Below are 72,089 nucleotides of genomic sequence, written 5' to 3'. Positions count from 1 at the left end.
TTTATGGAAATGGCTGTAGAAATCTAAATAAGCTATTTTTAGATTCGTCATTGTCTGGGGATTATAACAAGCACATATTTCAAGTATTTTCTGCTTTAATTAAGTTTCAATTTTTCAATTTTTTAAAAAAGCACCCCTGTGCCTAAGATTGCGATTTTCAGTTTTTGTTACTTTTCTAGACTAATAATGATACTTTTCGAAATTTTCATTAAGAATTCAATTTATTTGAATGAAATGACACCTTATACACGTATATCGAGTTTACTCCTTGTCAAAAGCTATGGAGAAATGGGTGTAATGCTGTAAATACCAGATATGAGCGCATTTCCAGTGTGATTCACTCAGAAGTTTCAAATGCACGTTCACGTGAGACATTTTGTTTGCTTTCATCATTAATTAAACAATATTGGCGAATTTCTATGTTTTTCACTGGTGCACAATCTTGGGAAGGTGAATGCGCAATCTTAGGAAGGCATATGCCTAAGTTTGCGCATTTGACTTTTTTTGGTTTTTGGTCAAAATATCAAAAACTAAATCGATTAAAAATTTCATTTCTGGGGCAAATCATAGCCAAATGTTTGAAGAACCTTCTGTACAAATTTCAATATTCTAGCTCCTTTTCATAAAAAGTAGTGACTGTTTGAAAATTAGGTGCGCAAACTTAGGCACATTTACCCTAAGCCTCTAAGAGCTAGAGCAGTTTTTCTGACTTACCCCGAATTCGGACTTCCCCCGGTGCACCTTACATTATTGTAATCGGAGTGCAACAAAAAAACATTCAAAAAAATATATTGGGTTGCCCTAATAATAAGTTGCCAGGTTTTCCTGTGGATGTTTTAAGTTACCTACTTGTAGAGTTAGAAGATAGGTAGTGTGTACCTATCTCACACGCAGATTAATTATGTACCAGTACCACATAAAATCCAAAATTGCGTAATTACCAAAAATGGTAATTTCTGGTTGATAATTTTAAGATTTTTTGAAAGTATAGAAATATAAACTAATCTATACTAACTTTGCCTGTTCTGGATATCTTTTTAAGCACTGGGTTGTGATCAATTAATAGCTTGTAAATTATAAGATGATATCTCTCGCGATCTGTTAACTAGCTCATGGAATCTTCAGGGTCGTGATAGATCGCGGACAGATTTAAGATATTTTTTGGTACTACATAAATTAATTATAAGATGTGGAGTTGGGCTCGTTTTTATAAGATGGATTTCTATAAGATGTCTTAAGTCGGCAAAAATCAGTATGAACTGATTAAAAAGGGAGTCGAAAATCAAAATTTTCGACTATTATACTTTCGATTCATTACCAATATAAGATGAAAATACTTCGGCGATTTAATGTTCAAAATAATCATTTTGAACATTTTGTCATATGTACACGTATTATACACTCGAACTAGATACGATTGGAATAAATCAAGAACACACAAATAACTTCTTAACACACGATTTAATTGGCTTGAAACGCATCGCAATACCAATTCTTGCTCGCCATTTAAGGGAGGAAATTGAAGGTTATTTGACTATTTCGTGGAAAAATAGATTTTGGAAAACTTAGGTCAATAACACGGAAAACTTATCAGAATAAGCCTAGGACTGGTTTGGACTCGAGGTACTTAGGTCAATAACACGAGGATACTTATCAGAATAAAACTTAGGTCAATAAACTTAGGAAAATAACACGAGGATGCTTAGGTCAATATGGAAATAATAAAGGAAAGGAAAATAATAAGACAAACTCCACAATAATATTACGAAGGCGATCCAAGAACGTAAAGAAAACACCAACGACCCCCTAGGGAACACTCACGTTAGGGATCCGTAATCTGATTATTACGAACCTGAATTGGGCTGGTCCATTACAAGCTGAGTTATTATAAGATGAGAGGTCGAAATGGTCGAATGTATCAACTTGATCTGGAAATGTAAATATTTCGGCATCGAAAAGGACCGGAACGGAACTGCCTGCTAAGTTGGGAGCGAGTCCCAAGCTTAACTCTGGAAACATCAGCATATAAAACAACACAGGAACCAATTTTACCGAATGCTACTAACCCATAATGAGGACGGTTCCACTCCCAGGGGTCAATAACAATTCGGGAGTCATTACTATGCTCAACCGAACTGAGAGTAGAGAACTGCAACCAATACTGAATTCTAGCGAGTTACCACACTGACTGGCTGACTAGGTGTTTCTTGGATCGCTTGTTGATGAAAAGTGAATTTTTAGGAAAAAGTAGGGATAAGTTGTGCGCATGCCAAATGTTGTGATTGGCTAAAGCGTTACCCCCAGAAATGTTAGGAGCGAATAGGAAGTCGATTAAGTGATGTAATACTTGTATACGATTGCATCATACACGGAAATCTTATGTAATATTCCCGAAGATTGCATCATCTTCTATTAGGTAGGTAAATCGACTTGATAGATAGGCAGGGAGGTCGACAGGGTCAATGTACATAAAGTGGTCATTAAAATCGCGTAATATTTTCGTCGTCTCAGTGATCCGCAAAATATTTCTTCGTGTATGGAGAGAGAGAGAGAGAGAGAATAAATAATAGTATTTTTTCTCCCAAGTATAAGTTGACAGATTTTGACATAATATTTTCTCTCAGGTAGTCGGCATAAAATTCATTTAATTCCATTGTTTTGAGGTCGATATTTTCTCCCAGTGTTGTGGGAGAAAAGTCAATATTTTTCTCCCAGTATAAGATGAAATATTATATTTTCTCCCAGTATAGGCAGTTGATTTCTAACAGCTTTCTGTCACCATAGGTGGGAGAAATTAATTAATTTTCTCCCAGTATAGGCGACTCAAAAGTGATAATTTTCTCCCATTACAATTATAAGTACTTAATTGTAATTAATTGGTATAATATGCTCAATTACTTGTTTTACACTAACATCTGTAAATATGTAAAAACCATAAGTAATTGGTTCGAGAAGGCTTTCTTTATTTATATGTAGTATAGTAACTTCTCACTGTGTTCATTGAGGTAGATAGGATTGCCTATACTAGAGCTAGCCAGGTATATTTGGTAAATGTTCCTTCCCAAATGAATATTTCTCAGAAAACCACCTTAGGAGAAAATTATCATAATCCATTCTTCTAGCAGTCCTTTCCAACCCCACTGTTACACAATTTCAAAAAAATTAAAAAAATTCACAATATGTTTTTGGTTATACATAAGTAAGTTTTTTTAATAAAAAAAATTCCTATATATTTTACAACATAGGTAGTTTTGTTTTTTCTGCACATTTCTAGGGTGTTTTACCTCGTACACACACCTACCCTACCTCTTACTTCACCACAACATATTTACCTACACCAGAATTACCCAAACCGAATTCACTATCAAAGTCGAGCATTTTCCGCCAAGTAAGTGTTAGTCAGGAAATTCACTGGGAAACACGATGGCTCATAACGTGTATATTCGCTCGTGCACATATTAGATCTGTATCTTTACGAGCTATAGGCGAGGAATTTTCCCAAATTGATGACAGTATTTTGCGGGCGTGGCTGAATCCATGAGAAAGTAAGCAACACCAATTACACATGCCATGTCACATATGGATATGGAGGTAATACGTAGATATACCTAGGTTGAAGTATAGGTAGGTATAGCGAAGTAAAAATACGAAAATTTCAATTTCGTACACTTGCAACGCACCGAATCGCATTCACACCGGTTTTGGCTATACAGCGCGACATTTACGAGGAAAAATATTTATTAGTTTTCGTGAAAATTCAAATAGGTACCGTAAGTGCATATTATTAGTACCACGAAGCCATCAAAAATTAACGATACGCGAGTTAGCCGCCAGTTTTTCCATCGCTAAGATACCTACTCGATAAAAACAAAAAAGTGATTTGCAATTTTAATCTCGTATCGCGCGTGTAAAATGTACCCGTACACTCGAGGGATGCCTAGTCTTTGACCTGTTGGCTGTTGTTTTCATTCTCTGTGCCTCAGAAATCAACAAACTCGGAGACGTTTACTTTCAGTTGATGATAAATAATTTCCCGTCTGTAATAATCTACGTATAAAAAGTTATAAAACATACTATTAGAAAGAACGAATGCGTACATGGACACTCAACTCAAACATATTAGTGCCTTATTACCTGCCTCCTAACAAGTAACAGCGTCACAAATTAAAAAAAAAAAAAAAAAAAAAAACGATCTTCGTGACACGTTTTTGGGATAAATAATTTTAAACCAATCGCAGTCTTATATCTCCTTTCCTTCCTTTCTACCCATTATCTCTAACACTGCACAATTTGTATCAATTTACATACAATTTATACATACCAATATCATAAAAATGTATACCTACTAGATTTTGTTTTTTTTTTTATTTTTAAACTACTTACGTCTCCGAAATGCAATGCTTTTGGAAATAGAGCTGTCAAAAAAAGGCAACTTTACACTTTTGATATTTTTGAAACCATTCTCAACCACTTTTGAATTTTCTTCTTTCCAAATCTGAATCAGTTTAAAATGTGATGAATCGGTTTCAAGGCACAAAATGTGCATCTCAAATAACAAAAAATAAACTCACAAGTGCTAGAATAGCCTCGGAAACATTATAACTTCTTCAAAAATACTAGATATACAATTTAAAACATTACGATTTTTTATTGGCCAAAAACGACCCTTCGAGAACATACTCGAATGACGAATCTGCAAGAAATCAGGCTACACATTAAAACGCCTTAAGAATACAGCATATGCAATACAAATAACATATAAACAAAATTCAACGTTGATGGTTCACAAACGCATCTTTTTATTGAGAATTATTTACCTGTGGATTTGTCTTGAGAAATACGTAAACATGTCAATTAAGAATTCAAATTTTGAAAAAATTGAAAAAAAAAAGTTTTTAAAACTACTGTACACACACAAAGGTACCACTTCCCACTAAGGTTGTTTCATTCATATTCATACAAATTTTATATATGTATTTTGGAGCTGACAACAAACATTCTACATCATTCGAAAAACTTGTGAGAAGAAGAGAGGATAGGGGTAGGAAAATCCAAAAATTTTCAAATTCATCGTACACCCATTCAAAAATACAGGCTTCAATTCATATGTATGTAGTACGTAAAGTGAATCGGCAAAAAACATTTTTTGATACCTAATTTTTGTCATGTTTCACAAAAACATGATTTTCTCAAAAAAAAAAAATCCGACATGGTATGGTATCTCTTAGAGCGTCACATTTTATGACAATTATAGAGGTTGAGTACATTTCTAGAACGTAGAGAAATTGCAATTTATTCTCCTCTTACAAAATGTCTGTTAAAAATTAGATGTCACCTTCGTTTATAGGTAGATAGGTAACTATTAGCTTTAACTTGGAAACGTGGTCGTGACGAATGTCCAGGGATGCAGGGACGAAACTAGGCATTTTGTATTGGGGGGGGGGTGGCCAACCAAAAATTTGCCGACTGATATGACAAAAAAATACCGATTTTGCCGAATAAAACAGTGAGTTTTTTATGAAAAAAAATGAGAAGAAGACAATCTTGCCAATTGATATACTTAACATATGTGTGGGTAAAAAATTTGCATGTTCATTTTTCAATTTTTAGAAGTCTCAAGCAGAATTTTTGCGTTTCGTAAAAACGAAAATATAGTTGGCTCGAGCGTAGCGAGGGCAAAAGCTTTTGACAATTTTTATTTTTATAAGTAAAAGAACAATAATTTTTTTATGGGAGAAAGTTGATTTTTTCAGTCTAAAATTTTCAACATTTGAATGATTTTTTTTAATAGAAATTTTAGCTCTAAAAAAGAAAAGCAGAAAGGTCCAAAACAAAGTAAGGGCAAAGCTCTTGGAATTTTCAAGGCTAATATATGAAAATTGAAAATTGAAAAATCACCAAAAAGTGTCACTTTTCTGTTACAAATTTCTAAAAAGTTTCACTTTTTTGCTGAAAATTAAGTCAAAAATGTTGCTCTTTTACACAAGGTTCAATTTCCCCCAAAAAATTGCAAAAAAATACCTATTTAAAAATTTCAATTTTTTTCAAAAATTTTCAAAATAGCTCTGTGTTATGCTTAAATTTATAAACTGTTGAAATCTCGCTTCTCTGCCAGTAATCACTAAACATTCTCACTCTAATGTCAAAATTTCCAAAAAAGTCTTGATTTATTGCCATAAAGTTGCAAAATCATCTCACTTTTTGGATAAAAATATGAAAAAATCTTTTTTCTTGCCAAATAAATAATAGTTGACAAAATTCATTGAGAAAAACTTTGAAAAATTGCTCAAAATATTGTTGAAATGAAATTGAAACAAACAACCAAAATCTGATGAAATATCTCGAAACATTTAAAAAATTCCAGATCATTGATAATCGTTGCAAATTAATGTAAAAATTTTGCAAAACTGCACAAAATGTACAAAAAAACATCAAAATTGGTGTGAAAATCGCCAATGACTAAGTACTTCAAAGTTACAAAATTCAAGTAAAATTGATCAAATCTTTGCTCAAAAGTCAGAACTGTTGAAATTTAAGAAAATGAATAAAATTATTTTAAACAAAAACAAAACACTACCAACTTCTCTACAAAAACCAAAAACCAGAAGGTAAAAAAAAAATGGAAAAAATTTGTAATTGTAACCGGTTTTTAATCGCAATTTTTGAGGTTAAGGTTACAGTTAAGGTAATCAAATTTTGGAATAAAGGTTAAGGTTATTGGTTAAGGTTACTCAGATTTTGTCGTCGTCGTGGTTCCTTGTCCTTTACAAGACATTGGAAATCACATTTTATGGTACCCTAACAGGGTGAGGCGAATGCCTATTGCCACTGCGACTGTTTGCACGACTGCACGTTTGCACGACTGCACGTTTGCACGACTGCACGTTTGCACGACTACACGTTTGCACGACTACACGTTTGCACGACTGCACGTTTGCACGACTGCACGTTTGCACGACTGCACGTTTGCACGACTGCACGTTTGCACGACTGCACGTTTGCACGACTGCACGTTTGCACGACTGCACGTTTGCACGACTGCACGTTTGCACGACTGCACGTTTGCACGACTGCACGTTTGCACGACTGCACATTTGCACGACTGCACGTTTGCACGACTGCACGTTTGCACGACTGCACGTTTTGGGAATCGACATTGTTCTGAGCTTTCACGTGGTAGTTTCCTAGTTTCCCGTTGCTTTGTACACTATCTACAAAGTAGCTCATACATCACTAGCCAGGTATTTACAACCCTGAGTTCCGTAATCACCACTACCTATAGTTGCTCAACCAGTTACAGCTTTTTGATACCGGTAGCAGATTGCGTGCATTTCTGTTGCCTCTGCTGTTCTGGTACTCTGAGCTTAACTTGTAATAGATGTTAAATGCACTACAATGTATACATTACATGTTAATGCCTGAGTCTCTAGCGGCATTTGAACCCACAACCTCTTGTTCAGAAAGCCATGGCTCAACCCAATATGCCACCGAGCTTACTCAGATTTAAATAAGTGAATTTTTTCCGGTTATTTCCCAACTTACGGTTAAGGTTAAAAACCAGTTAACATCCCTGCGAATGTCACTTTCGTTTACACCTTTTGGCTTTTTACATTTTTATTTACATAGGCTTTGTCATGTTTTTGAGCTTTATTATATCTAATTGATTGCGAGAGGATTGTAAGACTTACAATTCTATAGGTGGCGTGATTGACAAAGATTACACGAGCGTCTGGAGTCTGACATTACACAAAACCTATCCGCCAATCAGAATCTGTTAGGGAGGAGTTTCTCGTTATCACGTTTGAATATCATATCATCAGATGCAAACGAAACGAACTCAATTTTGAAAAAAAACATCAAAAATTGTAAAATTTCTATGATGAAATAGATGAATAAATAAAATTAATATACTTCCATCAATTCAAATGTCGCTTTGAAAATGAAAAAAAGTAAAAACATGTCCAAATTGACTTGGTAAGATGGTTGATTTTCGTGTGTGTGTGTGACTGATTGTGAATGTGTTGTGATGTTGATTATTAAAAAAATACGTAATGAAAACGGTTTAGTTTTTTATTTATCTAATTTCAATAGTACCTATGACATTTTTGCGGAAAGATTTTGCGAAATATACAACACTTCGAACGCATTTGAGGAAAATAAATTCATACTCTGACTCTTGAAACATCATCCATTCAAGACCTCGTACTTGGGAAGAACTGAAGAAGGAAGGCGTTTTCAAGTTCAATTGCTCACACTTCTCAAAGTCCTTCAATTTAATTATTTAAATCATTATTATAATCATCATCTTCTCTCTTACTTATACTTTACCAGTTCGCTTTTTCTGAAATCTGAAATGAATGATGTTTCAAAGTGAGATTGACTGTTATCTATTTTGGTAACAATGTAACAAACTACTTTTTCAACGTACATGTGATTACTTCATTATTTTCATTTTGTGCTGAATTAAACAGTGATCTACGTCTATTTTTTTACTTTATTGATCATTTATACATTCAAAATAGTTCGAATTGAAAGGATGATGAAAAGCACAAAAATAAATAAAGTGCTACTTGCAATATGATTGGCGGATAGGTTTTGTGTAATGTCAGACTCCAGACGCTCGTAACCTACACCATAGTGTGTACCTTAATTATAAGAAAGTGTCTTGTTAACGTATACGAATACATAAAATATGTGATCGTGTAATACATGTAACGTGTTGTTAATGATACACACAATAAATATTATTCTTGTGTATAACTACTATAACTTGTCATTATTTATGGTGTGTATGATCATATGTTTAGAGTGTAAAAGCAACCTTTTCCTATCAACGCCCTAGCCGAGCATGCGAGGTATTCCGGTGAGTATTTAGTAGAAATACTCTAAGGGATATTTCTAGGAAACAACACAACAGTCATAAGTACATTATTACTTCATGCTTTAAGCCATTTTACCCTCTAACACTACAAAAATTTACTTAAAAGGTAAAGAAAAATGCAAAGCTTTAGAAAAGCTTTTAAACCAAACAACAACAATTGATCTAAACAGCCTAAACTGTCTACCTACAAAGGAGTTACCTTTTTTACCACATTACCAGGATTGCAGAGTAGCTGTTCATCATCCAATTGGTAACCATTTATCATTTGCATGTGCCTACATCAATGTTCAGAAGTATAGAACATGGACCAATAATGAGGAAAATCCTGAAAACAACAATCAAGAGTTGACAGATAAAAACATAGATGAACTGACTACAGGTCCTGAAAACAATCAACAGTTACCAGATGAAACACACAGATAAACCAACTACAGGTACATGTAAACAATTGAAAAAACCAATTTACTGTTGTGGAAAAGAATGCTTCCAGTTGAATGAAACTGAGGTGGATGTTGTTGGGTGCTTCAAATGTGGAGCATATGGTCAATGTTACTGCAAATGTAAAACTTACACAGAGATAAAAAATGAAAAAAATCTTGTGCTGAATAAGAACTTCAAGATGACGATTTAGAAATGGAAAACCTGATAAAACAAATGTATGAAAAATAAAATTCCCAACTTTATTTAGTTTTTATTGAGCCATATTTTATAATACTTTGTAAGTCATTTCAATTTTTAAAAATACGTAATATATATGTACTTACCTACTAACAAATGTACCTACACATATTTTTTGTTTTGTAATAAATGCATTCAAGTTCTATCTGTGTTCAGTTTTTTCATTCTTCTTAGTTGATAAAATTTAAAACACAGTACACACCTTGAAACTGTTGAGTATGCAATTTATTCAACATAGACGTCTTGGTAATACACTGTTCGTAGGCACTAAAAATATACTACTCACAATTAAGTAGGTATTTAAAAAAATTCTAATGAAAAGGTGATTAGCCCGAATTAGTGAGGGCAATTATTTTTGAAAATTTATAATTTGAGAAATCAAATGACATCATTACAAACACCCCCCCCCCCCCCAAAAAAAATAATTTAAATTTATTAACTTTATTTTTCTGGTTTCAAGATTTTAAAATTTTTTTCCTTTCCATTCCTACCAAAAAAAAAAAATATATATATATGTTAGGTACCAAGTCCGAAATTGTACAATTCGGGGTTGGTACAGCCAATTTTGTACCATCTCCGAAGTGTCCGGACCAAGCGTGAATATTACTTTTTCATCGGACTTGGTTTGTACAATGCCCGGAGGGTCCGGACAAAGTGTTCGACTTGGTACAATTTGTGTTGTGCAAAGTTCGAAATATAGTTTTATAATGAATGAATTCGAATTTTACATCCCTTTATTCCATAAATATTGAACCAAATTAAAGGAAATTTAAAGATGACTCTAAAATACACACCACCAGCAGAATTTTCAGGTGCTGAAATTCATTTGTTGATTTTTGGGGAAATTTTTAAAGATTCAAATATTGCTATGCTCACTTCTCAAAAAAAATAAAATAAAAAGATCAAATTGAGGTACTTACTAACTAAAATGCTGAAATTTGGTTTTGACTCTCTATTTTCAACTTCTCGAGTCGTTTGATGGTGGTTTTGATTTTTTTTTGGGCGGTATTTATGCACAGGCAACTTAGGCAGCTGCCTAGGGCTGCAAATTTTCGGAGGCAGTAAATTTTGAAGCGTTTTCATCTCGATTTTTGCGATTTTTTTTATATTTCTAAATTGTATATAAGTATTTAGAGCAAAATTAAAATTTAGCATAAACCTAGATTAGCCATCGATCTTTATGACCTTTTCGATGAATTTTTTCAAAACCATTTTGTATTAGTATTAGTTCAAATCCAAAATTTTTTCAATTTTTTAAAAAATTACTGGAGAAATCTGCTATTAACTCAGAAAATTGATAATATGGTACAAACCAAATTTCAGCCTTTCACGACAATTTGTTAAAATTTTGACTTTGAAAAATCCATAAAAAAATGAATTTGGAATCTAAGTATTAGTGCGTAGTTTTCAAATGAGTAAGGCACGAGAATTTCACGACTGGAGAAGTTGAAAATAGAGAGTAAAAACCAAATTTCAGCATTTTAGTTAGTAAGTACCTCAATTTGATCTTTTTATTTTATTTTTTTTGAGAAGTGAGCATAGCAATATTTGAATCTTTAAAAATTTCCCCAAAAATCAACAAATGAATTTCAGCACCTGAAAATTCTGCTGGTGGTGTGTATTTTAGAGTCATCTTTAAATTTCCTTTAATTTGGTTCAATATTTATGGAATAAAGGGATGTAAAATTCGAATTCATTCATTATAAAACTATATTTCGAACTTTGCACAACACAAATTGTACCAAGTCGAACACTTTGTCCGGACCCTCCGGGCATTGTACAAACCAAGTCCGATGAAAAAGTAATATTCACGCTTGGTCCGGACACTTCGGAGATGGTACAAAATTGGCTGTACCAACCCCGAATTGTACAATTTCGGACTTGGTACCTAACATATATATGGGAAAAATTGTAAAACCTCGACTCAAAACGTGACTGATTTGACATAGAATGACCCTAACTTGAATTTTCAAAAAACCCCTTTGCACAAATATAAAATAATGCAACTCGATCTAATTAATCAAACGGGTGTAAAAATGCTGCTGGAAGAGCACGTACCGTATTTATTTACATATCACCCTGTTTAGTACCTTCCTATTAAATTGACCGAGAAAAAAAAGACAACTTTGAAGCGCAATAGTAGATATCATAGGTACCTACCTCCTCTATACCTAAATAATCAGGTCAGCAGGTCGATTTCGAGTTTTCCGGTATAGTAAGTATAGAGAGATGGAGTTGAGAGGAAATTTACACGCACAGTCTACTTTCATAGGAGCGACGCTGGCTTCTGGCTTGCATGGTTTAGTGTGATTGTACGTTGAACGCTTTCAAGTTCATTGATATTATGCTCGTCGAGGCTAAATTAGTGAATGGTTGTGTACGAGTATCGTAATATCGTAATTTGATTCGTAAAATTTGGTAAGTACCTGATAATTATATATTTTTATTTATTTAATTATTTTTATATGTACCTACCTATTTTTACCTACGTAATTTTTTTTTCAATTTTTCTGGCATTTTTGAATTTTGAGAAATAGTTGGCCAGCAAACGACGTCGTCGGTTTCAGTGATCCAGCTTACCTGAAATTTTATCAAAGCTTGGTGTTGGTTTTTTTAATAGAATTAACTTATCACCTGGAGAAAATTTCTTATAGCGTTAAAATTATGGAGAAAAAAATTATGGCGTTAAAATACGATGTATTTATTCGCGTACAGAAATTATTCATTTTCGCGAGCTAACCTGAGATTTTTTTATCAGTTTTGTAGCCGTTTGGAGTGCGAATCGAGGTGAAAAAATATGGACGACCCGAAAACTATAGAAACGTATTTCCGAGCAAAATCGATATTTATTACTGGAGCCACAGGATTCGTCGGTAAAATACTTATCGAGAAGCTACTACGTTCGTTCGATGAAATAGAAACCATCTACGTTTTGATTAGGAAAAAGGATAAAGAAACGCCGACCAAGAGATTGCAAAAGCTCATAGATTGCTCGGTAAATATGATTTTTTTTTTTACAAACTTTTCTATTCTCTATCGAGTATATTGTCATATCTGGATATATGTACCATCTCAATTTTGATAATGAATCAGTAGAGCTTTCTAAGCGGTGTGAGTTGAACTGTTATGAAGTGGTATTGTAAACAAATCGAGTAGAAATGAATTTATTTTAGAACCTCATCACGAGCTGGATTTTTTTTCCAAAAAAAAAAAAAGGATTTCTAGGATAGCACATCTCAAAATTTAGAGCTGTTCATTTGCAAAACTACAAGTCCCATAAGGGTCCAGAGGTTTCCAAATTTTTATTTTTAGCACATGTCGCCATAAAAAAAATTGAAAAATGTGTTTAAATGAATAGAATAGTAATTCTCAGGATATTTCAAGCGTCAAAAAGTAAAGTCATTGGGCCCATAGGGTATTTTTGGGTATCAAATTTTTCGAAAAATTGACACCAAAATGGACGAAAAATATAATTGGGCAGCAAGAACTTTGAAAATGATGTTCTCTAGTCACAAGTATAGAGTTTCTTACGAGTTTGGCATGATTTCGAGTTTGCATATTCCAAAAGATAGGATTTTTTGGGGTCCAAATTCACAAAACTAAGGGTCCCATAAGGGGTCAAAAGGACCCAAATTTTGATTTTGGTCAATTCCACCAATAAAAAAGTGAAAACATGTGTTTGAAACAGTAAAATAACGATTCCCAGGTCATAAGTGTCAAAAAGTCATAGAACCCATGGGGTATTTTTCAGCCCCCAAATTTCCGAAAAATTGGCCAAAAATGGGTAAAAAATGCGATTGGGCTGCTACAACTTTGGGAATTATTTTTTCTATGTCACAAGTTGAGTTTCTTGGGATTTGGGCACAATTTTGCATCAACGCATCCGAAAGGGTGTTTTTTGGGCCCAAATTTTTCAAAAAATGAATTACTCGAATTGAATTGAAAAATTCAACTGGGCAGCTACAATTCTGAAAATGGTATTTTATTGTCACAAGTCGAATTTCTTGGGATTTGAGGCGATTTTGAATCTGCGATTCCAAAAGAGAATTTTTTTGGGTCCATCATTTTCAAAAAATTGCTAAGAAATTGAAAAAAACGATCGAGGATGCTGCAATTCTGGGATTATTCGAATTTCTTGGGGGTTTGAGCGCGATTTTGAATCTACTTATCTGAAAAGGTATTTTTTTGGGCTTAAAATTTTCTAAAAATTGTCCAAAAAAAGGTCGAAAAATGCGAATTAGCTACTAAAATTCTTGGAATCGTCTGAAACTCGAGTTTTGACTAGAAAGGACTATTCCCAAAGTTGCAGCTACCCAATTACATTTTTTGACCATTTTTTGACCATTTTTCGAATAGCTGGGGTCCAAAAAAAAACCTCAAGGGCCTTAAAAAAATCAAAATTTCGAGACTTGTGGACCCTCGTGAGACATGTAGATTTGCGATTCAGCAACTATAAATTTTTTGGTAGGCTACTCTAAAGAGAAGGGGGGGGGGGGGTCGTCTTAAACTTCAAAAAAAATCGAATCAAATTGGTCACCATGCACTCTCGTGAGGGTCTTATACTATTAGCGACTCCAGCACATTAGTAATTTTTACCCATTTTTTAATCTCAATTCTGAGATTTATACCCAATCAATTCGACACTTTCTCACTTCAGCGATTTTAACGCCTTTTTCTATCTCTCTTCGTTAAAAATTCATCATTTATAAACCCTCTTCTTCTGTACAGTGTTGAGTTGAGTGTACACAAACAAGCCTACTTTTCCTTCATCGTGTACCATACCATAATTATCAACACGACGACAAAATGTCACGCTATATGGTACTCTCGAGTCTTGAATAATTTATTCGATAATCGGTAGGTAGCTCAAAAGGTACTTATGGTAGGTACGCTTTATAGGGCACTTTTTTTTTCTCTCAATCTCCTTCGTCTCAACACATTAAATTAACTCAAATCTAATGTAACATTATACTCGTCCACCATCCGTTAAATTAGCTACGTGCTTACTTTGATAGTAGGTATTTAGCTATAGTTTCGACGTGTTACCAGCACAGAGGCAGATACATCTACTCTCGTCTTTGGTCATTTTTTTTCTTCTTCATTCTATTCACAATGTATCTAAGTTTTGATATACATTATACGGTATTTCGGCTCTCTAGTTCAATTACAGTATCAAATACCGAGAGCGAGAGCGAGAAGTGGATCCATTACTTTTGTGTTTGATTATCGCGGGTTCGTAATCATTAATTGTTAAAGTGGAAAGACGTGAGATGACTTAAATACTCGTATAGTCCGGAAATTTCATTTCGTTGTCTTTGTATGTATTTGGGTTTTTTTCCTCTTACATTTCGTTTCTTTTTAAATCTCGTATATTGCTCGTGTCAATCCTCCGAATACATATACCTATTGAAAAATAGCCCGTTAAATGAGAAATTTTTCTCTTAATCGAATTCTTCCGACCGAGGCCAAGTCGCCAGTTTATTCGAGAATAACGTCAAGTTGGCAATCTGAGAGCATTTTGTGTCTTGTATATTTATTGGAGATTCTAGACTGTTTTTTTTTTCGAAAGATGTGACAAGAGGGATGCTGAAAAATTCTAAAAAATGATGTCGAAGAAACGTGATGATTTTTTAAAATCTAGATAGGTGCATCAAAACATGAAAAATGACATTTTTCATTTTTGAAATGAAAATTTTATGGAACCCTTTAGAGGTGGAAAATTTTCCAATCTGATATAAGATTGATTCTTTTCAAAATTGAAAAATTGGATTTTTGAAAAAAAACCGAAGTGTGGATTTTTGGGGATAAAATACAGAGCATCTGTACTGATAAGGAAAAAATTTGAGGAACAGGTACAACTTCGGTTTAAATTGATTTTTTTGCCCCATGTAACCGAAATTTCAGCTACACAGATCGACTCGATGATTTTCACCTGTTATTGAATTAATTATTTCTGAAGATGAAAAATTGCCAATCTCAATGCAAATTTAATATTTTTGACAAATGATCTCGCTTTTGCCAAAATTTACAAAAAAAAAAAAAAAAAAAAATACATACCTACCAAAAAACATCATATTTTTTTCCAAAGTTGAAAGTATTGCTTTCTTGCCAGAAATCTCAACTTATTACTAAAAAGAGTTAAAAAAAAGTCTCACTTTTTCGACACAAATAAAATGCCAAAATTTTTGTTTTTTTTTGAAATTGCCAAAGTCTTGCTTATTGCCAAGAATTGATACAACTTCTCGTCTTTTCAGCAAAATGTCTTAAAAATTTCACTAAAGTAAGTAATGTTTTCAAAAAATTCTCCAAAACTCTCCGTTATTTACAAAAACAAAAAATGTGTTTTTTCGAAAATTAAAATTTTTATAAATTTTTATCACATCAAAACAGCTAAAAAAAAAAAAACATACCAAAAAGCATCATATTTTTTTCCAAAGTTGAAGTATTCTTTTCATCCAAAAACTTCCAAAAATTATAACTTTTAGTTAAAAAGTTAAGAAAAGGCTCATTTTTGCGACAAAAAATCCAAAAAAGTATCATCCTCCCAAAAAAATGTCAAAATTTCTGCTTTGTGTTGAAATTGCTAGTCTTGCTTATTGCGATTGCGAAGAATTGATACAACTTCCCATATTTTCAGCAAAATTGCTAGAAAATTTCACATAAGAAGTGTTTTTTAAAAATCATCTAAAACTCTCCGTCATTTACGAAAACAAAAAATTGCAAAAAGTCTCGTTCCTTCAAAAATCAACATTCACATGAATTTTCATTTCATCAAAATTTCTGAAAATTGTCGCCTTTCTTGCAAAAAAAAAAAACAAAACAAAACAAAAAACGAAAAAAAGCATCATATTTTTTCTCAAAATTGAAGTATTGCTTTTTTACTAAAAACTTACAAAAATTGCCAAAAAATCTCAATTTTTTACTGAAAATTTAAAACATTTTTTCGACAAATATTGCATGAAAGTGCCCACCTCCCACGCTGAAATTGCCAAAGTCTTGCTTATTGCCAAAAATTGAAACAAATTTTCACCTTTTCAGCAAAATTGCTGATAAAATGTTAAATCATGTTTTTGAAAAATTATCCAAAAGTCCAAAAGTCTCGTTTTCTACCAAAACAAAAAAATCGCAACAAACTTTGCTTTTCCAAAAATTAACATTCACATGAATTTTAATTTTACCAAAATTGTTGAAAATTGCCGGTTTTTTGTAGCCAATTCCAAAATATCTAATTTTTTCCAAAAATACCTAATTGTCTAAAAATCGATTTTTTTAAATTTTTTATTTAACAAGGTTTATTACAATCTTAAGGAGGCCTTAAATAAGTAATATTTCTGACTTTAAACAAAAAAGTTACATGACATGTGCAGGGTTCTCTCCAGTGAGAGTATACTCTGCTATTTTATAAAGTATCTCTCCAGTGAGAGTACTCTATTTATTTTTTATAATATCTATGACTAAGTCGTGAGGTTTTAACTGATGGATGTTTCTTTGCTTTGATCTTGTTTTGTGTGTTTTCAACTTGAGAAATTCTTTTATCCATTTTTTTTAAGCAGTTCCCAAATGTCTTTTAAGCTCGCCTGCTCTTCTAGTTCCACTGGTTCATCCGATTCATCCGTGTTATTCTTTGGAAGGTTTCTTTTGACTATTTTGGCTTGTTCAGGTTTCTGAGTTGTTATCTGCTCCTGGCTTTGAGTGGTCCTTTGCTTGACACGATCAATTACTGTCGTCTTTGGTTTAGATATAGCAGCAATTTTTGCTTGATATACTGGACACCCTCTCCAGTTGGCTGTATGATCACCATCACAATTAGCACACTTGGCTGGGTCTTCTTTCTTCTTTCTACATTGCTTTGTTTCATGGTCTAATCCACACTTAACACATTTGGGTTTCCTTGCACAGTATGTTCTGGTATGACCAACCTGCTGGCAGTTTTTACCTTGAGGTAGCTCCCTCTTTTTTGCTGGAGGTTCTACCTTCACTTTAGTGTGCAACAAGAACCCCATTTCATAAATGGTCTTGTTGTTTTCTTTTAGGCTGAGAGATATACATAAAAGAGTGGTAATGCCACCTTATATGATTTCTTACTCACAATTTCTCCAGACACATCTTTTTTCACCTCTGTTTTTTTTAATAATTACATTGGTGACATTAACAGTGTTGGCCATAACGATATTTTTTTTCGTTCCGTTATTTCGTTACGTTACAAACTTGATATTTTTTTAGTTACGTTTTTCGTTATGGTATTTTGTAACGAAAAAATTGCTGTAACAGTATTTTTCGTTACACCGGTATTTACATTTTTTCGTTACATTATTTTCGTTATTTCCGTTACAATTTTTTCGTTACAGAAGTGTTTCTTCATCTTATATTTTGATGTAAAATGCATTTATGGCGGAAAAAATGTGACAAAAATAACGAAAATAACGTTACAAGAAGGTTCAAATACCAGTGTAACGAAAAATATAGCGTTACAGCACTCAAAATCAGACAAAATGAAAACACTGAAAACTAATTTTTTTGACTTCACTTCAAATTTTCATAGTTGCAGCTAAAATTACTCACAAATCAGCGTTTTTTTAAGGGTTTCTTTTGTAATTTGTAACTAAAAAAATAACAAAAAAGGTAACAAAATTTTTCCGTTTTTCGTTACGTTACTTTCAGAAAAATATCGTTACATTACGTTTCAGTTACACAACATCACATGATCAAAATAACGTTTTCGTTACAGTTCCGTTACCTGTAACGGAAAAAATTTAGTTATTTTCGTTTTTTGGTTACAGTTACCATTATGGTACGCCAACACTGCGTTAATGGCATCATGCTCGATTTTAATCAATTCTAATTTGATATCCTCGGCTGAAGTGGAGGGGTGCAGCCCTCTTATAACTACCTGATAGGGTCTATCTTGTTTCAACACTTTCAACTGATATGTATGGTGCCCAATTCCATACATTTTGTGACTTATCGGATTCTTCCTTATAGCCTCCAGTGCCCTATACACTGCTCTAAAGCTTTGCTCATTTGAGCATGCTATTTTAACATCTCCATTAGAGAGGGTTTGCATTGTAGGGGTTTCACACTCTTCCATGCTTTCCAGCATTGCAGTAAATTCAGTAATATTTTTAACTCCACTTACGTAAATAGGTGGAATACATTTCTTTTTGAGTTTTTCTCTGTAAGTTTCTTTTGACTGGATAGATTTAATGCTGTCTATTGTCATATTGCTATGATTTTCCTCTGACTCGTCTATTGATGATGTTTGTTCGCTGAGATGGTTTTCATCCTCTTTTGACTTGGCTTGATAGTGAGCTAATACTTCTCGTAAGTGGTTTATTTGCCTCCGCTGTTCTTCTAACTGTTTTTGTTGAAGTTTATTTTCGATGGCTTGGTATAAAAACCTTGTAAGTCCAGATTTTTTTCGAAAATGCTTTTTTTGTGGTTTCTTTAGTAAAAAACAACGAGGAATCCAAATTTAAAAACCTCGTAAGTCTAAAACGCATCCTAGCGCTCTAATCGGCGAAAATCCAACATTAAAAAACACGTAAGTCCGACTTACGAGGTAAGTACATGAATTTCATCGATTGTAAATTTGAAAACCTCGTAAGTCCTTGTTAAAAACCACGTAAGTCGTACGTAAGTACGATGAAAATCTCGTATGTCGTCTCCAGAAACCTCGTATGTCCTTCCAAAGCCCTTTAATCAACTAATTATATTTTATCAACCTATAAAATATCATCAGGCCATAGCATTAAGACCTCTAAAACATAATAATGCAATCTAAAACTGCAAATAACGAAATATGAATGTTTTAAACGTTTTTTGTGTTCTCCTGAAAAATTTAGGATTTTGGACTTACGTGGTATTTATACCAAGCCATCGTTTTGTTTCACAATGTCACTGTACATAGCTGATTGCCATCGTTCATACCCATCATAGTTCACATTCACTATTTACATTCCCAACACGCAGTATTTTAATTGTTTACAAATAAAAACACTCGAATAGGTAAATTGTAAATCGTTTCTTATGCATATGTGCTGCCATGAACACAGCAAAATACGTGCATCACAATACTACATACAAGTATAACCTCCGCGAACTCCTGATCTTCTTTGACAAAAATTTCGAAAAAGTAGATACCTCTTATAGTATTTTGCCAAAAACTCATCCAAAAATGATTGCTTTTGCCAAAAAAAATCTTAAAAATTCCCACTTTTTGAAATATTAACAAAAATTTTTGCTCTATCAAAATGGCGATAAATTGTCGTGTTTTTGAAGAAACTTCCAAAAATGTCTTATTTATTCCCAAAAAGTATTCAAAAAAGTTTGCTTTTTGAAAAAAGTTGTGAAAAAGTATCATCTCCCCTCCCAATAATGAAGTAGGTACCTACCTACACGTTTTCCAAAAATCATTCGGAAGTCTCACTATTTTGCTAGAAATTTCTAAAAAGCCAATCGTTTTGCTAAAATTATCAATGTCTTGCTTTTTGCCAAAACTTGACATTTTTGCCAGAAATTATAAAAATCTCACTTTTTTGCCAAAAATTGTCAAAAATTCTCGCTTTTTTACTAAAAAGTTGCAAAATAGGTAGCTCAACTTTTCTAAATCAAAAACCAGTATATTTCAATTTCAGATGTTCTGATGGGTTTGAAGATTTTTTCCCACATTGAAATGCTTTTCCTCACATTTTTGTCACTTTTTTGATTACTTTTTCGAGATGTTTTGGTTACCAAAGTAACTTTCTGCCAGAAAAAATTGATGAAGATCCCTCTAATTTTGTAGCTGCCAGCAATTTACTCCAAATTACGTACATGTTTTCAAACCCCAAACTATCTCCTTGGACCATTACCTACATGCGGAAAAAATCACTCCAACGGAATATTTAGTCGCCGGACGATAATTTATGAAAATTATCAGAGCAAACATAAACATCGAACAGTTATACTGGTCACATAAATTACATTTAAATGAGCGAGGAATTTTACTTAGCGAAACAGGTTGCAAAATTTCATAAAAACATTGACCTAGAGAAACAAACGTGGCAAATTTTTGGCCTTTTTTTTCTATCTTTGTACTTCGTCTATGGTTACGGAGAAGACGACGAATTTCGCACCGTGTTGGTCTACGTAGTACGTACCTGTAGACTCGTTAAAATTCATCGGTCAATTTCTCGTACCATGAGCAGAGAAAACACTGACCTAGACATAGAATCAATGCCACGAACACCTCTTACCAACTCTCGCTTGCAAATACTCGTACAGTCGTACTCGTGGTACGCGACGAACGAGTTTTATTTTCATTCATAACATAAATATCTCCACATCTCTTTCTTTCTCTCTACCATATTAATATTATGGAAGTGTGTACACGTCGTCGTCGTCTCATCGTTTTCTTCTCAAAGTACCTACATCGTACTTATACGGTACCTACCTATAATTTTATGAAAAACGATAAACCAAGTCCATCGCAGCCCACCACGATAGGTATACCGCTTGAATCCAGAATTTACCAGATCTAGGTCAGGCGAATGGTCGAACGTTTCACTGGAAACGCGTGTATACTGGTTCGGTTTCGGTTCCTTCACCGCTACTACCTATCCATTAAATTGAATTTAATTCATCGTTGTTGTTGTTTTTTGTTTTTTTTCGGTAGCTATTCAATATCCTGAAGACGGAGAGACCGCAAACGTTACAGAAGTTGAAAGTAATACCGGGAGATATAACTGAGGCTAAATTAGGCATCAGCGAATCGGATATGATCTTGTTAAGGAATAAAGTTAACGTCGTGTTTCATGCCGCAGCCACCGTTAGATTTGACGAAGATTTGAAAATAGCAATAGAGATCAATCTACTCGGTACACAGAAAGTAGTCGAATTTTGTAAACAATTGGAAAATTTAGAGGTAAGTTGATGTTTTTCGCTTATTATTGGTACCTACATATATGATCAAGTGATCGAATCAGAATATTATACGTGGTATCCTTTGCGAATGTTTCAGGCTCTCGTTCATGTATCCACAGCGTATAGCAATTGTAATCGTAGCGAAGTTGAAGAAAAAATATACCCTGTTCCGTATACCGTCGATAAAATAGTTCAGTCTACGTATTGGATGAACGAAGAACTGATAGCCGAACATACTGCTCAGTAAGTACCTACATAGGTGTATGTAGGATGGATTCCCTCCCCCCTCCCCCCAAAAAAGTTGACGGGTTTTGACCAAATTCAGCATAGATCTTCATTGTGAGTTGAAAGTACTCAAAAATATTTTTAGCTCAGGAAGTGCCCCTGGTAAGGAAAAATGGGTTCTCAAAGAGGAGACATTTTCAAAAAAATTGTAATTTTTTCCCTCCTGACGCTGCTCAACTTGTTTTAGGAAAAACATCCCAGTCTTAAATGAATGTATTTGAGATTCTGTGTCAATCTATGCTATTGACGTCATCGAAGACCACTTTTAGGGTTCTTCTGAGCGATTAAAAATTTGCAAATCGCTTATTTTTGGATAAAAATTCGTATTTTGAAAATTTTTTCTTGGCAAATATTTCGCATTAATTACGCCAAAATATTGAAAAATATCATTTCTAAAACTGGGAAAATATTTTGGAACGCAGTAGTACCAATTTTTAGGCCATTGCTGCAAATTTAAAAAAAAAGAGAAAAATAGTAATTTTTTTGAGTTGGTAATAATGACAAAAAAATTGGCACCACTGCGTTCCGAAATATTTTTCCAGTTTCAGGAATGATATCTTTCAATATTTTGGCGTAATTGATGCGAAATATTTGCCAGGAAAAAATTTTCAAAACACGAATTTATTCAAAAATAAGCGATTTGGAAATTTTCAATCACTGAGTAGAGCCCTAAAAATGGTCTTGGATTTTGACGGCAACAGCATAGATCGACGCAGAATCTCAAATACTTTCATTTGGGACAGGACTAGTTTTACCAAAACAGGTTGGGTAGCGACAGGAGCGAAAATAAACCACGATTTATTCGAAATTCCCCCCCCCTTTGAGGACATATTTCTCCCCTCCTAGAACAACTTTTTAGAGCTGAAATTTTTTAAAATTAGCTGAAATTTTTTAAAATTAACTTTCAACTCAAAAAGAAGGTCTCTGCTGAATTTGGTCAAAATTCAATCATTTTTTTTTTTGAGGGAACCTCTCGAGGTGTCCATCTAAGTATGATTTAAACAAAATTATCATTTTTGAAAAGAGCACGATCTGAAATTCCTCATCACCAAAATTTTAGCTGTCTGAGTTGGTTTTTTGGTTTTTAGTATCCTACTTAAATTTTTTGAAAATTCGAATTTGACTTCATAATCTAGGCGGGTTGCCTAAGTATTTTTCTTTCTGAAAAAATGAATAGGTAGGTACCTATCCATTAATTTATTCAGTAAAAATGATGAAAATGAGTCCAGAAGCTAATTATCAACCCCTGAGTCTAAAACTTCGCATTTTCAAGCCATTCTGGAGGTCCTATAGCACATTTTTTGATTTTTTCAGAATTTTGAAATTGCTCCAGAATTGTTCAGAACTGTGAAATTAGGATTTAGATTTTTTCAGTCTAGAAACAGCGATTCCCGTAAATTTGAAAAATTTTCTTCCAAACAAGAAATTTTTTATTTTTTTATTTTTTTAAAAATCCTAGTCAAAAAATTACACTTGAGGTGTCGTTCTGGAAGTCAGTCAAAATGTTGATAAGATTATGATCTGAAACCCTCAGGACCATTATTTCAGCTGTTGGAGTTGGTTTTTTGATTTTTGGAAAATTTTTGAAAATCCAAATTTGACTCTAGAATTTAGGCGAAATAATGCTGGGGGGGGGGGGGGGTAATAAATATTTATTCGGTAAAAATGACGAAAATTAGTTCTGAAGCTAATATCAATCCCAGCAAAGTCCAAAATTTCGTACTTTTGAACCATTCTGGAGACCCTAGCTCGTTTTTCGATTTCTCCAGAATTTTGAAATGGCTTCAGAATTGCTAAGAACTGTGGATTTTGGATTCAGAGGATTGTTTTTAGTCCAAAAACAACGATTTCCACAAATTTTTAATAAAATTTGCAAACCAGAAATTTTTGATTTTTTTGGTTTTTTTTTTCTGTACAAATTCTGATCAAAAAATCACACTTGAGGTGTCTTCCTGGAAGTCGGTCCAAATGTTGATAAGATTATGGTCTAAAATCCACGAAACTAAAATTTCAGCTTTCCAAGTTGGGTTTTTGATTATTGGCGAATTTTTAAAAATCCAAATTTGACAAAAATTTAAACGATTTTTTTTTAGATACCTAACTACTTAGTGAAATATATTTTTAGTAAAAATGATGAAAATTAGCCCTGAAGCTAATATCTACTCACGAATCTGAAATTTCGAACTTTTGTGTCATTCTAGAGCCCCCAGTGCAATTTTCGATTTCTCTAGAATTTTGAAATGGTTCCAGAATTGCTAACAATTGTGAAATTTGGATTCAGATGATTTTTTTTCGGTTTTATTGAAAAAGCGATTTCTGCGAATTTTAATCGTTTTTTTGTGAACTAGAAATTTTTGATTTTTTTTACTTGTAAAAATTCTTGTCAAAAAATCTCACTGAGGTGTTCAGATAAATCTCTATAAAATCGTTAAACAAGTCGAGTTTAATCTACAACTCGATTTTTAGTTGTCCAAGCTAAATTTCCATAGGTACCTTTTAGAGAAATATTTGTAACTCTCGGAAAGTCTAAAATCGCGCTGGAGGCTCCAGAATGGCCCCAAATGGTGAAATACTGAGTACCTAAGGGATTTGATTTTAGTGCAGAAACGGATATTCGTTCAAATTTTAAAAAATTACTTGGGAATAAGAAATTTTTTATTTTTTTACTTTTTTATTCATTGTAAAAATTTTGGTCAAAAACCCGCAACTGAGGTTAAGCATTTCAAGTAGATACAGATAAGCTACAAGTCGATTTTCAACTGCCCAAAAGTCAATTTCTACTCCTTTTGGTGGATTTTCAAAATTCTGGAGGAATCGAAAATCGCGCTGAAGGCTCCAGAATGATTCGAAATTGTAAAATTTGAATTCAGGGGATGTTGCTTTTAGTGCAGAAACAGCGATTCGTTCGAATTTCAAAAGTTTTTCTTTGCTGACGGGAAATTTTTGATTTTTTTTGCTTTTTTTCTTGTAAAAATTTTGGTCAAAAAATACACCATGAGGTGTGTCCGGTAGGAAATGGGTTTGATCTGGTCGAGTATAATGCCACAATTCGATCTTTAGCTTCTCAAGTTAATTTCCACCCCTTCTGGAGAAATTGAAAATCATGCTAGATCAGGCTCCAGAATGGCATCAAAAGAGTGAAATTCGGATTCAAAGGGTTTATTTCAGTTTCAGAACTTTTCATCATTTTGTCTGTTCAAGTTTTTTTTTTTTTTTTTTTTTTTTTCAAAAAAGCACAAGTCTTTTGAATTAGTCAAATTTTGATTCTAAAAAATTCGCCACAAATCGAAAAATTAACTTGGTTAGCTGAAATTTTTAGTTATGAAGATTAAGATTTCAGACCACTCTCTTTCTAAAAACTGCGGTCCCGTCCAAATCGATTGCCTATAGATACTTTGAAAGGCTCCCCCTGTCAGTTTCCTTATTCCATCTCATAATAGGTATGTAGATCACGTAAAGTACTCTTGATTATCTCCTGCAGGATTATAGGCAGTTGGCCAAACACCTACACTTTCACAAAAGCATTAGCAGAACACGTAGTATCCGAAGTCAGCTCCGAATTCCCTGTTTCAATAGTCCGTCCATCGATCAGTAAGTACACTTGAAAAAAATAAATAAAAATAGAATAAAAATTTAAAAAAATCGAAGTAAATCACTCGAGCTAACCTAACTTAACTTTTTTCCCGCAGTCTTATCCACGGTCACGGATCCGGTACCAGGCTGGATAGAAAGCTGGAACGGTCCGACTGGAATCGTCAGCGCTGCCAGTAAAGGTGTATATAATAGTTTCTTCTGCCATCGATGGGCTGTTGTAGATATGATCCCCGCCGATATCGTTGTAAATGTATTGATCTGCGCTGCCTGGGCCACAGCTACCAAAAAGTAAGCCATTACCGGCTTCATCATCATCTTTCTTATCTGATCAATTATTAATGAATTTCATCTCTCGTGTGATGCAGATCGAAGGATACCACCATTTACAATTGTTGTACAGGTGCTCAAAATCCTCTGAAATGGGGCGACTTTATATCACAGTGTTTAGTCCACGTGAGAAGAAATCCATCCGAGAGAGTCTTCTGGTATCCGAAAGCTCACGCGTATTCGAATCGTTTCCTGTATAATTTGGGTTGCTTCTTCAGACACGTTTTTCCAGCTTATCTCATGGATTCCATGAGCTTGTTTCTTAAAAGTAAAATGTAAGTAGGATTTTTTTAATTCGATTTATTTGTATTTTTTGTAGGTTGCTTATTCTTCGTGACAAGCTTTAACGTTGATAGGTTTACATAAACCGGATTTTGCAGGCGATCAACCTGTTGAAATGTTGATATTTTTTTTTCTTTTTGCAAACAAGATCAAAATCTGTTGAAATTTGTTTTTCAAAGTTTTGAAATATCATAAATAATTTTATTCGAAAATTCTGCTCAAAAATTGACAAAATCTTTAACTTGTCAAGAAAAATACTCAATAAAATTTTGTTCAACTTGAGAAAAAAGATGAAAAAATAACTTTACAAAAATTCAGCATTTTCAGTTTTTTTTTTTTAAATTTGAAAAATACTTCTAAATAACTCTTTACTGTTGACAGAAAATTAGTCCCGATACAGAAACGCTTATCGAAAGCTTCCAAAGCTGTTGAGTATTTCACAACCAGAGAATGGCATTTCAAGAACGAAAATTTCATTAAATTAAATAAAGCGCTTACTCCGGAAGACAGAAAGAGGTTCTGTTTCGATGTACGTACCATCGAATGGTCTTCGTATTTAGAAAATTACGTACTCGGCATTCGCAAACATATTTTCGGAGAGTCGGATTGCACCATACCAAAAGCCCGACAGATGCTGATATGGTAATTTTTCATCATAATAATCTTTTTCTCAATTTATTTTTATAAAATTCTCATTTTTATCACAATCTGACTTCAATTTAAATTTCAATGATCTCGTTTCAGGTACAAATGGGCCCATCGAGTTACCAGATTCGCATTGGTCATTTTCATATTGAAAATTGGTATCGGTAAAAACGCAGCTAATTTTATTCTGGACGTTGTCAATAAATGTTTACTATTACGCGAAGAACTCGTTTACTAAAAGAAGACAGAATGAAAAACCACGACCGAAGAGAAAAGAAAATGATACATTGTTTTATAGTAAAATTACTCCCATGTATAAATTTTTTAATTCTCAAACAAATGTGACCTAACGGTACAAAGAATGAAAAAAAAAAAAAAATCCAAGTGTTATTATATATATGTAATTGTATTAGTATTTGTTTTAAATTTATTGTTTTCTCTCTTCTTTTTTTTGTTCGGATGTAAAAAGTTTTCTAATTGATTTTAATATAATTATGAGAAAATTTATATAAATATTTTTTTCATTCATTTTATGAGACGAAGGTTGGTAAACCTGTGCATTCTAGAAAACAATAAGGTTCAGGAAAATTGCATGAAAACAAATTCAGTCAACTGATATTATTTCTTGGTCAGAATTTGAAAAGTTGAAGAAAGTCAGTCGACTTTTAGAGAACACGTTGACTATTAATTGACATTTTTTCAGTGCCAACAAGGAACTGGAAGCTGTTTCAGTTTGATGAAAGCCTTAAGTAACTCAATTCACGACTAATAATTTTTTTTATCAAAAAATCAGGATATATTTTTTTATCAAAAAGTAAAATTTACATTGAAATAACAATTGATTTTTAATTTTAAAAAAAGATTTAAAACAATTAGATAAAATTTTAATTTAAAAAAATTATAAAATAATTAAATTTTTATTTTTTAAATATTTTTATATAATAAATATATTTAAAAAAAGTTATTTTTGAGCAGTTTTTAAAAATTTTTATCACCCTTGTTTTTCATTCAAGAAAATAAAAACAATACTTGATATTTTTTAGCCACCCTTCTTATTTTTTTTCCAATTTTCAATTTTCCAAAAAATCTAGTAACAGGTGGTTTTTGGCTTATTCGAGGCTGCCGAGTCCGAATCTGAGGTTCATTTTGGGCGTTGGGTGCTGCTTCATCGAAAATGAACTCGTATTTAGCAGAAGGAAGCGTTATGTTGAAAATATGATACTGGAAATAAATTCGCCATGCCGAAAAACCTCACAATCCGAAATTTCAATTCGATTTTTGTGATTGTTTGAATGATTTCATATGCACTAAGATTCAAGATGATTATTTTTTAATACTGTGGAGAAAAGAATTATTGCATCTTTCTACTTCAGTGTTCTGATGCTACTATCCATGAGCTCTTAATGTATGTATGTACATTTCTTTATACTTACGGTACTGTACTTACTATTAGCTACCTACATTATTACTTACCTAGCTGTTGAATGTTTTGCCTGTTGATGAAACTGAAGGCTCTGAACATTATTCTGCTTCTGTGACTGATACGACTTCATTCTCGAAGTTGCAAGTCCATAATTTTTTGCACCCCTTCCCCACTTCAAACATCCAAAAAGAATTGATTTCCTCCTTATCTGTTTAAAACGTCATCTTTTTGTTTCAAAATTGCCAAACCAAAACTTCTGTTTTTTTTACTTCGGTAACTTGCTTATAAGGTTCTGTTTTTTTTTTGGTTTTGAAAAATTTGTTCAAGTCAACAAAGTGTCAATTTTTGAGAAAAACGCCAAAAAATGTCAATTTTGGGAAAAGTTGACAAAAAGCGTCAATTCTCTGCAAAATAGTCTGGAAATGTCAATTTTTGAAACAAGGTAAAATTGTCATCTTCCAGAATTTTTAAACAGATCTGTTCTTGCCAAATCCTGCTTTTGGCAAAAATGTCAAAAAATTCTCGTTTCTTTGTCAAATTCAAAATTGTCAGATTGTTCCTTTTTGGTGAGTTGACAAAAAGTTGTGAAGTTTTTTCGTCAATTGCTGAGAAAGTGTTTTTTTTAACCGCCAAAACATCCAAAAATCATCCATTTGCCTTGCCCGCCTAATACAAAGTTTGCAAAACAGAAGTTCTGTTTTTTACAAAATTACTTGATTTTTTTGTTGTCAAATTTCATATTTTATTTCCCCATATTCTTTAATTTTTTTTACTTTTTTAAGATAATTTTTCCTGCTGTTTGATTTTCATCGTATCATTTACAGTTTTTTTGAAATCTATTACTTACATGAAAAGAATTTTGAAAATATTGTTCCAGTTAGTGAGCTTCTCCCACTGGACCAATTTCGCTCAATTTTGTTTTAAAATATTCCTCATCTTGCGTAGATATGTTATGAAACATTCAGAAATACCTAAAAATTTTTTAGTTTGAGTCCAAAAAATAAAAATTGCATTATTTTGAACAATCTTGACAATGAGCTTTCATTTCTCGGCCGAATATTTCTTATTTGTTAAGCATTTCCCTTATCTGAAATCTCATATCCGAAATGTTAAAATCCAAAAGTTCAAAATCTGAAATTTGAAAATCTCAAAGCTCAAAATCTAAAAATCCAAAAGTTCAAAATCTGAAATCTCAAAATCTCAAATTTCAAAATATCAAATCTCAAAATCAGAACTCTCAAAATCTGATATCTCATCATCCAAAATGTCTAAATCCAAAAGTCCCAAATTTGAAAAAAAATCCCAAAATCTGAAATCTCAAAACCTGAAATCTAAAAATCTGAAATCTCAAAATCCAAAAGTTCAAAATCTGAAATCTCAGGATCTCAAAATCTAAAATCTCAAAAACCAAAATCTCAAAATCTGAAATTTGAAAATCTCGAATCTCAAAGATCAAAATCTGATATCTCATAATCCAAAATGTCAAAATCTGAAAATCTCAAAGCACAAAATCTGAAATCTCAGAATTTCAAAATCTAAAATCTCAAAAACCAAAATCTCAAAGTCTGAAATTTGAAAATCTCGAATCTCAAAGATCAAAATCTGATATCTCATAATCCAAAATGTCAAAATTTGAAAATCTCAAAGCTCAAAATCTCCAAATCTGATATCTCAATAATCCAAAATCTCAAAATCGGAACTTTCAAAATCTGGTATCTCATGATCCAAAATGTCAAAATCCAAAAGTCCCAAATTTTTGAAAATCTCAAAATCCAAAAGCTCAAAATCAGAGATCTTCTCACAGAGATCTTCTCAGAACCTGAAATCTAATAATGTCAAATCTCAAAATCCAAAATCTCAAAATCTGAAATTTGAAAATCTCAAAGATCAAAATCTGATATCTCATAATCAGAAATGTCAGAATCTGAAATCTGAAAATCTCAAAGCTCAAAATCTCAAAGCTCAAAATCTGAAATCTCAAAATCACCTATTTCAAAATCTGATATCTCACAAACCGAAATCTGAAAATCGAAAAATTGGAACTCTCAAAATATGATATCTCATGATCCAAAATGTCAAAATCTCAAAATCTGAAATCTCGAAACCTGAAATCCGAAAATCTCAAATCTCAAATCTCAAAATCCAAATCCAAAAGCTCAAAGTCTGAAATCTTAGAATCTCAAAATCTCAAAATCTAAAATCTCAAAAACCAAAATCTCAAAATCTGAAATTTGATAATCTCAAATCTTAAAGATCAAAATCCGATATTTCAAAATCTGAAATCTGAAAATCTCAAATTTCAAAATTTCAGATCTCAAAATCGGAACTCTCAAAATCTGATATCTCGATCATGATCCAAAATGTCAAAATCCAAAAGTCTCAAATTTGAAAATCTCAAAATCTCAAATCTCAATATCTCAAATCTCATAATCTGAAATCTCAATATCTAAAATCTCAAAAACCAAAATGTCAAAATCTGAAGTTTGAAAATCTTATATCTCATAATCCAAAATGTCAAAATCTGAAAATTTTATTTAAAATTTCTTGGTACCTGTTCGTCTCCCTGTTTCAACAAAATCACCGAAAATTAACTGCAGGATTAGAAATTTTGTTTATAGGGACTTCAGGATCAGGATATGCTCTTTAGATCTTACTTAGTTTATTCGTTCAAATTAGCGAATTTGTCCATTCATTCATAAGGTTTCGTTATAAAATTTGACGAATTATGGATTATGGAATATTTGGAAAAACGAGCATAAAAAAAACAAATCGAGATTATTTTTCAATTTTTTTGTAAATATGTTTCAAAAATTGCAATTTGATGTATTTTTTTTTTCAAAATTTTGGCATAAGTACTCGAGTTGAAAATGTCTAATTTCGATCATTATTAGCATTTATACGAACCTCTCGACTCCATTTTTCTTCTTATTACAGACGTTCTGGAACTTTCAGGACAAAATCATCATCTCCAGGAGTTTCATATGCATCTCCAAGAAAAGAACCAGTTCTTTTCGAGAACCGGAACCGGTGATTGCTTCATCAAGAACAGGTGATTTATTTTTGAAAAATTATTGTATTTTCTCAAAAATTACGAATCAAGGCTGCTTAATTTGGACGTCATTTTTGTGCTCAGTGATCTTCGAAAAATTCAACTTTTGAAAAATAATATTTTTTTGGCTCAATTATGAGTCAAACAATGAACGATTTCCGGTTGAAGGAAGCGCTAAATAGAGCATTTTTTGGTTTTTTCTATTTCCAAAAAAATGTAGTAAAATGTGTTTTTTAATTAATTTGGGGTCGCCGAGTCTTCGAGACATTCTTTCTCTTTCGGGTATAAAATGTTTCGGATCATTTTCACTCGCATTAATTTTAACCTTCAAAACAGACAATCGAAAATACCTGGACAACTATTCGTCATCCAAAAATCATTATCACGCTTGATTTCCGTATCATTAAACGCGCAATAAAATAACATTGGTAGGTAAATATAAAATTAATCAGATTAAACGAATTGGAAAAAATAAATAATAATACCTAATAAACAGACACTTTAACAATACCACCCACGCCTAAGGCTATCAAAAAAATAAGGTTCCTTATCGATCGATCATCTGAGGTGTGTGGAACTGGTTTCATAATTTGTCATCGATTGTACACAATGGTAGCCTAGCTAGTAGCTACTGTTTAGTACTGTTTACTGTTCTTGTTCAAGTACCTAATACATTTTTATGGTTTTTCATAATATCTATTTTTAATTTCACGCTTCCTATCCAATTAATTTTTTTCCTCACCTGTATAGAAGATAAATTCTTCACTACAATTTATCTGTTTTGGGAAAATGACTTCATACAGAAAATAATTTCTTTATGACGATATCAACCAGCAACAAACACGTCGTCATCAACTTGCTTACGCCATAATCGACCACCTCGGGATCTAAATCAACTAGCTGAATATTTTTCCCCTCACACATAAAATATGGAAGATTCCACCTTACGTATTAAAAAAAAAAAAAAAAAAAACTCGAACCACGCTACACAAAACTTTGTAAAAACGATGACGTCTTGGATCCTACCTTATCTAGATACTCGAATAAATAGTGATTTAAAATCGATTCGACTTGTAGATGAAAAAAAAACCAACCTGCGAAGGTTACACTAAAAATTTTTCAACCATCTTTCTCTTCATTTAGCCACATATATTATTGTAACCTAGAAGAGGAAACGAGTTTTACGAGTTGCTGGGATTTTAATTTTATAAAAATGTAATCGGTTTTTTCATACGATTTTTTTTTTACGAGTTTGAATTAATCTTGGAATTGTATCTACTCGTATATTATTTTTCTTCACTTACGTTATACAGCGAAAGAGTAGAGACGTCATAAATATAGTATATAATACGACCACACGAGTACAAATGAATGGTTTAATTAGCTCAGAGAAGAAAAATAACATCTTATTACGTATAAAATATCTACTCATATAAGTACGTAGTATGTAGTACGTATTTTTAAGGTAGGTAATACTCTAGATCCCTTCACCGCGAAATACATACAAAAAAAATAACAATTAAGTAGAAAATAATGTTGTTGGTTTTTCTTTTGTTTTTTTTCTTCTTACTTATTAGAAGAAACAAAAAACGAAAAGAAAATATATACAAGATTAATAAAGTCTGTTCACAGAACGTACTAAAATATATCATAGATATATGGGACCAAAATTACCAGTATTTCGACGAGTTACTGAGCATCCAATATACAAAACAATGGACGCTCCTCGTCTACTAAACCGGTAACAATAAAAATGGCGAAGCTATACTTATAGCTTCGCTCGAAACTTAAACGATAAAACTTACACGAATACGTTTATAATTAATATAAACCTTGGACGATATAAAAAAAAAAGAGGTTTACGTATCTCTATATAAGACGTACGAACGTATTTGAAAATTACCTTTCGAAATAACGTCGCAGTGTAAATAATTAGCTTAAGAATTAATTAACTTATTATATTTGCCTATTTAATCGGCATACACTGATTTTGTAAAAGTTTATAAAACTTTTACAATTTAAATATAGGTAATTAAATTATGGTTTGAAAAAAAATAAAATAAAAAATGGTACAATGGTAAAAAAAAAAAAATTAAAAATGTTGTTTTTATAAATTATAAGGCGTACAAAATTGGTACACTAGCCTTTGAGATCTTTCGGTTTTCTTCATGATACCTTTTTTATAATACTGTCTTATAGATCTAGATAATTTATCGTAGTTCATAGCAGGTCTGTTTTTTCGTTTACCCCACAGACGAGCAACTCTGACTGAATCTTCGATCTTGAATACGCCTTTGTTACGATCTAGCCATCGTATACAAGAACCGTGCGTTTGTGGAGACGATAGAAGTTCTTTTAGAAACTGCCATAAATGGATATGAGAGCCACTGCCTCTGGATACTTTCATACCTGGTTGAATGGTTTGGTTGAACGATTGAGTCGCATCGGTCATCTCTTCGTCTTCTTCGTCATCTTCTGTAAAATAAAAAAAATAAAAATTTAAAATTCAATCGTTTAATTTATGAAATGATAATAATTTTTATTTTATTTTTTAATTTAATTTATTTAGTTATCGATTCGAACGTTTACAAGGAGTAAGTTCGTTGAGGAAAATTCCACTTTGATTTTCTCGCCTGTATCTGGACGATGTCGTGAAATTGTAGATCACTTTCTAGAGTATAGACGAAAACTGGTTCGACGCCGAAGGCTTTTTTTTGCGCTTCGGAAGCAGGTTTAGGTTCACTTAGCCTATATTTAAATACGATGAGGTGTTTAGCGTCGGTCGAGATACACCTGAGTATACTTATATCGAGAGTAATTGAAAATGATAAATGGAGGTATATAAATGTCGGAAAAAAATTCAAGTTGAGATTTTGAAACAGTCTAATGGGTTTGTTTATCTCACGTCTAACATCGTCTAACTAAATCACCTCTACGAGAGTCGTTATCAAAGCTATATGGGTTTATGTCTTTACCGCAACAAGATGATCAAATTTAATATTCCGACAATTCAGAAAGCGAAAATATTCAGAATTTGGACTAGTTTTAAAAAAAATATTTTTATTATCGTGTTTAGGATTAGGTAGGTAAGTACTTGGTCTTATTATTATTATACTAAAATTGATTACGATTAGCGAATTGACCAACTTATGATACATACCATCGGATATATCTACGCTGGGTGAACTGGATTGCGCATTTGTATCGCATAAGAGGGTATTCACATCCAGATGAGTATCCTCCATGCTGTTCACTTTCCATATTTCTAATTGAGCGAATAAAATGCTACCGCACTGAAACACAGAAAATATCATATCGTTTAGAATGATTGTAATTATGACCAATATTGATAGGTAATCTTATTTTAAATCCATAAGCTAACTAATGTACCTATGTAGGTAAGTATGCATATTAAGTACTGCTACAAAGTAGGTATTTATCGACATTTTGCTGTCAAATAACATTATAATGGACTCGATTAAACGCCTCGCAACTTAATGACTCCGAATACTATATTTAAACCCGTTAATTGCCTTTAAATGATTTCAGCTGGCCCGAGACCGCGTTCCAAATGTGATGTGGTTTGTATTGTAATGACAAGTGGATGACGTCGATTGAAGTAGTGTAATTAATGCGTTTTTAAGTATGGTAGGTACGTAGGTAGGTACGTAAGTAGATTAACTCGACCGATGATGATAAAGGTATCCGAAAATTTACTCGGTATTTAATTAAGATGTTAAGAAAGATGCATTATTGACGATGAAACATTTTGGCATTTGGCATACCTACCTAATTACCTAATAAGGAACGAGTTGTTGAAAAAGTGCCCTGGTATTTTTTGAATTTTTGATATCTACTTAATCTGTTCTATCTGGAACGAAAAGAGCTCATTTCCAAGAAGAGGGAATCGAATGCCAATTTGAAAAACCATAAGGATTGTTTGGATTTAATTAAAATTAGATGACAGGTCACTTGAAATTTTTTTCTAATTTCCTCCCACTAACTAAATATTTTTGGGGCTCGTTGAGGAAAAATATAAACGCAACATTCATTACCAGATTTTGACAACTTCAACAGCTCACATGAAAATATTTTTTTGCCACAATCAAATTAGAATGAAATAAGGTAAGATTTCCTAAGGTTTTTGATTTCGAAAAATTTTATTTAAAAATTTTTAAATTCACAAAAAAATTGATAAAAAACTTGAATTTTCGGGAAAAGAGAAAATTTTCAAGTTCCTGAATTAGGAACACTTTTATTTTTGAAGCACAAAAAATTTCAAAAATTTGTTGGAATTGAATTTTGAAATTTGAAGGGAAAATAAGATGTGAGCATCTCATGGTTATGTAAAAATTCAAAAATTACCAAATTTTCAAAATCAAATCCTAATTTGAAGCAATCAATTTGAGATTTATGCGATTAATTTCTGAAAATTTTGATGCTGCATAAAAATCACTCTGGATTTTCATACTTGAATCGAAATTCCAAAAAATTCAAAATTAAAACCCCTCACGTCAATCGACTCGTTTCGTTGCAATTTTTTCGTGATTTGAACATTTTTTTCTTACGAGCCCTCGAAATTGTCAAAAAAAGAAATTAAATTCTGTTTTTTTCACCTTGAGGCATTAAATTTTCCTTTGAGGATCTTTTCGACTTCTTTAAGGCGTTGTTAAAACGTCAAGTAGCACCTACAATATGCTGGAGATAAGATGATTTGAATTTATTGTTGGATTCGAATTCCTTTTTTGATGGGCATAAATAGCATTGGTGAATTAGTTTTTAAAAATTGAGCAACAGAACTTTTTTTTTAAAAATCGAGCTCCTTAAAAATTCTTTTTAAAAATGAGTTCATCTTAAAAAGTTGAGTTGGAACTCGTTTCAAAATGAGTTGAATCATACTGAAGAGTTGATCCATTCTCAAAAAGAGGTTCTCCAACTCTGCCTTCACTAACACGATGAAAAAGTGGAACTTGCCCCCTTCCTCAATCAATAATAAAAAAAGTGAAAATTTTTACGTAGATATAGGTACATTTTTTTAAAATTCTAAATTGTCTCATCTTCATCAGAAAAGCATTATCCAATATTTTCTATTGAAAAATTTTCAAACAATTTGTGCAGACATCAATTTTTTATCTTTTTCAGTATTTTTCAACTTTGAGGGCTTCATTCTTACAAAGCGAGCCAATATTATTTGGGAGACCGAGAGAGGATTTCTCTTGAAAATTTGGTTACTTGGAAGAATTCTGTCTAGAAATAAAATATTTTCAAAAAATTTGTACAGATATCAATTTTTTATTTATTTTTTGGTTGATTTTTTTCAGCTTTGGGGGTTTTATATAAAAGGACTGGGAAAGGACCAACGTCATTTGAGGAGCCAGAGGAAGTTTTTTTTTTGAAAATGTGATTATTGAGAAGATTTTTCCATGAAATAAAATATTTTCAAAAAATTTGGGCAGACATCAACATTTTTCATACCTATATTTTTTGATTCTTCCCCAATTTCGGTGCTTCTTATAAAAAAAAAAAACGAACATCGTTTGGGATTCGGATAAAATTTTCTCCTTGAAAAAAAGGTTCTGCTGAAAAATTCTATCGCAAAAATGACAAATTTTCAAAAAATTTTCGCTGATTTTGATTTATTCATTTTTTTTTATTTTTCTAACCAACTATGGAAGGCCCTTTGATAGGGGGGGGGGAGTGGAACCGACATCATTTTTTCGCAGACAAGGGAAAAATCAAAAGTTTTCTCACTCAAGGTAACAATTGGAAAGAGGGGGAGGGGAGGTATATTAGGTATATAAAAATCGACTTTCTCATAGAAAACACAATTTTTTAAAATTCCATCCATTAATTATTTCTTTTTAACCTTTTTGAAAAAATTGACCCAAGCTCATACCAATTTTCTAATTTTAAACCTATATATTATGCCAACTACAAGAGGTTGAGATTCTTTTGAAAATGTTATAACTGTTTAAGGGCATTTCCCTCATCCCTCTTTCTTCCAAGCCATAGTTTCAACATTCTGTTTCTTTTTTTTTAATTTTTTCAGAAATATTGCAAGAAGTTTCGAATTTTGAACAAGAGTGGATAGTTCAATATTTTATGAAAAAATATGCAAAATTTCTCCTTATGATTTTTTTCCTCAAATTGAAAATTGAAAACGTTAGGGGCTCATATTTTAAGAAAAAATAATTGAAATTTGAAAAATGATAAAACAAATGAACGACGCTTTTAAAATTGGACAACTTTTGTCGTGACAATTTTTTGCCTAGAACTGAAATTCAAAAAGTTGATAATGCTGAAAGTAGGTAATCAAATGATTGAGCGAAAAAACTCCATAAAAATTCATTTGCGCAATTTCAGCCTTTTAAAGAAGAGAATTTTATCTTGTGGTAGAATACGAAAAAACGTCACCTCGATGATTTTTTGTCAAGTTATTCAGCATAAAAAATTTTACTTGAGGTCATAAGAATTGTTTGGGGAGGGGGAGGGGGAATCAAGGAGTCAACAAATTGGTTATTTCATTAAAAAAAAACAAACATGAATTTATCAATTGATTAGTGATAACTTGACTTGAGTATTTATTGAAGGTAATTAGTTATTTTGGAGATTTTTTGAAGGAAGGAGAAATAAAGCAAGACAGGTGTATCGATGCACTCTACCACATCATTAGAGATCCGCAATCAAATCAATTACCACCTCACAGCTAATGACGTTTCCTATACGTAGTACCCAAGTTACATAAAATTTACGAAATCTCTTCAACGTATTTCCCAGAAATATACCTCCAAACCAATTCATTTCCATCATAGCAGTTCCACTCGACCGCATTAGCAGTATTTTTAACTCGAATCGCGGATCCTAACCACTGTAGTAAGTCCCTATACTCACTGTGACTACAAATGCTACAAATTATTCAACTTTCTCCCGAACGCAATCGTAAGAAGGCGAAAAAAATCACTCGAATGACGTCACAATCAAACTAAAATATCATTAAACTACATTTATATAAACGATAAGACAAGAACAACGACGTCAGCGTCACCAGGAAGTGTAGGAGTGAGGTAGGTACCTCTCTAACTGTGGTACATTCGTCAGGGTTCGAAGACCTCGTCGTCGAATCTAAAGTCACCAAGGAAGGAAAGGAGGAGAAGATTATATAAATTAAGATTCGACAAGACAGACAACCTGCAGATCGTCTATGGTACGCTGATCGCGATTAAAATGTAATTTTTTTCATTGTTTAGATGCGCCATGTACCTACTCTTGGTACGCCTTTGTATGTACATACATGTAGGTACCGTAATTAAAAGTACCTAATATACCTTCATATATGGTACCGTATATACCGACGAAAAAAAGATTAAAAATTAAGAATGTATTTTGATAACGCAGCTTGGGATTTTTTTTTGTCACCAAGAATCGCGATGAGCGGTGGAACGTTGCGAATGAGATGAAAAAAAACAGATTTTGATAATGAAGAATGTAGTACGTACGAGTAGGTACTTGGAGTTAATAGTCCGACGACGACGTATTCTAAAGATTTAAGATTGTGCTTCCCTTCGCCTTCTTTAATAAATTCAATGGGATGTGATTCTTTTTAAGAGGGACATTCTCGAGAATATTTTGAGCCAAGTTGCCAGAAATTTAAAATTTTAACTTCATTGATAGGATATTTGATTACATTTTCAGGTTATCGTCATCACTCATCAGGTCTAATATAAGCCACTTTGTCTCACAATGAAATCTGCTATTAAATTGATGCTCTCTAGTTTAAACGAAACCAAGCTAGATTGAAATAAGAACATGTCCTACCCCCTCCCCTCTCTTTAGAAAAATATTGTAGGTAAAAATCTGTTAGAAAAGTAATACTTCAATTCATATTTTGGATTTGTTGATTTCACCAATACTATTTACAAACAAATGAACTTATCAAACCAAAAAAATAACATAGAATACTGCTGCACCAACTCTAAGTACATGGCAACTTGTATAATTCGGATCTGGTGTTAACAACACCCAATTCATTATCTACTAAAACAATTATTATTTTAAGCACAAGTACAAATGAAATGAGCTGGAGTAATGACATCTTCAAGATCATCATACATGTACAAATGTAATTACGTAAGAGACCCTGAGTTCTTTTAAAGTTGTTTTTAAGTTTTCAAAATTGAGCGCACCAGAGACTGATTTTTTGATACATTTTTTCACTGATAAAATTAAACGTTTGTAAACAACTCCCATCCAGGAAGCATTTTCAGGAATAAACTTCCATTCGATATTGTTTTTGAGCAGGAAAGAAACGAATTTCAAATTTGTGGTTCTTTGTAAAGTTTTCTCTCCAAACGTGATCAATAATCAATTCAAAATTTTAAAATTGAGCAGAAGTATCAGAAAAGCATCTTTTTAGGCATGGTTCTCTTCGCAATAAAACGACAAAAAATGATTGAAAAATCTGTAGCTTTCATACTTTCAACAAGTTCAAGATGAATAGCTAGGGATGGGATGATACCAGATATGTATCATGATATGTGACCCACTCTGACAAAATTGACTATTTCGACAAAATTTCAAAAAAGTGTTTTTTTTTTCAAAAATCTGATCTTTTAACCCTTGAAATTCATTTTAAACATCATTATTTTGGACACTTTTTCTCATTGAAACAGTAGATTTTGTCAGAGTGGGTCACATATATTGATCTGATATCACAATACTTTCAAAAGTATTGATACGGTATCGTCACATCCCTATGAATAGCTTGGGCAGTTAAACAGATGAAAATAATTTTTTTTCAAGCCTCACAATTTGGGTGTTTATGGAGCCGGAGCCAGTTCACATACATGCGTTCGCTTTTTGGTGAATAACTACATCTAATACTGGTTTGATCCAGAGGTCACTTTGAAGTTGCTCATTTGAGACAAACCAAGGAGCCTTAGATATGTTATGACTCTCATGAACTTATTTTTGAAACGCTGGATGACAAGGCGATTTGACTTTTTTGTGACGCCCCAAATTTCACATCGTGAAAATAATTGAGGAGAATTTTTTTACATGGCCACAACATTTGGCATAAGTAAAAAGGACAAAACAAAAATAATCAACACCAACATAAGTGAAAGGAATAACTTTTGAGACTTGTTCGGATGGAAAAGGAGGAAGATCAGGTAGGTATGAGAAATGGATCACTGTCGACTCTTCTGCAATTGACATATTTGTTCAACACTTTAATGGCAGCTTGTCTACTATTGTCAATCCAATATTCAGGATGAATTATAGATAAAATATGGGAAACTCCCACATGGAAGTATTCAACGCAAATATTTATAATTAATACTCTTACAAAATCATGATCCTGGGGTAAAAGTTTGGGATAGGGGAGAGGGAGGATGTTTTGGACAGGTGGATGTTTTGGACAGTTGCTGGTTTGACGAGTAGGTGTGATTTTTTTACTGGGTTTTCACTATTATGTGGCATGGTCGTACCACAACTGATATTTTACAACATTTACCGGATACCAACTCGTGTGATAAAAATATTTCAGCTTTTGTTTTGAAGTGCTGTTTTTGGAAAAAATTTTCATCTCACATTTTGAGCACCTGAAAAATAACTGTGAGGAATTTCGTCAAGAGCCCAAGTAAAATGAGATTCCTTCTCGTCAATAATCACTAATTACCTTTTCGTGAAAAGCTAATACTTTTTTCCCACAGCCAGTTTAAGTAGAAATGGCAGGGTTGGGATGTTTTGAACACTGCGATAAATTCGGGTTAATTTGTTATGTTTGGGTGTAAGAATGCCTCAGTTTTATCCGACAAATCCAGGAAAGACTTTTTAAAAATGAGTCTGGAATGATACTTAAATGCTAATCAAGAACGATTTGAAGTTGCCTCCTGAAAATATGTTAATTCGAGCAGGCCAGCACTGGCTGAAAAATATGGCATAAAAAAGTCGACTCTTCAACATTGCCTCACTAATATTAAAAACAATCCGAGTCAACCGAAATTGTGTGAAATTGTGGACAAAATACTGACAAGTGATTTCTAATGGATTGAAATTTGAGATTTCCAAAAATAAACATTAAAAAAAACGTCTTTTCTCAGCATGTCCAAAACATCCACCTATCATGTCCAAAACATCACCCACTTGTCCAACACATCCACCCAAAAGGTGTTTTCTTCAAAGTCGAGTGGTTTGTTCAATTTGGAACTTGAAAATTTTTTGAGTACCTAGGTCAAAATGTGCGCGTTGAGATCCTCTTTCAAATAAGACCAACCCCACCTTTCTAGGTGTTTCCTATCGCTCGCAATTTAAAATCAAAGAAAAGTGTCCAAAACATCCTCCCTCTCCCCTACCTATTCATCTATCATCATAGCTTGAAGTTTGTGAATTTTGAAAACTACCATGACAATGAATTATAAGTATAGGTACCCAGAGCTGTGGGTCGGAAACAATTTTGGGATTGCGGCTTTTTGGTTTTAGGATCAAAATTTATTCATTTTGGGATTGGATTTGTTTTAGTTTTGTTCTTCTAAATTTTTATTTCTGTTTCAGGATTGGTTTCAGAATTTAAAAAATTGTTCTAGTTCTGGGATGAATAGATTCCAGTTTCGGGATTTTCATTTCAACCAATATTATCTACTCGTATTTTATTCGACTAATGAACCTGGCAAGGGGTCTAAAAAATGAAAGGTTTTGACATGGGGAATCCAATGCTGTAATTAGTTTAATGTTTTAAATGCATATTTTGTTCAATTTGTCGAGTAATTTCTATTAAGTATAATCTGAATGCATGATGGTAAATGATGTAAAATGACAATTCATCAATATCAAATCAGGGGACAAATCAAAAATTTGAAATCCCAAAACCGAAACGATTATGTTTCAATACCAGAATTGTTTTGGGTTCAAAATTATATCAGTTCTGGGATTTTTTTGGTTTCATTATCAAGAAAAATAACAATTTTAGTTTTGGGATAGGTTTTGGGATTGTTTTGGATCCACAAAGAAGATTATACAGGTGGGTCAGTCTTGGAGATCGAGTCAGAAACCAGATAGACTACATACTTGTAAAAGAAAGATTCAAGAACACAGTGAAGAACTGTTATACATATCCCCTGGTGCTGACTGTAACTCTGACCATAAGCTACTGGCTGCAAAATATCAGATAAGTCATGAAGAGCCAGAAGAAGAGCAAAGAACCAATACCAACAACTTGACATTGCAAAAATCAAATCAAAGCACGTGCAAAAGATACTCCAAGAAGAACTGGAAAAACAAAAAGAAGACAAGTTGGAAGAAGAACAAGGTGTCGAAGAAAAGTGGTAAGAATGGACCTTAATATGTACAAATAGGTACATTTTTTCAATTTTTTCAATTTTCAGAAATTCTTTCAAAGAACATGTTTTTTCAATCAAACTTGGTTTCTTTCAAATCGGATAGTGCCAATTCAAAAAGTTCACTTTGTCAAAACATTTTTTTAATAGCTTTCAAAAGTTACTTGGAAAACGCCCAAAATGGAAAAAAACATTCAATCAACTTTACTGCGAATTAAAATGGTCGCCATTTTGTTACTCGATCATCTGAAGTTTTTGGCAACAAGTGTTGAAACATTCCCTGGAATATCTCTTCTAATAATATCAACTACGTTCCAAAAAATATGAAAGGGGGAGGGAGGGGACACATCTGTCATCTACCTATGTAAACACGAATGCAGCAAACAAGTTGTACATAAAAGTACACAGGTAACAGATAAAATTCCAATTTTACGATCAGTTCAACGTCTGGAATGCAAGATGACAAAAAAGATAAAATACAGCCAGGATTAGCCACGATCAATGCGAGTAGAAAAATCCAAATTGAATGTCAACTCGAACACACGAGTCGTGGACGGTGGACCACAACGAAGAAGAGAATCGAATTTACATTTCGCATCTCGTTCAGTTTTACTTTCGGCCATTGCAGACTCGTCAGCAGGTTTGATTTACATAAGAGAAGTGAGAAGAAAGGACACACAGATGGCGTTAAAAATGATGAAAAAAAGTAACGTTAATTTGCAGCCAGCAGACCCGACGTCTTCTTCGTCTCGGTCTCGCTTATGTAATTGGCCAGCAAGTTGGTAGGTACCTGAGTCAGAGCACCTAAATCGAAGCGAATCGTCGTACGCGAAATATTACAGCCAGGTATCAGTATCTGTGGTTTAAAATTTATCTCCACACAGTGACTGAGCTAGTGAGTGAGAGAGACAAGAATCGAAGAATAATTTACACACGTAAAATAGCGAACTTTCCCCACATTAGTATGGATTGTCGTCGTTGGCAAAGAAATGGTCACGCTGATTGAGTTAATACGCTCGAGAGGGACGCGCGGGAAGGACGCGGCAGCGATGAGCGGCACGCATAAGAAGGAAGGAACAAGTAATATCTTCTGGTATTGGTATTCAGAAGACAAATACGTGTAATATGAGCGTTCTTCACGGTATAAGCATAGAAATTATTGTTCGGTGAAAGTTACTAGCCGGTTCTCTTTCTTTTTACCTTGCTATTCTTATTATCATGAGCTTCAGCATCATTATGATCGCGTTCAAGTTTGATACCCCCCTAACTGCGCTCTCCCATCAGCTCAGATTCTCGTCTATTCACTAAGCGCAGGTCTATCGTAACCTACATTCCCAAAGCCAACGACCTGACTAGCTTCTTTTGAGAAATATACGTGCTTAAAACGCCAAACAACCATCATAGGTAGGTATGATGTATTCTTGTGCAACAATGTTCCCATTGTTTCATCACATTTTTGGCTATTTTTTTTCCTTCTTGTTTTTTTTTTCTTTCCAATTAATCATTTTTTAACTTAAGGGGCCTAAGTAGTCGTTTTCCGTTGCCAACTAGTAATGATATTGAACCAATGTCAAATTATTCAAAACTACCTACTTGGCCTCAGCTACTCTTACCTACTATACGACCAATCACACGTCGAGTAGCGAGGAAAAAAAAGGTCAAAGTGAAGAATTACCCAGCTCCGATGTCGAAATCCAACGAAATACAGAAGTTCCTACATTCCACTGATGATTCAAGCTTTGCAATTATTGCTACACTTTACCAATGACACCGCATTGTAAATTAGCTGCGAACCAACGCAGTGAAAGCTATTTAATTTTGACCGTGTTTTGTACAAAATAATTTCTAAATTGTTTATTTTGAGATTTTTTCAAGCTTTCACTCGAGTTGTTGCTTCGTCGTGTCGGGGAGATTTATTTTATTTACCTTTGTGACAGTTTACCTGCTGTTTTTATTTTTTCTCTTCGTGTAAACTTGGAAAATTTTACAGTTGATTGATTTTTTTTGTGGGGGGAAGGGAGTTTTTTGGGTAATTTTCAAATTTGTCGTTGAAGGTCCAATTTAAAAAATTGTAATATTTTTTGTCATTTTCAATTTTTTTTTTTTTTTTTTTTGGTTCAAGTGGCCTCTCAATGTCTTGAGTATTTTCACATAATCACGAATCAATGATTAGGAAGCTAAAATTCATTTTAGTCAAGTTCTGAAAGTCTCAACCTCCTCCTCTGATGTTGGTACAGGTACATACATTCCTTATCTGATAAAGGACAAAGCCAGATTGAAAGAGCTTGCAAAAATTTATCATCAGCCAAAATTGCAGAAGCTCAAGTGCATTTTTCAAATTTTTAAAAATCAAATTTGGGTCAAAAATGGCGAAAAAAATCAGAATTTCACTAAAATGATCTTGAAAGATGAACTTTGGTTGTACTGTAATATTCTGGCTAGATTTCATCAGCTAACTTTAATCACGTCACTAATCGGTTTAATTCGTTCATCCCCTAAATTCGATTAAATTCTAAATCAAAATATTTACTCACTCTTTCAAGTTCATTAAGCGTTGTAAATTAAAAATCAAAACACTTACCCACTGTTTTCCAGTCGATTAATAAACAGTAAACATTTATAGCTGTGGCTCTTTGATTCCAACAGCCACCCCCAATTCACACAATAACTTTGGTTCTCATAAAATGTCAAAACTTTGAAACTTTATAGCTCTGGGCTCACGTTTTCGGCTCACACTCGCGACCATTTTCAATATGATAAAAAAAAAACGAAATTTGAATAACATTGATATTTCTCATAATGAAATGATGACACTTATAACTAGGGCAACCCAAAATATGCTCTCATTCAAGGTAAAATATTCAATATATATTCGATTTTTTGAGGTGAAATATTCGACAAAAATATTCGATTACTTACCCCTAAAATATTCGAAAATATTCGAAATCAAATTTGGTATCGTTTCACTTGCCTTTACAAGCACATTACAAAAATGGCAACATCGTTGGGTTTTGTTTCCTAAATCACATGCACTATTCGCAATTTCGCAAAATGGAACAAAACTGTTGAATTAAAATTCTATTTTGATCGTCAAAAAAAGAAAAAAAATCGAAGCTTAATTTAAAATTCAATCTTCATTATCATTTCATCAATCATCAATATCATCATCATTAAAAAGAGCCATTTTTTTCATCTTCAACATTCTGTGAAAATAACGTTTCCTGTGTTGTGATTCTCAAAATGCAAAAATTTCCAAAATATTCAAAAATATTCGATAAATTGCGAAATATGTGGTAATTTTAGAGAAAAATATTCAAATAGCAATCAAATATGTGAAAATATTCATTTTAAGGCAAAATATTCGAAAATATTTGAAATGAAGTAGGTCTTAAATGAAAGGCAATTTTCTGAAACGTAAAATGATTTTGTTACATTTGTAATCGAAGTGCAACAAAAAAACATTCAAAAAAATATATTGGGTTGCCCTACTTATAACAATTTGTACAAGAGCTAATCAGCTCTAAGTACTTTCTAACCCCCTTTTAAAATTAACCACAAGTACATTCAAAACACTGACATGACATTAACGACTTTTTCATCACCTACTTATTATTCAGAATTGCAACCCTTTTTCATTTACCGCACATGCACCCTCCAAATTGCAATTTTACGATGTTGTAAATGTCACCTGCATTTCAAAATCGCGCATCCTTTTTGATTCTTTCCCAAAATAAATTTAAATCAACTATCTAACCAATTTGCCCAATTCAAAGCCCTCCCTCTCAAAAACAAACCAAATTTTATTATAAATACAATTAGGGCGAGTTTTCAAATCCTCAGTTGTTTTCAGATCACCAAAATAGATACTTCGAGTTCTGTTTACAGTTCGTTTCCCGACTACTGAATTTTTTAGTAGGTACCTACTTTATTTTTTTTATTGTGTGAATATCTGGTTACAGTTGTGCACACCCTCACTGCCTCAACATGCCACAAGGCTTTTATGAGGGGAGGTACTTACTTACTTACTTACTTATCAAATTTTCAAATTCACAGTTTTTACTTATTTTTGTTCAATAATTTTTGAGTATCATTTTCAAAGATTTTAGGTAATTGCTGAATATTTTCACAAATCAATTAATTGAAAGATTATTTCATTCTCGAGTCATCAAAGTTTTTTTATCGCGCATTTTATATATATTTTTTTGCGAGATCATTTGAGAATTTCGATTTTCGGTTCGCGAATCCATTTACTGCACCAGAGATTTCCTGTTAATTTAACGAGTTCTATTTATCCAAATTAATATTAGTAAGTCTCCTTTTTGGAGTTTTATTCATTTATTTAAATTTTAGTTTAAAGTTTTTTTTTACTTTGCCTAAACATTAATTTCAATTTTTTTATTTGTGTAAATAAAGATTTAAACATTTTCCGATTTTAACAGTAAATAATTTAGATTTTTTATTTAATTAGATTTTTAAAATAATTTTTATCCAAAATTTTGTAAATTTACATCTCAAATATATCAAATTAAATTTTTAAACTTAAACTCTCGAATTTTATTGAGTTCAAAATTGAGGAATATAACAGTACCCTACTTTGAACCCACTGAATCGTTTGGACACAATTTCAAACCATTTTGAGCAGTTCTGGAGCCTCCAGTAGAATTGGAATTTCGACTGAATTTCAGAAAATTAAACTTTGGAGAAATTGTTTTAATTTTGAATACCTTAATCAATGGAACTTCATGAAAAAAAAAACTATTTTTCCGAGTTTTAAGCATCCTACTTGATTCACCTCCAGCGAAACTTGTACAAACAACGAGTAAATCCAGCTTGGAAATTATTCATCTCAACGAAAGCCTTTCTCAATGCAAGAAAAAAAATAGGAAAAGAAAACTCATTCAGATTCTGAAACCCTATTCTTAATCCATCCTACAATACTTCCTCCATATCTTCTTCTCGCATTGACCTGTTTCCTATGTACCTACTCACTCTACTCACATATAACTTGTACCAGTCTAAGTACTCTTTGGAATGCTGCACGCATATATGTACAAAGACGAATCTAGGTACAACGACACCGACAATCACAACACAGGTACTTGTGAACGCAGCTAGAGATACTAGATATATACATAGATCGCGCTTTGCGCTTATCTGGATAAATTGCAAAATCAGATTTGACGTATGAAAGCATAGGACGAGCTGAATGAGATCGTCATTCATCGATAATCTCAATTTAAAAACCCACCAGAGCCGTTTAATCGGTGTCAATTAATCATATTATAGATATATGAAGGTAGGTACACTTGGTACTAGGTACTGTATCGTCTTCTATAGGTATTAATGGAATCCATTGTGAAAATAAGTACATAGATACAAGTGTATGACGTACGTGTAGTATGTGCTAGTATAAGTAAGTACATGTTGATGGAATTCGTGTAAATTTTTACAACTCACCTGTGGAGCTCTTTGTTGAAAATCTTGTTCTGTCATCGATGTCAACGTGGCACCGGTCACATTAAATAAATCCATTGGTATTGGTAAGTTGTATTGTCTGGAATTCCATAATAACCAGCCTCTTACGTCTTCTATGGACCATTTTTTGGGATCTGTAAAAAAAATTTGAAGGGGTTTAAAAATACATTCCAGAATTATTTTCCTCAGAAAACACATTAAGATCTGGGGTTTGCACCATTCGTCACCTCTCATCGAGGTCTACCTATCCACATTTAAAAAAAATCCCTATCAAAATTTCATCTACGAATGGCGAATCGATTTCCAACGTTCGAATGAGGAAAACACATCGTGCATTGTGAATTTGCGACTCGTGGCAAATCATTGTTATTTTAGCATACCTACCAACGATCGAATCTCGTGATCCATAAACAAAGAAAATCACTTAAACGATTAACCATTTGGAAAGTACTAATGCGGTTCTTTTGACGCATGTTGGTATACAAACATGTAACTATGCAGTCTGTTAATACGTTTTAAATGACTATAAATATGTAGATAGGCTAGGTATCTCTACATGGTTTATTTTAAACGCGAATATAAATTTAAATCTATATATACTTGAAAATCTACCACTCGAGTACCTACGATGGATAATGGTGCAAAGTCAAGGGTAACAAGACTGCACCATGTGCTAAAAGAATGCAATTTGCCTTCGGCTAAATAAATATTTTAGACAATCGAGTTTCATATAGCTAAGTACTAGTTTACTAAAATTGAAACAATTAGGTACGTATAAAATTATATGTTCGGTTGTTATTTTCTCTATAGAATTTGAATAATCTCCTAAGCGTTCAATTTTCCCATTTTCTTCGGTCACAAAGAACTGGAAAAATAATAAATATATCTTTTCCTTCGCACCCAATCCGTATGATGTTTGGTTTCATCTCTCGAGTCTCAAGATGACGTAACAGTGGAAAATCCTTCGTGAGCGTTGCGCATTTACGAGTAAATCAACTTCAAGGTTGCACCATTATAAAAAGGTGAGCCTATAATAAGAGTAACAATGAATTCGGGCATGAGGAGATGTTTTATTCGAGGAAAAAAACCATACTATAGTGAACTTGTACTATCATAGGTACTCGTAAGTACCACACCTATGCGTGTTCTCAGCGACGACCCAAGACCGAACAACCTTCTAGTCTTTTTTTCTTGCTCCACTTCCTTTAATAATTTAAAAACGTGTACCCCTGCTCGTCGAATATTCACGTTACGCTTTGAGATACTATTTTAATTGTTTCCTATATTATATGAAAAATACCTAGCCACATTCACTAGTTACCTATACGTCCTTCTAGAGGTTGATTTCTCATCATGGATCGTTTACAAAGCGGTATATTCTAACGTGTTGTCAACGAAGAGATCATTTTTATTGTGTGACAAAAAAGTTCTAGAGCTGATTAAAAATAATAAGTACCTGAATCAATCTGTTTTATCTAGTGCAGAATTCACATATTCGAGTGATTCGATCGAGGGGTTCCGTAGGTACAGGGTGTCCGAAAATTCATAAAAAGGTGTTTTTCTGCAGATTTTTAGAACCGGTTTGGTGGTTACCAATCAATTACCCATAGGTAGGTACCTAACTCTCTGTTATGAACTAATCCGACAGTAATTATTGACAAATATTAAAATTGATTACTTCGATGAAAAAAAGAAACAATACCTACAAAGAACAATAACGTAACCATCATGACCTAACTGAAATACGTTCCTATTGGCTAGTTGATTGGTCCTCTGTAAATATAAAATACAGACGATCGATCACCTAGCCAGTAGTGAGTTAGAGAGACATTTATTGATGCTTTATCTGTCTTTAAAAAAGCTATAAATTAGTGTAAAGTAATTATCGTTTAATATTATCAATTTGTGTTCAATTGCATTCTATTATTTTTGAATATTATATCAATCGTTTCTGAATTTTACCAAATCTTGTTTATTATCTTCGGAACTCTCGAAACACATAAATTTCTATTTTCAACGGACCAAGGACCTCTCAGCCCACTACAAATTGGCGCCCGGACAAAAAAGGAACCAACAGAAGCCAACACAAAAATTTTGAAAGTCAAAAACGTAAGCTTAGAACCATATTTTAAGTACCTATATTGTGTAACCTAAATTTAATTAAATAGGTATGCATTTAAAACTAACAAAGTGTAAAGGAACAAGAACATAAACTGCGTTAATGGGAGAAATAAGAACTGCTTGGATAATAGACTTACATAAAGACGAACTTACAAAAATTTTTGACTCTTTTCATCTAACAACCCCAAGCACTGTAGACGAATGTAGGATAGCCCTCAGGGAATTTATAAAAGACTACCCAACAATAGGAGTGCAACTAACAGAAAAATTTGAAGACATAAAAAATATAAGATCAAACCCCTCAAAAGAATTTGAAATTTTAGATTTTTTGGAAACCAATAAAAAACAAATTGCAGATAGGTACCAGAGACAAATTGATGAACAATTAGAATACGATAGAATTCTGAATAATATTATTACCCAAGAAATAGAAGAACAACTAGGAAATACTCTAAACAGTGAACAAATCAAAAAAATTATAATTGAAAAAATATCAGAACATAAAAACATGGTTGAAACTGGTAAAGTACTAGTACACCCAGACAAATTCAGTGGAAATAAAGGGGAAGACATATACAAATTTCTGAGAAAATTTGAAATTTGTGCAAAAATAAATGATTGGGATGATGCAAAAAAAGTGAAAATTCTCCCTGCCTATTTGAACGAAAATGCATTAGAATTTTACAGTCATCAAACCAACATAAATAACCAAACTACCTGGGAACAGTTAGAAAAAATTTTTACAGACCAATATGAAATAACCCCAGTAATGTTGGAAAAAATTTTGAAAAACAGAATTTTGGAAGAAGGGGAGGAAATGAATACTTATATCACAGAAGTAACCAATCTTTGCAAAAGATTTAATAAAGACATGCCTGAAAATAAAATTTGTGAACAGATTATAAAAGGATTAAAGAAAGACCAAATTGAAACCATTTCCATGTTGGACAATTCAACCATAAAAAGCCTCAAAGAAAACTTGAAACGAATTGACTATAGAAACTTTATGAAAACACAAAGACAGGAAATTGATCTAAAGGGAGAAATCGAAAAATTAAAAGAAGAAATGAAAAAAATGAATGAAAAACCAAAAGAAAACGTAAATATAGTGAACAATGACAGAAGAAATTATAGACCAAATTACAGACCTAATTACAGACCAAATTACAGACCAAATTACCTCAGTCGCCCAAAATATTTCCAAAATCAAGGAAACCAATATTTTCAAAGCCAAGGAAACCCAAACTATCAAAATAAACCATGGCAATACCAAAACTCATACAGAGGTAGAAACACTTACCAAAGCAACAAAAATTACTCAAAACAAAACTCATACTGGCAAAACAGACAAAACAAAAAACCACACTACAAACCCTCAGAAAAACCTAAGGAGGAAAAAACTAAATACTGTGAATATTGCAAAAGAAATAATCACACAACAGACGAATGTTTCAAAAAACCAAAAAACTAAATCAACAGGGAGACACCTTAAATAAAAAACGAAGCCTATTCATTTACAATAAAAAAGTGATGAGAGAAGCCTTGAAAGCCATAAAAAAGATAGGAAAAAAATTATCAAAAATTAATGAAAAACCAAAACCAAGAAAATTTGAACGAATAAATACAACAAATACTCCAAATTTCCAGATCCCAGTCACCTTAGAATTTGAAAATAAAAAAATTGAAGCTGTAATAGACACAGGCAGCAATATATCCATATTAAATGCAAAAAATTATGACGAAAATGAAACACTAAAAGAAACAGATATTGATATTACTGGCCTAAGTGATGAGTCAGCAAAAGTGCTGGGACAGACAAAAATTAAATTCATGATCGAAAATAAAGAGTTTAAAACGAAAGTTTACATTGTTGAAAATATTATTGCAGATATGATTTTAGGAATAGATTTTCTTTTGGCATATAGGGCTAGAATAGACTTCTCAGAAAAATACCTCCAAATAGGTTTCAATTATAACAAGGTTACAATGCCTATAAAACAATGGGCAAACCAAAACTTAACAAAACAAGAAAACATTAACTTAAGAAAGGACACAATACTGATGACTAATAACATGAAGGTGCCTCCCAAGACCACTATACATTACGAAATCAAAACAAACGATGAAATAAAGACAGAGATTGAAAAAGGAAAAAACATTACAATCGAACCAATGACATACTTTGAATCATACTCTGGCTTACACATCGTACATCACGAAATAGACAAAGAAACAATAAAATTTGGACTTGTAAACTATACCTATAAAACACAGAAGTTGCATAAAAATCAGAGAATAGGACAAATAAAAACAAAAGATAAAAATGAAGAAAAAGAAAAACCTAAAATTACCATAAATTCTACTACAATCAAAGGAGATGATATTTATGACAGTGAAGGGACAAAAATTGACATATCAGAAAAATTGACAAAAGACCAAAGACAAAAAGTAATCCAAGTCCTACAAAAACGAATACACCTATTCACAACAGATCCATTGAATGTAGGAACAGCAAATGTTGAACCATACCACATTAACATGAAAAATACAGAACCAGTAGCAAGTAGATCATACAAACTTGCACCAATTGAAAGAAGAAAAATTAAAGAACTACTCTTAAAAATGGAAAAAGCAAATATCATCCGAAGAAGTTCATCATCATATGCAGCACCTGCATTTTTGAAGAAAAAAAGTGATGGAACCTACAGATTTCTATGCAACTATCAACGACTTAATGAAAATGTAGAAATAGACAGAAATTCTGTACCAAGGACTGAAAATATTTTTGCAGCTCTACAAGGCTCAAACTACTTTTGTGTGCTTGATGCAAATCAAGGTTTTTTTCAGCTACCTATAGCAGAGGAAGACAAACACAAAACAGCAATTATTATAGACAATGAATTATGGGAATTCAATGTACTACCCCAAGGGTTGAAAAACTCACCAGCAGCATTTAGTAAAACTATATACAAGGCATTTAGTGACATTTTATACAAATATGCAGTCACCTACATGGATGACATTTGCAGCTACGGAGATACATTTGAAACAGCTCTAGAAAATTTAGAAAAAACTTTAGACAGATTAAATGCACTAAATTTGAAATTAAAAACAAAAAAATGTAAATTTTTCTATGATGAAGTGAAACTTTTGGGACACAAAATCAACCAAGAAGGTATATCTACCACAGATAATAAAATTGAGGCTATAAAAAAATTCCCAAGACCAAAAACAGTGAAAGAAGTGAGGAGATTTTTAGGAATGTGCTCATATTATCGAAAATTTATACAAAATTTTTCAAAAATCAGCTCAAAACTTACTGATCTCACAAAAGGAGACCCAAAAAAGAACACGAAAATCAATTGGGAAAAAGAACATGAGGAACAGTTTCAAAATTTGAAAAATCATCTGACAAAAGCACCCATCCTGGCACTATACAAAGAAAGTAGAGAAACTATAGTAGAAATTGATGCCTCAGCAACAGCAATAGGAGGAGTACTTTCCCAAATAAATGAGGAAACAAAAAAGAAACACCCAGTAGCCTATTATAGTAAGAAATTGAACAAACAACAATCAAAATACTGTGCTTATGACCTCGAAATGATGGCTTTAGTTGAAACTATAACACATTTCAGAGAGTACCTGTATGGACTTAGATTCACAGTCTTCACAGATCATGCACCTTTAGTACATTACAAAAAAATGAAAGAGCCATCTTCAAGACTAGCCAGATTAATCACAAGACTCTCAGACTATGATTTTGACATAAAACACACAAAAGGAAAATCAAATGTTGTGCCTGATTGCCTCAGCAGAGTTACAATAAACCAAACAAATACTATGAAGAGAAATATACAAAATGAACAAGAAAAAGACAGATTTTGTACAATTATGAAAAAAATAAAACAAAATAAAAAACCTGAATGTTCGAAAAAAGAAAGAGAAAAAATGAAAAAAAAGAGCAGAAAATACATAATAGAAAACGAAATTTTAAAATACAAAATAAACACCCCCACTGAACTTCAGAAAAAAATTGTAATTCCAAAACACTTGATAAATGAAATTTTAAAGGAAAATCATGACTCAAAATTAGGGGGAGGACATTTTGGACACAGCAAAACACTGGAAAAATTACAAAGAAAATACCATTGGGAAGGAATGAAAAAAGACACACAAGAATACATAAAAACATGTGAATCATGTCAAATTAGAAAAAACCAAAAAGGGAAAAAACAAGGCCTACTAAAACCAATCAAAATTCCAGAATGTCAAATATTCGCCCATTTAGAAATTGACTTTGTAGGGCCACTACCTGTCAGTAATGGAAAAAAATACATTTTAACAGGAACCTGCAGAGCAACAAAATTTGCCCTAGCTGAAGCAACCTCTCAAGCAAACGCATCAACAGTCATAAAATTCGTAAGGCAAATAATCACCACATTTGCATGCCCCAAAAAAATAAGTTGTGACAGAGGCACACATTTTAAAAACACAGAATTGGAAGAAGAATGTAAAACACTAGGGATTCAACTTCAACACAGCACAGCCTACTCTCCTCAATCTCAAGGAGGAGTAGAAAAATACAATCATACCCTAACAACAGCACTCTCACACTACATCAAAGAAAACCATAACTCATGGAGTGACTATGTGAAATATATAACTTTCACATACAACATCACCCCAGTTTCCAAATTACATGGACTCAGTCCATATTTTATAATGTTTGGTCAAGAGCCAAACTTACCAATAGATAATAAATTGGAGATGGAAATAAAAAGTGAGGACAGGTTGACCAGAATTTCAAAACTTCAGGAAATTAGAAAAATGATCCCAAGAATAATCCATGAAAATCAAGAAAAAGAAAAAAAATATTATGACAAAAATAGGAAAGAAGTGGAATTTGTCAGAGGAGATAAAGTACTTATTGAAAATCCCCTAAAACATCAAGGAAAATTTGCAAAAAAATACAATGGACCATATGAAGTATTAGAAAAAATGACACCATGGAACTACAAAATAAATATTGAAGGAAAAGAAGAAATCATTCATATTAGAAGAATGAAAAAATTCTACGAAAGATAACAAAAAAAAAAAAAAAAAAAACGAAAACTTACACAAAAAAATTACAAATTATGAGCCTCACAGGAAGGTAAGGGCCCACTAGAATGTGAAAAATGACTCATTTTTGTGAATTAAACTAGTGTAATTAAGAGAAAAATAATTTGAAAAAACTTTTAGGAAAATGAAGACAACATGTTGCATAACAAAAAAAGGAAAAATAATCCAAAAACCATCAGCAAGTGGGAGCTTATCACACCACAAAGATTGCATTCGGTATCGGATAGAAAAGTTGAAAAAAATACTCGAGAAAAGAAAACAATTAGAAACCATAGTTGAATGGACTAGACAGAGATAAGGTAAATAAACACCACACAATTGAAATGAAAACTGAAAGGAAAAGAATTTGAAAAATCAGCAAAAAGTTGAACAATCAACTGAGACCTACTAACCATGGACAAAATGAAAGGGAAACTAAAATACCTATCAACACACAACGAACTTGACAATTAAAGAAACACATTTACTCATAGTACAGTTATACTGACAACTTCTAGGAAGAGAGCCTACATAATACAATAAAAATTACCTATTATTCACACAGACAACCATATTTATAGGAAAATATGCTTGTCCACAGGAGAATGGAAATATACAAAACAATCGTCGTAATATTTCTCATCAAAACAACTACCTCAGATAAATTAAAAATTGAAGTTATCTCCGGAGCATATTTCGAAGAAGAAAAAAATATCATCATTTACGAATCATCAATCCCTCTACAGTATGAAACCACATACAGCATAGACCTACATGAAGACATTGCACACTTAGAAAATTACAACTGCAGTGAAACACCACAAACATGCAACTTTCAGAAAACCCACAGAGAATTCAGAGAATACTTAAACAGTGAAATAAAAAACCAAAAATTTGAACTTGCAATAAATTTCGAAAATAAGAGAAAAAAACGAGGACTACAATTCTTTGGAGATATTTTAAATTTTTGTTGCAATGTTATCACAGAAAACGAAATTTTCCCCTTATATGATAATGAAGAAAAACTGAAAAGTAGCTATGATGACTTAAAATTAGCCCTTATAGAAACACATTCTGACCTATTCAACATGTCATCACAAATGAACAACTACACAGCAGATGTGAATAAAAAATTAGATGTTTTAAAAACTGGAATGAAAGAAATTTTACAAGAAATGAACTCTTTAAGAATTTTGAATGCTGTAGAAACACTATATGATAAACTTTTCAACATTCTACATATTTTACAAACTTACCTAACATTAGACCACTATAGAGAAATTATGCACCATTGTAAAAGACACCAAATTCCAACCTCAATTATACCACTCAAAAAACTGAAAAAGGACTTGAAAAAATTGGAAATTTATCTATCAAAAAATAACAAAAAATTAGCCATTCCAATTGAAAATATTTTAAAATATTATACCTTAAAACTGGCAAAATGTCAATATTCAGATTCGGACATAACAGTAGAAATAAAAATTCCAATCCACGAAAAAAATTCACTTTGGAAACTATACCAATACACACCAATCTTCTTTAGAATGAAAAACGAAATCTGCATTTTGCACTCAGAACACTCTCTTATAGCACATGAACAAAATAAAAATAACTTGAAAACAATTGCAGGACTTGCTCTTGAAAAATGTAACTTACATGAAGGCCTATGTCATGTAGATTTTTTTGAAACTAATTCAGATGAAGCACCATTATGTGCGAAAAATTTATTCCTACAAAAACCTTTACAGGAAATAAATAAAATATGTAATTTTAAATGTGAACCAAAACATACGAAAATTCTCATTAGGAAAATTTATGGATCAAAATATATAATTACAAACCCCCAAGAACAACTGTTTATAAGCCAAAATGACGTTCAAGAACCTCTTGATATAAATTACGAAAATTCAGGAGCCATAAAAATAGAAATCCCATGCAACACTGAATTAAAACATGTCTCAGAGCATACTGAAGAAGTGCTAATACCAAAATTATTCCCATGTCCTATAAAAAACAATAAAACTATCAAAATTCAACGAATAATTCCACTTCAGTGGACAAACCTACCACATTTGGCAGTAGGCAATGAAGAAACACAATCTGTAAAATTTAACAACCTATCAGCACTATTAGAAGAGAATTGGAAAAATAATGTACCTCATTTCGAAATAAAAACGAATCCAATAAAATTCCAAGAAAAACTTACGAATCTGACACTTGAAAAAATGCCTACTTCTCTCTTTGGAAAACACATAATATTTGACTTGATCATTATAGCATGGCTTTCAATACTCACCATTGCCATTACCTTTTATGGATACCTACTTTGTAACCAATTCAGGAAAAATTTAAAAATCACAGGAAAACTTGAAGGAATAAATACGCTAAATGAGAATAGTACTGAAGTCCAGCTACAAAACTTAACAATTCCCATACCAAAACCTAGAGAATCAAAGCAACCAGACAATTGACAATTGTTCTTGTTCCTAGAATAAGAAAATGTAGGTATATCGTTTTACGTTTTACATGTTAAGAAATGTACCCAAATTAGGAAATTTAACCAAACTAAGTTACCTATCTATCTATTATATTGTTAAATCCATCCCATTATATATACTATCAAATCAACCTTTGAAAAATCAGTATTAGAAAATCGTTCACAGTGTTAACGTAATTATTTAATGCAAAATACAACTCTGTATCAACGTAATTGTCAATTGAAAACTTTTTGTAAACATTATTTCCAGTGTTAACATACTTATCAATCAAATACAGTTCGTGAAAATTTTGTGAATCTTATCAAACCAAAGCAGTGCAAATTTTTTCAAATAATAAATCAGTGCGATCAATAGTAAACTATCCGCGAGAAGAAAAAATGCCAAGAATAAATATGATCCGCCGCAATCCAATTTCAAATAAAAAAACCACTGTGACACCTGACAAAACTCCGAAACTTGGAAAACTACTAGCAGAAAAAACGATCAAACTAGACAATACAACCATTATACTGGGAATCCAGCCTCTAACGTTCCAGCCAGTGATGGCGTTCCTGAACAACAACAAAACCATGGAAATCGATTTGATAGAAATCAAAGATCTATTATCATACATGCCAACTTACGAAAGCGCAGACCTGTTAAATAGAGCCCATATGATTACGTTAGATAGGAAGAAGATTTGGATCAACGGAAACGTCATAAAACTACATACGAAAAAAACCTCAATCCAGATTACGATCAAAGATCTTAAAACGCTGAAATTATGCGCCACATACGTCGAAAATGTGTGGAACCAGCTAAAATCCCTCAAAAGTACCTACTTATACGAGTATGCACAATTGGGTGCAAGACTACGGGAGTACAAGAACGATAAATTCATAGAAACAATACCCGAAATCCAGGCGATGCTACAGACGTTCATGGATAATCAATGGCTACCAGAAAAACAAGGAGAAATCATAGCCAAAGCAGGCGAAAAAATAGTAGAAGAATTCTATTTCCAATAAAAACAACTTAAATCAAACAACTGTGAGCTAACAAATATAATTATCATTACTTGCCTATATTTTTTGCATACAAGTAGATCTTAATTAATAATCTTTTATGCATACCCACATAAAATTTTTAAATATGCCTATTTTAACCTTTTATAACTAACTCGAATATTTTCATATTTACCTTCCTATTTTTAATTTTTTTTTCATAAATTAAAAGACAGATAAAGTTTATCATGTGTGAGGACACACCTCAAAAAAAGGGGAGGGGGGAATTTGTTATGAACTAATCCGACAGTAATTATTGACAAATATTAAAATTGATTACTTCGATGAAAAAAAGAAACAATACCTACAAAGAACAATAACGTAACCATCATGACCTAACTGAAATACGTTCCTATTGGCTAGTTGATTGGTCCTCTGTAAATATAAAATACAGACGATCGATCACCTAGCCAGTAGTGAGTTAGAGAGACATTTATTGATGCTTTATCTGTCTTTAAAAAAGCTATAAATTAGTGTAAAGTAATTATCGTTTAATATTATCAATTTGTGTTCAATTGCATTCTATTATTTTTGAATATTATATCAATCGTTTCTGAATTTTACCAAATCTTGTTTATTATCTTCGGAACTCTCGAAACACATAAATTTCTATTTTCAACGGACCAAGGACCTCTCAGCCCACTACACTCTCCTCACCTGCAAAAAGCTCGGCAATTTGACTACGGAATGGCCCTTACTTATTCAATTTTGAATCTGAGTGGAGAGCTCAAATAAACAAATGAAATGCTTTTTATGGACACCCTGTACATTTTATGCTTCCGTAAAAGATTTTCATTTTTAAAAAATGGATCTGAAAAAAACTGCAGTAGAAGAACTTGAAAAAAAAAATGCTGAAAATTTGATCTTCTCGAGCAATTAGTTGACTGCGCCCCCCCCCCCTACCACAATATAATCCAAAACTTTCAAAATTTTGTGTTTTTTCATTTTTCCCTCTTAGAAGTGTTGACAAACTGGTAGAGAAATGTTACACAAAATTGAATGAATTATTCTGCGAAACTTGAAAAAAAGACAGGAAATTCTTCCTAATCTCCACTTCCTCCATCTCAAATTCCAAGAAGAGTTGTAAAGCTAAATCCAAATTTGGTATTTGAAAAATAAACAAATGAACACCAAAATAGTATCCAAGTAGGTAAGTAAGTAAACCTATTTGAATTCTTTTTTTCAAAATTCTGAACTTTTTTGCTTTTGCAGGGGCAGAAAAAATTCTGACTTCAAAAGTTGAAATTTTTAACCATATTTTTTCAAGGTCATTGAACAGCAATTTTTTGTATGAGTAGGTTTTTGAAAATTTTGAAACAACTGAAAATCAATGTAACTATATGTTACAGCGAACAAATTCATTTTGTGAAGTGTGAACGATTTCCTCTACATTCCTAACAAACAGGTCCAAGGGACGGATGAGAAGGAGAGGTTGCACTCCTTAGGTTATTTTTTAGTTGGCAATTTTTTTCTACTTAAATAGTTTTATCCAATTTGGATAAATCAGAGAGAAACAATTTTTTTCAAAATTTTCACCACATACCTACAAATATTTTAGAATTTTTTCAAAAATACTAAAATGGCATTATCCTTTTTTGAAATAATTGGAGATGAAAAATTGTATTTTTAAAAACCTGCAACACAAGATTAGTCTACACCTCCAAGAATTCTGTAGTGGCCTGCACAGGGCGGCCTGAAAGCCCAAAACATGCTGAATGCAATGCTATGCTGCAAGTGACTCATGTGATCACTACATTTGTGTTGGGCGCCAATGAAATCAAGCCTGACCCAACATGAATGTAGTGATCGCACAACTGCACAAGTTACTCACACTGTACTATTGTGTTCAGGCTCATTTCAGGCTTTTGGTCAGGCATGTGCCTGTGCAGACCACTAGAATTCTACGACTTGCTGAAGTGATACTTGCAAGATCAGTGGGTACAATAAGGCTTTTGACATATCGCGGGTTGCATATTGGTTTGCCTGAACGTTATCAATTTGGTGGGTATTCTTATCAGTGAGTATCAAAATTTCATATTTTGAACAATTTTCACAGCGTATTTTTGAAATTTATAGCTTTTATTTAGTTTTTTCTTCAATTTTAAACATTGTTAAACTCTGTGATGGAAAAAGATCCGCTCTTTGTCGAGGTTCAACGATGTTTTGTTAACTTCTTTAAAACTCCACAAAAAGAGGATCTTTTTCCATTACAGGGTGTAACAGTGTTTAAAATTGAAGAAAAAACTAAATAAAAGCTATAGGTAAATTTCAAAAACACCTTGTGAAAATTGCTCAAAATATGAAATTTTGATATTCACTGATAAGAATGCCCACCAAATTGATAAAGTTCAGGCAAACCAATATGCAACCCGCGATACATCAAAAGCCGTGTTACATAGAAGGTGAGTACTCTCAATGTGGACAAGTTCAAGGTAGAATTCCTGAAGGAAGTGTGTTGGCTCCTTTCCTATATGTGTTGTACAGGTACACTTTTGACTTGCCAACAAACAATGATGTACTAACTGCCACATTCACAGATGAGGCACTGATCTAACTAACTGTTGCTACAGAAAGACTGCAAAGTGCCATTGATGACATTCACTTGTGAACAGAGTCAGAAACATGGCATGTGAAAATTGACAATAACAATTCTGAACATGTTATACCTATTAATTGAAACATCAGTTACACGCCTGTATTCCTAAATGGGTAAATAATACCATGAAAACCAACCACAAAGTACCTTGGTATGCATCTGGACAGAAAACTTACATGGAGAACCCGGGCCGGACCCATAGAACACGTGGTCTACCGAGATATCCCATTTTAGCCCCCTGATTTTGGGCTCCTCAATAAATCAGCCAAATTTTTTCTCCTCTTTTTTAAAGTGCAGGACACTGAGCATAAAAATTCATTCAGAAATTTTTTAAGTGGCCCAGTTTTTACCTCATCGGCCCAAATACGTCGAGGCCCACCGAGATTTTCTTGGTAACTCGGTGGGTGGGTCGGGGCCTGTGGAGAACCCAAAAGAAACTATGTGAAGTCAACCTAAAGCTGTGTGATATAAACTGATTTGGACATGCAGAGCACCCTTCTGGGAAACAGCCATCAACCTTTTATTCTTCTTATCTGGACTGCTATTCCACTAGAACATTTTGAAGTGAACCTTTGGAGTCAAGCTCAAATTTTTAAAGAACCCTTCTGTGCATTGAGCAAACTCAGCTCTTATCTTACTTACCCCGCGTATAATCAGATGTTAAAGTTATCGCCTTCCAACATGATTATACATAGGGTTGGGCAACCACCCATTGAAGGTGCTATTAAATTACTTTAAAAACTCAATTTGGAAGGTTTGCAAGTTTGCACCAAATATTCACATCACATTATGTCCCATTGGAATAGCAGTCCAGATAAGAAGAATGAAAAGTTGATGGGAACAGCTAAAAAATGTAGCATTGATAAAATACAGGCATGCCAAAATGAATGACTGCTTAAAGTCATCGTGTGCACCCTGGTATGTTTGCAATGATCAAATCCATTGGGACCTCAAGGTACCCAGCGTGATAGAAGAAATTTGTAAATTTGCAATAAGATACCACCCGCGACTACCAGACCACCCAAACACCAAAGCAAGACAGCTAGTGGATGCACCCCAGATTTGATGATTAAAACGATGTAAAACATATGACCTAATACTAAGTATAAATTTAAAAACTACATCAGGTAGCAATCGATAGGAAATGTAAGTAATAAATATGTTGGAAAATTGTCAATTTTTCTCATCTGTCTCAAGTAGCCCAGACAATCATCCAATAACATTATGAAAAAATTAGCTTCATTTTTGAAATAAGGACTAAATTTTTGACTATAGGTAGGAGGTATAAACATACCTTCGAACAATCATCGAAATGAAACAAGTATGTAGTTAGGTACCTACTTAGAGAACTGAAAATTGTCAATTTTAGTTTTTCATTTTTGAGATTTACCTACCTATCTAACATAAGCCCTTTTTTTGTGTTCAGTTGAGAAATGAAATTTACATTCCTGTACCTAGGTTTCTAGATAACTTTCATTCAATTTTCATGGTTTTTTTTTTTTTTTTTTTTTTAAGTAAATAAAAGGCATTGCTCTATCATCATTTTGATTGAAGGACCTCTTAATAAGTTGAATAAAATTCCAATGATTTTGTTTAATTACAATTTTCTAATTACAGGTGCCCAGACCTATTCATTAAATAAAAATATTGATTTCGATCATTGATTAAGAAATGGATACCGAACCAATACCTACACTTGAATAAGTACCTACCTAAGTTTATAATATTGTTTTTTTTTTCAAACTTTAATTCGATTCTTCCTCTTTCTCCCTTCACTCGAACCATCCCAACTCGATAATTTCTCTCTCTCTTTCACTCAATTATAATTTAGGTACGTGAGAAGTACATACACGTTGATAATGAAATAATACAAGTACCGGCGATTACACCACGGAAACCTTTAATTTGCTAATCATATTACCAGTCATACGCGTTAATTTTCGACGACCTAGAAACCAAAGTATACACATAGAAAGAATAGCCAGGTAATTTTTTCCTAACCTGGTCATAAATAAACTCGCTTTCTTTACGTTAGAGGTACTGGCACCTAAATGCAATTTCATCAACGTCTAAATATTTTTTCCACGAATTATTCGCTAAATACCTACCTACCTGCCTGCTACACCACAAAACTACCATGCATATTTTGAGGTGCCTGGTAGACGAGGATGAGGTATCGAGATTTAATATCGTTTTACCATACGGTTAACCGATGAAAGGAAAAAAAAATTAGGAAGCCAGATGAATTCACGCGCCAGTAGTGGTGTTGGTGGTTTTTTTGGAGCATATATTGGAAATGCCGGTGACACCCATCGAATGAATCACGCGTACGAGAGTCGACCACGATTGCCAACGAAAGAAAAAAGAGAAATCTAACATTACGTTTGTTTAGATGGAAGGTAGGTAGGTACATACAATTAGATTTACGATGGATGAATAATAGAATCAGAGAAAGACCTTGTTATATCTGTAGTACGCGATGTCGTGCAATCCATACAGATAGACGTGTAGCATTAAATCTTATTGGTAAGTATAAAGTACAACAAAAACTCACCTCGAGGGATTCCCAACATGATGCAGGTATTATCGACATCTTGCATAAGTTGTTCGATGGCTTTTGAAAGCATTGGTGCGATGATCCCCTCAGCCAAGTTAACATCGCAGACATCTTCTTTATTGAGGATTTTACCATCCTCGGTTTTGATTTCGGTTTGGTAACAGGTTCCAAGACCTTCGATATCGAACGGTTTCAAGTTATATTTTTTCTGGAAACTGGTATCCTTTAAAACCTCCCTGAGTAATTTATGATTATCGTCTTTCATACTGGAGCATTTGTTGATCTGGTGTTTCTTGCTGACTAAATCGTTCTGCGAGCTTTTTTCTAAAATCGATCGCAATAACTCTGGTTTCTTTTCTTTGTATTTATCGTCAATAGTGATCGGTTTCTCTTCGCTGGTGAGTAAATTCTGCAAATTCAACGTGATCTCTTGTTTGATATCTTCCAATGGTAGTATGCTATCGAAATCAGGAGGCGTTGAAGGGCACAATTGGAAATCCGGCGATGAGCAATTACTGCTGCTGGTCACTGAAGGAATACTAGATTGGACTCGGATCGTATCCCATTCGTTTTTACTCTCCCAGTCGACTATTTCCATATCCAAGAAGGTATTCTTGGATAAAACGTGTTCGTCGGATGGCGATTTGATCGAAACTGTATCCTTAAGGGTGCTGAAATCATCTCTCCAAGACGAACACTTGTCGATACTGGGTTCTGTTTTTTTGAACATGGACATAACGTCGTCGTATCTCGGTTGCTGTTTACCAGATCCTAACAGGTCTTTGGATGAGCCCAGATATGAGTTATCTTTGGTTGTGCTGACTGTATTGTCGTAAGATCCGAATAATCCGGCAGGAGGCGAGTTCACGTCGTAGTACAGAGAGAAAAACTGTTGCACGTTTGAGTTGCCGTTGCACGAGCTCGAGAAAGCGCTGTCGTTCTCCACACTTCCCGGTAGCAGAGATAAATCGAAGCTGTCCACCGAGTAATCGGCGCTGTACTCGCTGGATGCTGGAGGACTGAATCCGGCCGATGGAACGATTTGTAACATCTGCGAACAAACCAACGAAAAGTTGTAATTTTGACGTACGAGTAAGTTGTTGTGAAACGTGAAATTCCGAGAAAATTCTACAACTTTTTTGCCCTCTGGCCATATTTTCCTATACCAAGATTGAATTTCGTATCGGAAAAATTTTTACGATGGCGAGATGGATCTCTCATAAGACGTTATAATACTACGTACGCCGAATTATTACGAGATAACGCAGGGTGGTACCTCTCTACCTAATGTTCGAATGTATGTACCATTCGATTCTAGTTCACCTTGAATATTATACATTTACCTATACTCGTACTCTGAAATATATTTTTATACGCTTAGCTCTATCATTGTGTTTGTATGTAATTCTGAATAAATTTTGAGCATGTGTGTGGTTTTTTTTCTCGAGCATACTACACGAATCTCTGTTGCATATTCATCGATTGTACCTATGTTTTTTTTCACTGCACCCTCCCCCCCCCCGCCTCCTCCCTCATGGCTCAATTTAGATCTGGATTTATTTGGTGTGTGGAAATTATGGCGCTCAGAGTCGTTTCGAGAATATGCTAAATAGAAACCCTTTAATTAAAGCTTTCAACGTGTTGTAAGAGTATACCTAGGTCTTATGGTACTCAATAAAAATGTTTTCAGCACGAGACGTAATGAATGACGTATGAGTTCTAAAATTTTTTCAAGCTGGACGTGTAGGTACATATTTACCTAAATGTAAATTGAGTCGGTTATAGTGTTGGTATTTTTCATGAACTTGACTCGATTGAATTGAAGAATAGATGATGTAGGATAATCAAAGCATCGAGATTCGAATCCCTGAGGGGAACATACCTATCTACCTACCTATCTTTTTCTATTTTTTTTTATTGATGCCTTCAAATTACTCTGGGATAAAATTACAAGCACTCGATCATACATGTATCTGACTAGGGACCCACTCGAGGTGTCTGATTTTTGGGGAAAGCATGGTCTTCAACCTCCGCAACCAAAATTTCAGTACTCAAGTTGATTTTTAGCGAATTATTGAAAATCCAGAAATCCAAATTTGATTAATTCAAACACCTAAGTGATTTATGCTTTTCAAAATAAAATAAAATAAAATAAATTTAGAGTTTAGCGATCTTATCCATATTTGGACCAATTTTCAGGGGACACCTTGACTGCGTTTTTTCCAACTACCAGGATTTTTACAAGAAAAAAAGTAAAAAAATTGAAAAATTTTCTGTCCGCAAGAAAATTGTCAACATTTGAACATATCACTGTTTCCAGACCAATCCCCCTCCCCCCCCCCCGAATCAAAATTTCATACTTTCGAGCCATTCTGAAGCCCTCCAGAGCGATTTTTTTCAAATTTCTCCAGCTCCAGATGGCGTAAAAATCAACTTGGGTGGCTGAAGATATGGATTGAGGCTTGTACTCAACCTGTTCACCGATTTTATCCACATTTGGGCCGAATTTCAGGCGGACGTTTCTACAGTATGTTTTTTGACCAACATTTTTAAAAGGGGGAAAATCTAAAAATTTTCAAAATTTGAACAAATTGCTGCTTCTAGACTGAAATTAACCCACTGCCTCAGAATTTCACTATTTGGAGCTATTGTGAAGCCATTTCGAAGTTGTGGAGGCATTCAAAATTACGCTGGAGACTATAAAATGGCCCAAAAGTGTGAAATTTGGGTTCACATTGGGGGGAGGGAGGGGTTGGTTATAATTTCAGAACTATTTTTCATCATTTTTATTGAATAAACATTCATTTATTTTTTTCAAAGGGTACACAGTCGTCTGAATTAATCAAATTTGAATTTTCAAAAACTCGCCAAAAATTGAAAAATCAATTTGGGCAGCTGAAATTTAGGTTATGAGGGTTTCAGACCATGCTCTTTCCAAAAATGGTGGTCTCGTTCAAATCTTAGGCCAACACAACTCTAGAGATTCCCTTGTGAGTTTTTTTTTTTTTTTTTTTTTTTTTTTTATTGATACTTAATACATAAAATGAGCTTGAAGCCTTGAGGACATTTTTTTCGAAGCATGTGATTTATTTTCATTTTTCTGATTGAAAATGTAAAACGTTTGTTAGCTTCAGTCTTAATCATTGATTGAGTGTAGCTTTTGAGAATCTGGTTCTTATCAAGTCTAGAAAATTTACTTTCAGAGATATATAGTTGACAATTAATTTGGAATACCAAACTCCAATTTTTATTATGGAATTAAAATTCAACTTTCTAAACTGAATCAAAAGCAAATTTTTAAACATCCGGGGCTAATATGATTTTTTACAATTAGGAACAAAAATAAATTATATAAATATTGAAGAACATATTTTCTTAGCATCAGTTGGGTACTTGAAAAAATCAGAACTGAGCAAAAATTAAGATTTATCATCACAGTGGTTTTATTGTGGAACACATTTTTTTACGCTGTTCAAAAAAAGAATGTATAAATTCCGAAAAGACTTCTATTTTTCAATTTGGATGCATTTCTGGGACGAGGGTGAATTTAAAAAAAAAAAAAGAACTCGAGAGGATGAAATTGAATCACCAGTTTAACTATACCTATTTTCAAAACCTCATTTCAAATCTAATTTACCTACTTAAATCAACATCCACATTCAGATTTTTGATATGCCAAATTTGTCAAAAATGTTGTAAGATATCAAGAAATAAATACAACTTTGGGTTTTTTCACTCATGTCAAAAGTAGCTCTCAAAACGCCTTGGTAGGTAGTTAAAACATACCTGACCTATAGAACATGAATATTCAAATATTTGAAAGATCTTTTGAACAAGTGGAACTTACAAAAAATACTAAAATCCTCGCCCACGTTAAAATTGATCCTTGAAAAGCGATTATAACCAGGAATAAATGATTGGATGTTTGATTTTCAATAAACTTACCTTCCTACGCAATTTTTTGATAATTTTGGAAAATTTAAACCCTCAAAAAATACTCAATTTTCTGTTTGGCTTTTTTTTTTTTTTTTGAATGCTGTTCTTCAAACTTGAAGAATTCTTATTCACATTTTCAAAAAATTATTTTGAAATGACTCATTGATAACTTTTTTTTCTTAGGTTGTATAGGGTTTTTGAGGTGGGAGGGGAGGGGATGGGAGGAGAGGTGAGGGAAGGGGAGAGGAGGTGATCATTTTGATGATAGAAATTTCAATAAAAAATTACCTAATTCCAATTCGAAAATTAAATGAAAAATTCCAAGATTTTATTAAAGCTTAAATTGCGACTTTTTGAATCAAAAACTCGACTTTTTATAGGAATTTGGCCATAAGCGAGGTAATTTAATTAGCCATCATTTGGATTTTGGAAACATGTCCAAGTCTCTCGCCTTCTTTGTTCACCCATTTTATCAAGAGGTCTGAGAACAATGCTGAAGAATGGTCTGCCCTAATTAGGTACCTGCTCCAAAATGATTAATTCAAATACCAAAAAAAATTCAGTACTAAGCAGGTCAAGCAAAAAATTGATGAATTTTCTTGATGGTTTTCAATTGAAAAAAAAAAAAAAAAAATAGAATGCAATTTTTTTCTGTTTCATTTCTAATGTTGACCTCATTTTGAAAATTTTCCCAACCTAAACAATCATGATCAGTTACCTAAAGCATAGTTATGAATGGAGTAGCAACCTCCTTTTCATCTTTTCTTTCCCAATGATTCTCAAAATTTGCTTTCAAAGGTGCATTTTACTCTTCAGGCATAAGTTCTCTGCAAATTGAAATAAAACCCCATTTTTATTTGTTGAAAATTTAAGTTGAAAAATCAGGTACCTATATAAATTGATCCCAAGATTTATTTTCAAAGCAGCTATTGGTTCATGAATACCTATTTAAATAAATTTTTGGGCACCAGATAAAGTTTATCAAATTATATTTTTTGAATCAAGAATATGTACCTACGAAAAAAGTCATCATAATTTCTTGATATGTTAATCAGAATATAAAATTTGTACGGGGGGGGGGGGTCGTTTTTTTTAGAATATATGAACATTTTCATATTTTTTAGCCAATTTTTGGTGCTCAAATTTATTTTCAACACATCTTCAAAAAGCTCTTCTATGAACACATTAATTGCCAAAAGTCCACTTAAACTTTACAATAGGTACCCTTATTTTTCTTAAAACTTTGAGCACCACTGTTTCCCTTACAAAAGCTCTTCGAGAACTGCGGTTCGGCCCATTCCTAATCCCTCATTGAGGTCCATCCTCACAAAAAGTATTTTAAAAATCCCTGACCCCAAGTACAAAAAAGTTGGCGATTTGGCATGGAATGACCTTGACTTGACCTCTAGCCTAGAAATAGTCTATCTTCTCAACACAATCCGGATAAGTACTCTGATTTTTTGGATTTTTTTTCTGAATGGATGCTTCCCCATCGTCACCTCTCCTCCCTCCCCTTCAAGCTTCAAATTGAGTTGGGTAGGTCTATTTACTATATTCAAAATGAAAAATTAAGAAAAACAGGCAAAAACAAAGATAAAATAAATCAAAAAAAATATATATACATTAGGAAAAAATGAAGTCAATGAATCAAACTGATCATGATTCAAAGATAGGAAGGAGAGAAGGACGGTGTGTTTTATTTCAATCCACGTAATTACCAATGCTAAGTATACCGACAGGTGCGTAATGAACAATTACAAAAATAGGTACCAACATCAATTAGAGGAGGAAGGGAAAAGGGGGAGGAGAACAAGTTGATTCATTCATTTCTTCATTCATTCATTGAAAAAAAAAAAAAAACAATCATCGAATTCATACATTTTTGCAAGCCTACTCATTTCAAGATTTTTCTGATCTTATCTGCAAGTCGTGGAATTTCCAACGTGTTGCTTTACAACATTAATTATCCTCGCTTTAATGATGTTAATACCAACCAAGCTAATGTCTCATTATACGTTGGTGGGTGTTAAGTAAATTGACACCTAATCCAATCGATCGACAATTGAAAAACATTTCAATATTTTGATCTTTCAAATTTGATGGCTCACAAAAGTGACTAAGATTTTGTTTGTTTTCGTGATTTGCCCCCCCCTTTTTCAAAATCAATTTTTTGATTAGGCAATCGATTAAAAACATTTGGATTAAAATTCACATGAATTAGAAAAGTACATAATGTGTCAAATAATATTGTACAGTCCAATCCTCAAATACCCCTCTCCCCTTTCAAATACCTACTTATCATTTTATCAATCTATACTTATTTAATTTACCTACCTAATTGAATTACCTAGAACCGATTAAATACTTATTGATTTCACATTCATCAAATATCTTCCACACCTAATCGAATAATAAAACATCATCATTATGTCACTTCATCGAAACCCAAACCAAATTCGTTTTCACCTTAGCCACAAAATGTATAAAAATTCAGCTCGATTTTTCTTCGAAATAACAGCAGCAATATTAGCGTGACTAATTTATTCGACGTACGAGAAATAGTACCATATAAGAAAGGTATAAGTATTTCGAGTCGAAAATACAAGAAACCTACTTTTGGTTGCCAGCCCAGAGGCGAATTTTTCTCAGCGACTAGATACCTACGAATAGGTAGGTAGGTCTAGGTATATAACGATGAACGACTGAACGTGAAGGAATTTCGTTGACTGCAGCAGTTGGTGGTCTGGTCGTTTTTTTTACACGGGTTTCAAGATGAGCAATTTCAAAACAGCATTTTGGTAAATTGAGAACCAATTTGTGATGCAATCGATACAGAAATTAGTTTCAAAACTGATCATTAAAAAAAACAGTAGCCAGTTATTAAACTAAAGCTTTGTTCATCGAGCCAATTTTGAGCACAAGTTAGACCACTTTGTTGATCAAAAATCAACTTCATCGGTCTCCAAACGTCTCTTAAATGTCTCTAGCATTCGTTTAATTGAGTTTATCGAGCTGGAAAGCCTCAAAAATGGGGATTTATCGAAGGGAACTTCATCTCAAGTCAAAATACCAACTCCATTTCTCAATCTTAAGTCGTTGTTTATGTACCTACCCAATTAGTAGACTGAAAACAAGCTCAATATCAGTCTTCAACCTCAACATAAAATCATAGGACCCCCCCCCCCCCCATTTGTAATAAAAACCACCCCATTATAATCTATCAAACTGAAAGCTGCAAATAAACAATTCAAAATCGTATTTTTAGTAAGTAGATATTCAGTAACTTACCGCGTCGTAATCCAGCGACGTTTTATTATTGAAAACCATTATATCGGGCTGCTGACAACGATCTCAAGATGGCGATCCACTTTAATCAGTAAAACAATTAAAAAATAACCCCACAGTCCACACGACACAGCAGAACAAAAAAAAACTCGCACAACGACACAGGCACAAAATTATAGGGGCTGAAAAAGCTCGTCGCGATCAGTTTCATGTACGGCGACGACGACTAAATTGAAGATGAAAAAAATTCGTACGATTGGATTCGTAGGGGTCAACAATAACGAAGACACCTCTTTAACATAGCGTTAACGCGATGTCGAACGACTTTCTCTTAGGTTGGAAATTGCCAAGTGTTATGGACATGGACACGTACTGCCTTCGATGGCAAGAACAAGAACAAGTTGTCCAGCTTTGGAACGTCTTAGCTTAGTGCACATCATGGACGCGAGGGAGAGGAGAGGTACACGATGCTGGCAATGCTGGTTTTTTTTTTCTTCACTCGATGTAGGTACATTATACGATGAACAGATACACACAGGTAGATACCTATAAAGGCGGTGAGGCGACGAGTCAGATCGCAAGTGGAGGGAATTTTTTAAAATCATGATCGCTGCTAGATTGGGATGGCGAAGACAGTGCGGTGCTATTCTGGCGATTTTAAAACCTCTTATGACGTCAATAAAGAATCCATTTTGGATTCGTACGACGAATATTTGCGCCTAATTAACATAAAATCGGTGCTGCCTGTGTCTGCGTGGGCATCTCACATTTATACGAGCATCGGATTTCATCGTATAGGTACTGGTTGCGAGTTCGGTTCGGTTCCTTTCCTTCGCGCTGCTTAATAATAATAAAGGTGAAACCGGAAAGGTCGTTTGGGAACCTTAACAGATATGTGTTTATGGAATGTAGTGCGCTTTTGTTACATAATTTTTACAAATTGGTCTTTTCCTCGCACGTATCTTCATCGGGTGGATTTTGCTGGTCCGAGAGCTGATTAGAGCACACAGCTTAGAAGTTGGATCACCTTCGGTTCTTTCTCCCTTCACCAGAATTTTTGAAAACCCCTTAGTAGTG

The 72,089-nt window shown here is 33.1% G+C and overlaps 2 protein-coding genes and 1 long non-coding RNA gene across 4 annotated transcripts in view; 2 read left to right on the top strand and 1 right to left on the bottom strand.

Annotated features, from left to right (window-relative positions):
- LOC135849463 (uncharacterized) overlaps positions 1-4,348 on the top strand; it is a 10,991-nt gene extending 6,643 nt beyond the window's left edge. Inside the window, exon 3 of the long non-coding RNA XR_010559546.1 lies at positions 1-4,348. This exon is cut by the window's left edge and continues 662 nt beyond it. This is a non-coding gene — a long non-coding RNA (uncharacterized LOC135849463).
- Positions 4,349-11,777: 7,429 nt separating this feature from the next.
- LOC135849447 (putative fatty acyl-CoA reductase CG5065) lies at positions 11,778-27,106 on the top strand. Of its 2 annotated transcripts, none has more exons than XM_065369908.1 (9): positions 11,778-11,967; positions 12,318-12,554; positions 21,213-21,461; positions 21,558-21,703; positions 25,227-25,336; positions 25,435-25,627; positions 25,705-25,941; positions 26,330-26,590; positions 26,693-27,106. In XM_065369908.1, the coding sequence occupies exons 2-9, from the start codon at positions 12,357-12,359 to the stop codon at positions 26,829-26,831; spliced, it is 1,533 nt and encodes a 510-aa protein (XP_065225980.1). In that variant the 5' UTR covers positions 11,778-11,967; positions 12,318-12,356; the 3' UTR covers positions 26,832-27,106. The 2 variants fall into 2 exon arrangements, with proteins under 2 accessions (XP_065225980.1, XP_065225972.1); XM_065369900.1 differs by having other exon boundaries at positions 11,780-11,977.
- Positions 27,107-32,427: 5,321 nt separating this feature from the next.
- On the bottom strand, positions 32,428-71,526 carry Ets98B (DNA-binding protein Ets98B). The gene is made up of 5 exons (XM_065369887.1): positions 71,016-71,526; positions 63,789-64,842; positions 47,856-48,007; positions 34,226-34,358; positions 32,428-33,540 (listed from the first exon to the last, which is right to left on the bottom strand). Exons 1-5 carry the CDS (start codon positions 71,052-71,054, stop codon positions 33,173-33,175), a joined length of 1,746 nt encoding a protein of 581 aa, XP_065225959.1. The 5' UTR covers positions 71,055-71,526; the 3' UTR covers positions 32,428-33,172.
- Positions 71,527-72,089: the final 563 nt, after the last annotated feature.

This window comes from Planococcus citri, chromosome 1 (genome assembly GCF_950023065.1).
Source record: "Planococcus citri chromosome 1, ihPlaCitr1.1, whole genome shotgun sequence".
Lineage (NCBI taxonomy): Eukaryota > Metazoa > Arthropoda > Insecta > Hemiptera > Pseudococcidae > Planococcus > Planococcus citri.
Note: the sequence above shows the minus strand (reverse complement) of the source record. Positions and strands in the feature narration are given on the sequence as shown.

What these genes read in the sequence shown, in the direction of transcription:
- Ets98B (XM_065369887.1), bottom strand. Translation starts at nt 71,054, where the DNA reads ATGGTTTTCAATAATAAAACGTCGCTGGATTACGACGCG. An exon ending in CGTCGCTGGATTACGACGCG is followed by an intron (nt 64,843 to 71,015) that starts GTAAGTTACTGA and finishes GTTTGTTCGCAG; the next exon opens with ATGTTACAAATCGTTCCATC. An exon ending in TTCAACAAAGAGCTCCACAG is followed by an intron (nt 34,359 to 47,855) that starts GTGAGTTGTAAA and finishes TCTGTGTTTCAG; the next exon opens with TGCGGTAGCATTTTATTCGC.
- LOC135849447 (XM_065369908.1), top strand. Translation starts at nt 12,357, where the DNA reads ATGGACGACCCGAAAACTATAGAAACGTATTTCCGAGCAAAATCGATA. An exon ending in AACAATTGGAAAATTTAGAG is followed by an intron (nt 21,462 to 21,557) that starts GTAAGTTGATGT and finishes CGAATGTTTCAG; the next exon opens with GCTCTCGTTCATGTATCCAC. An exon ending in AATAGTCCGTCCATCGATCA is followed by an intron (nt 25,337 to 25,434) that starts GTAAGTACACTT and finishes TTTTTCCCGCAG; the next exon opens with TCTTATCCACGGTCACGGAT.